General features: G+C 47.0%; 1 protein-coding gene across 1 annotated transcript; it reads left to right on the forward strand.

Moving 5' to 3' along the window:
• The first annotated feature begins 35867 nt into the window (after positions 1-35867).
• Positions 35868-40448, forward strand: MYOD1 (myogenic differentiation 1). Its single transcript, XM_030199509.1, is given in 11 exon segments — positions 35868-36141; positions 36143-36163; positions 36165-36262; positions 36264-36278; positions 36280-36328; positions 36330-36386; positions 36388-36529; positions 36532-36578; positions 36580-36648; positions 37591-37669; positions 40113-40448. Coding segments are annotated over 11 exon segments (888 nt in total). The 5' UTR covers positions 35868-36081; the 3' UTR covers positions 40364-40448.
• Positions 40449-72089: the final 31641 nt, after the last annotated feature.

Genomic DNA, 72089 nt, shown 5'->3' on the forward strand with positions numbered 1-72089 from the left:
TGTATGCCCTCCCTGAATAGCAGGCTGGAGTTAGACTTACAGAGGTAGCAATTGTGCCTTTTTTTCCTTTATATTGTATTTCTAAAGTCTTGGATCCAGACTTTCTTTAATTGTGGACGAAAGATCTATATTCTTTTTCTTTAACAATTTTCTTTTTTCCTGTAAATTTAATGTGGATTGCAATGTCTCATTATTTTGTGAGATTTTATAAAATTTGAATAAAGGATTAAAAAAAAAAAAAGCTAAAAACCTATGATTAGTGGAAATATCGTTTTCGTGCTGACAATACTTGTTTCTAAAGCAGAAGCTGAATAAAACATATATATTATAAATCTAAAACAACAAACCTACTTACTTTCAGAAGCCGTGAACCAACATATGCCACCATAAAAATGTAAATAAAAGAGAAACACCAAATAACTATGACGTTTTATAACCAATGAAAAAGGTCAAAGTGTGTGTTTAAACGAAATAAATTTTCTAACCCATTTAAAATGAAATTGATTATGGAAGTTAGATGGTACTCTCCTATCAATATAAATTTAATGTATATAAAGTTAAAATAAATGTATAAAAATAGTTTAAGTCGTTACCTGTCAATGACGTCAATCAATGACTTTACCACATGCTGTTACTGAAGCACATAGCATACATACACTTACTGCCAGTGCAGGGAAAAGAGGAGGTTTTTCACCCTAGGGCAATGGTTCTCAACCCAGTCCTCAGGGCACACCCATCCAGTCAGGTTTCCAGGATATCCACAATGATATGCATGAGAATATGCAAGTGAGGGTGCCATTATAGAGGGGGCAAAGCAAGTGAGGGTGCCTGGAGGAAGGGAGCAGAGCAAGGTGATAGTGAGCCATGGGGAGAATGGGGAGGCAGAACAAGGTGACAGTGAGCCATAGGGATAGTGGTAGGGGGCAATGCAAGGTGTCTGTGCCATGGGAAAGGTGGGAGAAGAGGGCAGATCAAGGTGTGCCATGGGGATGAGGAAACAGAGCAACAAAATAAAGTGAGAGTGTGCCCTGTGGTTTGAGAGAGGAGGGAGAAGTGGCCAGTGAAAGCTGAGAGTACCCCATGGGGTTGAGAGGGGGAAGAGATAGCTGAGTGTGCACCACGTGTGGGGAGAGATCAGGCTTGAGGGTGTGCCATGGTGAGGGTGGAGAGATAGAATGGTAGCTGGGGAGAAGAGGAGAAAACTGAGAGACTGAGGTATGTGCTAGGGGAAGGAAGAACAAGAGATAGGGGTTTCTGCCTGGGAGGAGGAAGGATGAGAGATGGGGGTATTGCAGTTGGGACAAGACTTTGGGGACAGAAATAGGGGTCTTGTTGAGAGTTAGAGGGAGGGAGATCTACAGTTGGAGTAAGAGATGGAGCAAGGTAGGCTGGAGCCTAAGGAGGGAAAAAGAGGAGGAAATTTCAGGGAAATCCTATGCAAAAACACTACAAATAACGCAGAATTTTCAAATATTGTGCACAGAATTGTAACAGAGGTGTAACATTGTTCAACAATGCCCATACTTGAAACTTGGAAATATGCATGTAGTTTTGGATGAGAAAATTGTAGGCAGTAAAAACAAGTGCTGCTTCCTGGGCCAGTAACCTGAGCTAAAGTCTATGTTGAGTTTCAGTTTTGATTATTGCTGTAAATCACCACGAGAGAAAGAGCCTGTTAAATTTGCACCAATATGCCCAGATTTCATTGATGCTTTCTTTGTCATTCACTCCCAGCTAACCCCAGGGACCATACTGGAGCAGTCTTCTAGAATGTTCAGGCCACCTTATGACAATCAGAAGAAATCATGTAAGCAGAAGCCACTGGTTTAAAAGGCTGTTCATTCCAGAGGTATGACACACCCCCAACTAGGTTAGATTTCATCTCTCAGAATACCTATTAATAACATATTTGTTTGGCATTAGAAAGTGCTTGGCTACTTACTCAAACAAGGGAACAACAACTGTGGAATGTGAACATGCAGTCCTTTCTAAGAGGAACAAATGTATTCAGGCTGAGGTAGCAAAAAGATGCACAGGGAATTCTGCAGGGAGAGGCATTTACCAGGGATTTCCATGGTGGTATAGTTGTGTGGAAAGATCAATAGAAATCATGCCCCATTGCTGTCCTGGGTCAGAGTCACTGTTTTAAACCAGAACAGCAAAGGGGAAGGAGCATGCAGGGCTCGTTCCTTTTCTGACATTATGAGGGAGGTGGGAGGTTATGGTTCATTGGAGGAAGCTTCATGCTGCTTGGAGGGAATCAGAAGTTATTGATCATCAGGGATTCAACACTACTTGAGTGGGGTTATGATCATCAGGAGCTTGATGATTTGGGGGGGTCATAGGTAGGACAGAAAGGGTCTGGAATGCTGCTTAGGGGGGGAATCAAAGATTTTTTTTAAAAAACAGCATCCACCAATGATGGCGCACTTAGCGCGTCCTCTTTAGGCGGCACTAACTCCATCCAGTTCCCACCCAACAACACAATAAGCAGTTAGCCTGAGGTTTTTACCAAGCTAACTGTTTTTACATAGTAAATGACGGCAGAAAAAGACCTGCATGGTCCATCCAGTCTGCCCTACAAGATATAGTAACATAGTAAATGACGGCAGAAAAAGACCTGCATGGTCCATCCAGTCTGCTTTTAGCACATGGTAATCATTTCCATGGGTCTGAGCTAACAGCACACACTAAATCGGACACTAACTTAATGCACAAACAGACGCATTAACAAAATAAACAAACACACCTAGTGTACATGCATATGTTCTGGGTAACTTTATAAAACTTTTTTCTGTTCATAAAGCTCCATTACCCACAGCAATAACTTTTTAATTTACCCCAAAATTTTCTTCCTATTGCTTCAAGAATTTTGTCCTACTCCCTCCCCTTTATTGTGGTCTAAGTAGAACATGATTGATATTTGTTACTTTAGTTTTCTTGATATTTCATTTTGTGATTTTCTTTTCAAATTGTTGCTTGTAAATTTAAATAAGTTTGCCCCAATCTAGGAGAAATTGCTTAGTACTTTCAGCTATTGGAGAAAAAAGTATTGCATCACATCAGCTGAATGGAATGACAACATAGCATTATAAACTGTATCCAATCAAAATATCAGGTGCTCAATTATTCAGGGCGATGAACTACTGGGAGCAGGTGAAAAGAAGAGGCAGAGAATGGATTGTCTTTTTTTAGAAATTCAACAAAATGGATTTATCAGAATTATATTGATCTTGAATTTCTTTTACAAGGCAGCAGCTGGAAACCTTTCCCAGTAAAACACGGTGACAATATTTAAACGCTATGATCAGCATTGATTTCAATGCTATGAAGTTACATAGCAATATCTTTAAAACAAATAAGAGGAAGTATTTTTTTCACTCAACACATAGGGGCCCTTTTACAAAGCTGGGTTAAGCGCACTAATGCATGTTTACTGCAGCAAAAAAAAAGGCTTACCGTGGGTAATTTTGAAATGTTGGGGGAGGATCTGGGGTGGAGAGTGTTAACATGCATGCACAGGTTTAGCACATGAGTCCCTACTGCCTACAAAAATAGGTGGCAGTAGGGGCTCACATGCTAACAGCCACGTGCTAATTTTTCCATTAATAAGTAAAATAGAAAAATCAACCAATTTACCCCAGCAGTAACAATGGCCTTAGCTAAGGCCATTTTATACCACTATTTGGTAAAAGGGCCCCATAGTTAAGCTCTAGAACTCATTGCTGGAGGATGTGGACAAAGCAATTAATGTAGATGGGTTTAAAAAGGTTTGAACAAATTCCTGGAGAAGAGGCCTATGGAAAACCACTGCTTATCTCTTGGGGTATCTGAGGAAAGGGGGAGTAGGAGGAGTAGGCTCTTGAACAACAGTAGTAGGCGACGTAGGTTAGGAACAATCTCTTTATTTAAATATACACTTGACTCAACACAGCCACGTTTCGGTGCTACAGACGCCTTCTTCAGGAATCTTGTGATATATAAATATACGAATATTAAGCTCAAAGAGAATGAAAGCAAGGCACTTCTGTGCAATTGAATACGCTGATCTGTTTTTCCTGCATCGGCAGTGGATTACAATTGTAGCAGAAGCCTTGCTTTCATTCTCTTTGAGCTTAATATTCATATATTTATATATCACAAGACTCCTGAAGAAGGCGTCTGTAGTGCCGAAACACGGCTGTGTTGAGTCAAGTATATATTTAAATAAAGAGATTGTTCCTAACCTACGTCGCCTACTACTGTTGTTCAAGAGCCTACTCCTCCTACTCCCCCTTATGGTGGTTTGGCTTGCCTATCTCTTGGGGTACACATCAATACAAAGCAAAAAAAAAAAAGGAGGTAAAAACCCTCACGAAACCGTGGGATATAAAACAAAGAGTGAGGAGAGTGGATGAGGATACCAACAATTATATATTTATTCACTTAAAAAATAAAAAGTTAAAAAATTACAATGTACATAAAAATGACCCGACACGGCCGTGTTTCGGCCCAATGGCCTGCCTCAGGGGTCTTTGTAACCTCTGAAGATGTAACATGGAATGTGTACTCCAAGGGAAATAACGAGACACAATCCTCTCAGGTCTCCTCTCTTCAAAAAGATATAAGTACATACATAAGTACATAAGTAGTGCCATACTGGGAAAGACCAAAGGTCCATCTAGCCCAGCATCCTGTCTCCGACAGTGGCCAATCCAGGTCAAGGGCACCTGGCACGCTCCCCAAACGTAAAAACATTCCAGACAAGTTATACCTAAAAATGCGGAATTTTTCCAAGTCCATTTAATAGCGGTCTATGGACTTGTCCTTTAGGAATCTATCTAACCCCTTTTTAAACTCCGTCAAGCTAACCGCCCGTACCACGTTCTCCGGCAACGAATTCCAGAGTCTAATTACACGTTGGGTGAAGAAAAATTTTCTCCGATTCGTTTTAAATTTACCACACTGTAGCTTCAACTCATGCCCTCTAGTCCTAGTATTTTTGGATAGCGTGAACAGTCGCTTCACATCCACCCGATCCATTCCACTCATTATTTTATACACTTCTATCATATCTCCCCTCAGCCGTCTCTTCTCCAAGCTGAAAAGCCCTAGCCTTCTCAGCCTCTCTTCATAGGAAAGTCGTCCCATCCCCACTATCATTTTCGTCGCCCTTCGCTGTACCTTTTCCAATTCTACTATATCTTTTTTGAGATACGGAGACCAGTACTGAACACAATACTCCAGGTGCGGTCGCACCATGGAGCGATACAACGGCATTATAACATCCGCACACCTGGACTCCATACCCTTCCTAATAACACCCAACATTCTATTCGCTTTCCTAGCCGCAGCAGCACACTGAGCAGAAGGTTTCAGCGTATCATCGACGACGACACCCAGATCCCTTTCTTGATCCGTAACTCCTAATGCGGAACCTTGCAAGACGTAGCTATAATTCGGGTTCCTCTTACCCACATGCATCACTTTGCACTTGTCAACATTGAACTTCATCTGCCACTTGCACGCCCATTCTCCCAGTCTCGCAAGGTCCTCCTGTAATCGTTCACATTCCTCCTGCGACTTGACGACCCTGAATAATTTTGTGTCATCGGCGAATTTAATTACCTCACTAGTTATTCCCATCTCTAGGTCATTTATAAATACATTAAAAAGCAACGGACCCAGCACAGACCCCTGCGGGACCCCACTAACTAACTACCCTCCTCCACTGAGAATACTGGCCACGCAATCCTACTCTCTGCTTCCTATCTTTCAACCATATATATGGAATATATATTAAAAAGCAGAACGGACTTGTAATACTCCTCTCCGAAGAGATGTCTACAATTGTGAAAATATTGGAAAAAAAATATATATATATATTCATTTCTGAAAAGGCATATATTTTAAAAATTCTTTATATTGTTTCAATTTGCACTTTCATTCTATAAGACAAAAATTTATAATATCAGAATTCTTTGACCTATCTGAAAGCATCATAGTCTGGTTCAGATAAATAGTTTTCAACACTGGCCCAACAGTGTTAATGATGTCTTTTAAACCAATGTATGCTTCTGTTGAAAAGCTTCCCTTACAGAATTCCAGACTGTCAGGGCCCTATTTACTAAGCCGCGTTATAGGCACGTTAACATTTGTAACGCACGTTAACCATGTACACGCATTAACTGTGTTTGCACCTACAATATCCCTATAGACACCTACACAGTTAGCGTACGCGCTAATTGTAGGCATGTTAAAAATGTTAATGTACCTTAGTAAACAGGGCCCTCAGTTTCAAACATAAAATAATTACATTTTCTTGAGTAGGAAAAGATCAAATTATCAATACTTCTTTGGCTGTTTCTGTTTCCAGTACTGCAATTGGCCAGCACACTGGTTCTCTAAAAAAGAGCAATAGATGACGCAAACCTGCCAAAAAGGGCTCACCCAGGTATTGACAGTTCAGTTGGTTATTTTGCAATTCTATTAGCTGGGAAAAAAAACTGGAATTGGTACTAATGTTGTGTTAGCTAACATGGAGGGGCATTTGTGCTATGACGTCTAAGTCCAAATTGGGACTTTTGCTGAAAATGTCTCAGAATCAAATCTAGCTTACAGCCATAATCAAACCAGAAAAATATTGAAATTTCTGGTTCAATTATGGCTTGGAGATAGGGTTTTCAGGCTGACTATGTCTATCTGTAAGTACAATAAAAAAAAAAAAAAACGCCCCAGGGAAAAACGTAGAAAAACAAGACATCCCTGCAGTGCAGAGGAGTAGCCTAGTGGTCAGTGAAGTGGAATTCACACAAAGGGACCCAAATACAAATCCCACCTAAACCCCTTCTTATTGTATGGTGAGCTCTCCAGGAACAGAAAAACACCTACCCTAAAGGTCCACCACTACAAAAGCCCTCAGTCTTGCAGGTCACTTATATATTTGGGTATCAGAAGTATTGTAACCACGGTTAAAAAAAACAAACCCTACCAGGTTTCTCTTCTTGCCCTTCTCCATGCAAACAGGCAGTGCTGGGGCTTTGGGAGAAACAGGGGTTAGTTTGGTATTTCTGCAGAGCTGTGCAGTAGGGAGAGTGCTGGTTTGGAAGGATCCAGGGGAACTCTGACAAGGTAGGGAGATTTATTTTTAAGGGATTTTTTATTTTTTTATTTTGCTGTAATGTGAAAGTAAATGTAGTACAGAAGCTGTGGAATATTGTGGATGTCAGTGAAGGAATGCACGTCTTTGCTGAGCCTGCTAGTTGCCCTGGTAACCAGGGTAAACATTCTTACTGCTGCTGTAACCTGTTGTCAGTTGTGAGGGAAACTTTGATGAAAGTGTTACACTGATCCCTGTTAAACCTTAAAAATTGTCAAAGAACTGACAGAGCTCTAATTTGTGGGTAACAGAGAGCACTTAAAGAATATTGGTGTGTGTGTGTGTGTGTGACTAGAGTTAGTTTTAAGTTCCAGTATGGTAAGTGACAGTGAAGAGCTAGTGCTGCGGATGAGTGAGGAGAGTTCCTTGGGGAATTAGTGGACTCTCAAGTGAATGAGAAGAAGAAATAATAAACTGAGACCTCTGGGAAAGTTCTAGAGTGTTTATACTGTGAAATTTCTTTGACCCAAGGCAGGGCTGTACAGAGACAGTTTTTGCCCTAATTATCAGTAGATCTGGCTTTAAGAATGAGGGTAATATAAGGATGAATGAATGGTATTCATGTCCTGACTGGAAATGTCAGCTGGGAGTGCTGACAAATGTTATGAAGTTGTGAGAGATGTGAATAATTAATTTCTGTTTAGAAAAGCTATAGGCTAGGAACTACTGAGTTCTGAGTAAAGGAGTTCATAGGTCTAAAGGGAAAGCTGTGTTTACAGATGTATTTAGGCCACTGCCTTTGGAACCAGTGGTCTAGAACTAAGTAAACTGGTGATGTTAAAAAATAAAGCTGACATCTGAAAGTAAAAGGTTTATTTAAAGTGAATCTAACTGTCCTTGGCAGACCAAGCAGCTAATGCTGTCACCAACAGTGTTAGAATTGTGAATAAGAAGTTCTGCCAGTATAAACTGGTGTATTTATGGAAAAGAGTGGTTCTTGGAAGGGGAATGTGAGCCCTGAACTAAATGAGTTAAAGGTCACATGTAAAAAAAAATTTATTTATTTGTTGCATTTGTATCCCACATTTTCCCACCTATTTGCAGGCTCAATGTGGCTTACATTATATAGCAATGGCATCGCCATTAACAGAGTAAGAGGTTCAGCATATTGTTACAATTAATGTACAAGAATAACAGATAGGTAGGGTAAATTAAATGATAATACATAACATACAAGTGAGAGTAGGAAAAAATGTAATGTACTTAATTCTTGGGTGGGTTTAGACAGGAGACACCTAATTATGTATTTTATTATCTGGGAAAGCTAAATAGGCAATGTAAACCCACATTCAAGAAGAGAGTGTCATTTGCTTATATCTAGCTAGAACCTATGATTTCTTCTTGAGTTTTAAAAGTCAGGGAGTAGGAATAAGAAAGAAGTTGTCCAAACTTACCTGAGTAGAGTCTTCACTGGAGAAATGTCATTGCAAGGTACCCACTGTTCAAGAGAGCCCTAGGAAGAGGAAACACAGCTAAGTGACAGATTTTTCCTGAAAGTGTGCACACAAAGGGAAAGAACATACAGAAAGAGAAAGAAAGATAGATGAGATTGAAATATACAGAGAAAGTGAGAGTAAGAGAAAACTTACCTGATGTGGAATCCTTGGGGAAGTCTGAAGTGTGAAACCTGAAAGACAAGAGTGAAAAACTTCAAAGAATCTAGTATTATTGAAGTGAATTCACTCAAATAGTTGCAAGTAAGTGATTTATGTGCTTAGTATTCATACTTATCTGAGAATGTTCTTGATGTTCTTGGAAAAAGAACTATTTGGTTGTGCAGTTCTGCAATTGAAACATGTGTTAATTTATTATCTGTCAGTTTTGAAATTAAATATTATTCTATTCTACTGGAGTCTTGTGTACCGCCTGTTTTCTAAAAACGATTCACAGCAGTTCACATATCAAGAGAGCTCTAAAATAGAAGTAACATTTCAAAAATCCATTTAACAATAAAAAGGAATCAATTCAAGAAAAACAGATGAGTCTTTAAGACTTTCCTAAAGGAAAAATAAGAAGTCATACATCTTAAATCTGATGGTAACATATTCCAAAGTCTCATCCCAGAAAAAAGAGTTTTCAATAATAGTTTTAAAATGACCATTCTTAAGAGAAGTAAACCCTAATTTCAAAGTTCTCACAAAACTCGAAGATGGTTTCAGCACTGCTTTGTTTCACTACAACAACAAGTTTTGTTATTGGTCACTGCACCGAGGGTAAAATGGTTCCCCAGAAATGAAGCATATTTCCACCCTTGACACCACTGCCACTAAAAATAATCAACCAGTGTTGATTTGTCAGATTGAGGGTAACATCAAACAATAAGCCACAACCTGTTAACAATATTTGGTTTTATTACACAATTATTTCTAAACAAATAATCTTAGAGCTTTTCCAAAACTGTTGCATGAGTAAAGTGCTTCTAAAATTAAAAACATATTTCTTAAATAGTTAAAAACATGTTTAAAACACAGCTTATAAACCTTAGCCAAGTTAACTACAATTAAAACTATTTCTTCCCTTTTACAGATAATGTCTCAAACAGGTAAGTTTTACTCTTGTGTCGCTAATTCAGTTTTCCTTCCTAAATTGTACTTGCTTCTGAACCTTGGATAAGTATTACAGTATTCCTTCCCATACTTTTTCAATGTTGCTACCTCTCCAGTATTTGTAACTTGAATTCTGAATTCTACCTCCCTTTTACAGGTGGTCTTCCCTTAATTACAGGTGAGTATCACTCCACCCCAGGTAAGTATTTCCCAGTGTCTGTGTTCACTTAAAAGAAATGCATCAAAATTAATAAAACTCAAAAATAAAACAGTGCACACACCCTAAAATGAAAATATAAACCTCTTTGCTGGCTCCACCACTTTTTTGCATTGGGTACCGTTCAACAGATGTTCTTCAGCCAGGAACCAGGTGACGTCTCTCTCCAGGCCAGGAACCAGAAGATAGGACAGGAACTCAGGAATACCTACTGTCCTCTCCTTAAGAAAATCAATAAAGCAAAACCTTATGCCTCCCTGATGTATGTTTTCTATAGTCAGTGTCTTCTTAGGCGGGGCGGGCCATGAATTCTAGCTACTTTTTGAAAAAAAAATAATTCAGGAAACTCTGTACTAAACCTCCCACAATTATATTGACTCACTCAATTTAATTGGCTCGGGCTCACTCTCTCTTTCAGTCCCACTCAAGCTCAAATGGCAGTATTCAGTTCCATCTCCAAGTCGCAGTACCTCACTGTACATAATTTGGCTTTGCACCATAACCTCCAGTGCAGCACCCCAGTTCAGTCTCTATAAACAGGCTGCACCACTCTGCTTCCAAAATATCTAGTTCTTCTTCAGTGTCTCTTTCAGGCAGCACTGATTAAATGGGACTATCTCTTTAATTGGAATCCTCTGCCCCCAGAGCACACTACAGCACTGCTCCCCAAAGTTCTGAAGCAGCTTCTCAAAGTTCTAAAGCAGCTCTACTTTTAAAACAGTAATCTCTTTACCAAAATTCCAATTTCTAAAACTCATCTAAAAGTTTCTCAAATCCTATATGTTTCATCACAAACCTTTCCCTTTTACACTTTTATTCAGAGCCTTGCCCCAAAACTCAACTTGAGAGAATTTATTCTTCCCTTGAAACCACTTTAGTCACTCAAGAATTAAATTCCACAGACTTCTTTTAAAAACCCTTATCAATCTGAGTTTCATGAGCCAACCAAACGTTTTTTATCAGAAAGAATTTAAAAGCTTTCTGCCTCTAAATAACCAGCTAGCTTATCCCAGCCTCTTAAACATTAAAACCAATTTTACATTAAATTATCTCAAAATTCACACACATCTTTCACACATCTAGCCATTACCTTAGCCTGTTTCCAATTGCCAAAACCTTTTTTTTACCAGCCAGTGACCTTACACCATTCCAGATCAAGGTTTCACCAGCAGCACAAGATTCCATTTCCATACACTTCTTCAGAATTCAAATAAAAACTCTCTCTGCACAGTCTTCATAATACACATACTCAAACACACACATGCAGAGCTCTGCCATTCATCCCAACATTCATAAATACACAGCACTCACCTCAAGCAACCTCCCCACAGCAGCCAGCCTAGCACATCCAGTCCAAGAAGCACACTTTGCAGCCAGCTAGCCAACAGCTTCCACAGCCAGCCTCACTTTAGATCCAGCCTGCACCTTCTAACATGCCCAGAACTAATATGCCCCAGAGCTATAGTAAAGCTCTGGGGACTTCTAAAAATTCAGCCTTGGGCAAACACGACTGCAAAGTAGCCTCCACTCTTTTCCCCTACTCTGTGCATTCTGTGCACACTCTCCAGCCCCCCCTTGCTGGGCGCCCCTGCACCAATCAGAGCCATTTCTTCGGGCGTTTTTCGCACCACTTGACATCTGGGCACTCTGTGGGCTTTCCCTTGCCCCCACCTTGTTACTGGGCATGTGTGGGCCAATCAGAGCTCTCTTTATCCTGGCGCTTTCGCGCCTTTTACATCCAGGCACTCAGTCCGGCTCCTCACTCCATCCCCTGGCGGGGACCTCTCTTCCACCTCCTTGCATGTACGCTGATCGCACATGCGTGGATGGCGCACCCAGCCAGCCTGCGGCATCTGGGATTGCTGCGGCACCATACTGGCAGTTTCCCTGGCTGCCCTGCCTCTAGACAGCCAGAATCCAGCCTTCAGTGATGGAGCCCGGGTCTCACAAACCTCCCTCGGCACGAGAGCATTTCTGGATTGCGGGTACCTACAACTCCACCCCCATGCTGGCTCCTGACAACCCAGAACCCTGCAAAAACCCCGGGTATGTGGCTGTTTTTTTTCTTTTTTTAATATTGGACCCCTTACAATAACAAGCAGTTCCCCTAGCCCTTCTGAATTTAATCTAACTGATTTATAAATAAAAAAAATAACTTTAAAATTTATACGCTGTTGTATTGGCAAACAATATAGGTCACGCATAGCAGATGACATGCTATCAAAGCGGCCCAATCCTCAAACTAATCTAACAGCAGTATTCTGCAGCAACTGTAAACGACTATGTAATATAATTGAAATCTGAAAATATAATGAGTTACAATATTCTAGTTGAGGCAATAGAATAACCTGGGCTACAAACATTCTATACATGTTATTCCTGGGATTTTGGATATTTCCAAGTCCGTTTAGTAGTGGTTTATGGACTTGTCCTTTAGGAAACCGGCCAACCCCTTTTTAAACTCTGCTAAGCTAACCGCCTTCACCACATTTTCCGGCAATGAATTCCAGAGTTTAATTACACGTTGGGTGAAGAAAAATTTTCTCCGATTTGTTTTAAATTTACTACACTGTAGTTTCATCGCATGCCCCCTAGTCCTAGTATTTTTGGAAAGCGTGAACAGACGCTTCACATCCACCTGTTCCACTCCACTCATTATTTTATATACCTCTATCATGTCTCCCCTCAGCCGTCTCTTCTCCAAGCTGAATAGCCCTAGCCTCCTTAGTCTTTCTTCATAGGGACGTCGTCCCATTCCCGCTATCATTTTAGTCGCCCTTCGCTGCACCTTTTCCAATTGTACTATATCTTTCTTGAGATGCGGCGACCAGAATTGAACACAATACTCAAGGTGCGGTCGCACCATGGAGCGATACAACGGCATTATAACATCCTCACACCTGTTTTCCATACCTTTCCTAATAATACCCAACATTCTATTCGCTTTCCTAGCCGCAGCAGCACACTGAACAGAAGGTTTCAGTGTGTTATCGACGACGACACCCAGATCCCTTTCTTGGTCCGTAACTCCTAACGTGGAACCTTGCATGACGTAGCTATAATTCGGGTTCTTTTTTCCCACATGCATCACCTTGCACTTGCTCACATTAAACGTCATCTGCCATTTAGCCGCCCAGTCTCCCAGTCTCGTAAGGTCCTCTTGTAATTTTTCACAATCCTGTCGCGAGTTAACGACTTTGAATAACTTTGTGTCATCAGCAAATTTAATTACCTCGCTAGTTACTCCCATCTCTAAATCATTTATAAATATATTAAAAAGCAGCGGTCCTAGCACAGACCCCTGAGGAACCCCACTAACTACCCTTCTCCATTGTGAATACTGCCCATTTAACCCCACTCTCTGTTTCCTATCCTTCAACCAGTTTTTAATCCACAATAGGACATTTCCTCCTATCCCATGACCCTCCAATTTCCTCTGTAGCCTTTCATGAGGTACCTTGTCAAACGCCTTTTGAAAATCCAGATACACAATATCAACCGGCTCCCCTTTGTCCACATGTTTGTTTACTCCTTCAAAGAATTGAATAAGTGGTTGTGCATTCCAGAACTGCGTGCTCATGTAGGAAAAGCTGGATGCATGTATTAGTTTGTATTTTAGTCCTTTGCAGTTGGGGAAGTGAAGATTAAGGAATGTGCGGGCTGATTTTTTAGCATTCCTGGGTGGCAAGTCGACAAGGTTTGACACGTAGGCCGGGGCGTCTCCGTGAATGATTTTATGAACTAGAGTGCAGACCTTGAACGTGATACGTTCTTTGAGGGGAAGCCAGTGTAGTTTTTCTCTTAGAAGTTTTGCACTTTCGTATTTTGTTTTTCCAAATATGAGTCTGGCAGAAGTTTCTTGATGATTTGCTGTTTACAGCCAGCATAGAGTGCATTGCAGTAATCTAGATGACTCAGCACCATTGACTGTATCAGGTTGCGAAAGATGCTCTTTTACTCTTTTGAGTTTCCACATTGAATGGAACATCTTCTTAGTTGTATTCTTCACGACTTTCAAGTGTAAGATTTCGATCGATGGTAACTCCAAGAATTTTCAGGGTGTCTGAGACGGGAAGGGAGAAATTTGTTGTGGTTATAGTAGTAAATTTACTTGTGTTATATTGTGAAGTGAGTATAAGACATTTTAATGTTAAATTCCCTGGCTTGGCATGGAAACAACTGTGACATATCTTTACATAACATTTCCACCACCAGGGGGTTTACACTATGTTCCAGGAGGGCCCACATATTTGTACTGAATTGAGGGGTCCTTTTACTAAGGTGCACTGAAAAATGGACAGCAGTAGTATAGACGTGTGTTTTGGGCATGCACAGAATTATTTTTAGTGCACATACAAAAAATGCCTTTTTAAATTTTTGCTGAAAATGAACATGTGGGAAAATGAAAATTGCTACGCATCCATTTGGGGTCTGAAACCTTACCACAAACCATTGACCTAGCGATAAGGTCTCAGGCAGCAACCGGGCGGTAATGGTCTACGCGCTTCAAATTCCACTTGATACACATAGCTGCTGTGCGTCATAAAATAAAAAATATTTTCAGACACGCGTAGCGGACGCTCACCAAAATTGAAATTACCGTAAGGCCACATGGTAACTGGGCAGTAACTACAATTTGGCGCATGTTGGGCACACATAGGTGCCTACATGGCTTAGTAAAAGGGCCCCTGAATCAGTTAAAGTGGGATTTGAACCTGGGTCCCATTGTTCACTGTCCACTGCACTGACCGCCAGCCTACCCCATCCACTGGCTCACTGCTTTCTTAGGAATGGCCTTAATATCTGGAGCTGTCATAGATCCTGGTAGCTACTATCACTGTCACATATTTCAGGGGCTGGAAAGGGGTCCTGCCTTCATCACTCCAGTGGTCAGCTGGTCAGTCAGGCCACCTTTGTCAAACTTAATCATGACTGAAGCAGGCCTAGAAAAAAAAACACACTTGTTTTCTGCCCTGGACCTTTTTTTCTGTTCCACTATCACAGAAAATGTCCAGATTGTAAGGCTGTCCAAGTACCACCCAAAACAAGCCTCTGCCTTTTTGAAAATCATGATTTAGACATTTTGGCAAGAAAAATGTCCATCTGCCACTTTATGCCACGTTTGAGACATTTTTCTCTTTTGAAAATAAGTGCCATACTAATTATCCAATTTGATAGTATGACGTTTCAAGATCGTATAAGTTACATCTGAAGATGGGATATATGTACATTCAAAAATGGCTGCCAATTAACATTCTGGATAATTCTTGTAGCAAGCCCCACAGTAAAGCAGTCCTTAAGTTCAGTTTATATTGCAATAGAGTACTTGCACGCTTTAAATGTTCAGAAATAGCTGCTTCTCAAACATTTTACATTTTTTTAAAATTGTTTTATTTATGCATTTTTCATTTTACATTCATGGTTAAACATAAACATATAGAAATTCTGAGGTATTATAATATTTTACAATATCACTAAAGAAAACTATTTCAGTATTAAGTCCACAAAGAGGGGCATAATCGAACGTCGCTGGCCAAATAGATCGCTGGCGATCTATGTTGGTGGCGGCGCTACAGCTGGCCGGAACCGTATTATCGAAAAAGATGGCCGGCCATTTTTTTTTTCGATAATACGGTTTAGACCGGCCAAATTCCTTGGAGTTCGCCGGCTTTGAGATGGCTGGGTTTGTTTTTCAGCGATAATGGAAAAAAATGCCGGCCATCTCCAACCCGGCGAAATCCAAGGCATTTGGTCGTGGGAGGAGCCAGCATTTGTAGCGCACTGGTCCCCCTGACTTGCCAGGACACCAGCTGGGCACCCTAGGGGTCAGTGCGGTGGACTTCAGAAAAACCTCCCACATGCATAACTCCCTTACTTTGGGTGCTGAGCCCCCCAACCCCCCCCCCAAAAAAACCCACTATCCACAAATGTACAACACTACCAAAGCTCTTAGGGGTGAAGGGGGCAACTACATGTAGGTACAGTGGGTTTTGGAGGGCTTCCATTACCAGCACAAGTGTTACAGGTAGGGGGGGATGGGGCTCGGTCCGCCTGCCTTAAGTGCACTGCGGTACCCACTAAAAGTGCTCCAGGGACCTGCATACACACAGGCCTCTAGGACTTTTTGCTGCTGTATAATCTTGGCACACCAGTTGACACCTGAAGACTAATCTCTTTGAAAAAGTCCTTTATTTGAATAAGCACGTTTACTCACAGTTAAATGCAGATCAGAGGTTGTGCCCCACTGGCAAAGAGTCTCCCTGGTACTGAGATTAGCAGTAGGTCAGAGCTGGCAGAATGGTGTACAATGCCCTCTTTCAGCCACATTCAAGGTAATAACATTCTCTAACGTGGGTGACACATGAAAGGGATCTAAAACTGGCTTACAAAAATGGCCACTACCTCATGGACTACCAGAAACAAAACAGGGCACACTCTGACCCAGTTAGCAGGGGGGAAAGCACCATGGGAGTAGAGCCCAGTACCCTACACCCACCACAATGCATTGCTAATGTGACTCTGCAGGGCACCTAACAGAAAAGGTGTCACACTCACCCGAGAGCCACATCGCAACCAGGGAAAGGCTGTCTGAGGATACAACACATTCTGTTGTCATGGGGGTGGGTACGGCATTTGAGGCTGGCAAAAAAGGTTTTTAGTTTTATATTTTTAGTATGGGAGGGGGTTGGTGACCACTGGGGGAGTATGGGGAGGTCATCCCCCATTCCCTCCAGTAGTCATCTGGTCATTTGGGGCACCTTTTTGAGGCTTGGTCGTGAACATAAAAGGACCAAGTAAACCCGGCGATATACTGCTTAGCGACGTTTTTTTTTCCATTATCGCCAAAAGCCGGCCATCTGGTAGCCACGCCCATGCCCGCCCATGTCCCGCCTTCGCTTCACCGCCGACATGCCCCTTTGAACTTTGGCCGGTGACGCGACGGGAAAGCGGCGATGTTTGCAAAAAAGCGGCTTTCGATTATACAATTTGGCCGCTTTTCCGAGATCGCCGGTCATCTCCCGATTTATGTCGGAAATTGGCCGACGATCACTTTCGAAAATGAGCTGGAAAATGATCCAAGAACAAAGAAAGTACTTATCCAAAAAGGAAGGAAAAAAGAAAAAAAAAGAAGCAGAAGGCTTCCACTATGAGTGCAGCCGATGCATAGTATTATACTCAGGGTTTTCAATTCTACTCTTTACTAGAAATAAATTCAAGTAGTTTCCCAGGATCGAAGAATATATAAATTTGAAGAATTAAATGATATCACACACCTACAGGGATACTTAAGCAAAAAAAGAACCATCTAATCTAAGCATTCTTGGTTTCAACTGCAGAAATTCCTTTCTTCTTTTCTGCATATCCTTGGCTAGGTCAGGAAACACTTGAATTTTTGATCCTAGGAAATTGTCATTTATATGGCGGACATACAATTTAAATATGTTATTACGGTCAAGCTCAAGAGCAAATGTTACCAGCATAGTGGTTCTTTCTGTTATTATTTCCACTGAATTCTCAAGGAATTCAGTTAGATTCAAGTCATGTTGCAAAGAAGTTCTCATATCTCTAATACCTGATATGTATTGTATCTTTGTTATAGGTGGAAAATTCTCAGAAGGAATAAGTAAAACATCCATTAGATACTTCTTAAACATTTCAATTGGAGGGATTAATGGTGACTTAGGAAAGTTTAGTATTCTTAAGTTACTTCTTCTAATTTGATTTTCTAAATACTCAATTTTCCTAGTCTGAAAAGTTTTGTCCTTTGAAACTATCAATTACTCACTAGTAACTGTTTAACATTTTAAAATATATTTCTTTATTAATAGAGCAATACAATTTTCCTAAAATAAAATCCATTCCCTTAACCCATAGTTATTAACCAATCCATACACCAATACATTTAAAACCAAACAATTCTCCACAATACTCTTTCAATACACATTCAAATAGCATATATCTGGCAATCTTTTACATCAATGTGTGATCATAGCTCTTTAGTCATGTGTTAATCCACTGCTCCAGAGTCTCCCACAAGATTCAGCCTTGCGTCAAATCAGACTCATTGAATCACCAACTTGTAAAATAGTTCTGTCCTTTTTTCCAACAAACCATTGTAACGTTAGTGATAAATCTTGAACAACCATTGATGATGTCAGTCAGCAACATCCAAAACTGTCCATTTTCACCATTAGCAGTATCATGTGTTCCAGATATATATATTTTTTGAAAATGTGGTTACATTTGTATTAGAGTTTCAATCTCTCCAATTCTTATAGTATTCCACCATACGACCGACTCATTGAAACTATCAATGAGAAGTTCTTAAAAGATTGTACTTCGTTTTCAAGTGCCTCTAATTTGGTATCATGAGTCCCGAGCCTACCGGCAAACTGTTCCTGGGATAGTTTAATCTCCACCATTTCTTCTCGGGTAGAGGTTGAAATCTGTTGCAGGGTAGAATTCAAGCCCTGAATCGCGTCCCACAAACTTTCTAGGGTAACTACAGCTGGTCTTAAGTGTCCATCGAAGGCTCCGGAGGGAAAATCCTGCTTTCACGATGGTGAGGGCAGGGAGCACAAACCCTGTCTTCCCATTTCAGATGTTCCGACAGGAGAGGAAGTGGCTACGGGGCCTCCTACTGCAGTTACCAGGGCTTGTCCACCTCCGGCTGCTCCTGGTTGCTGCTCGTCCGATGCTACTGTTTCACCTCCAGGTCTCGGGGGAGCTGCAATCGAGGGAGGACTCAGCGTTACTCCCTCTATACTATGTTCCAGGTGGTCAACAGGTTTCATCGAGGCACTCTCTAGGGGTCTCAGCGCTCGTATCACCATCACGTCCAAGGTAGCCTGCCGCATGGTGGAAGATTCTGTTTGGCTCGAGGAGGTGAGCATGATAGATTTTCCCTTCCTTTTCCCCATTACTGGATCAAAGGAAGCTCCAGGCTTTGGGATACCTATAGAGTTCAAGAGCTACTGCAGCACACATCTGCTTCAGAAGCCATCTTGGATCTCAACATTTTACAATTTTAACAAAAATCATTATTTTTGTTGTTTGTTAAAAATCTAGGCTGAGGTCTTTGATGTGACTTTGCCAAGTGGTTCAAGGTTTTTACTGGATCAAACCAAAGAAGAGCAAGAAACTGTGGAAGCCAAGCTGAAATACCAAAGACAGCGAGGAGGCAATTACTGCTTTATTAACAATGATGTCATTACGTACTCCATCTTCCATTTGAAATTCAAACATCTTCCAAGGAGCAGCTTGCTTCCCTGTACAATGCCACTAGATTCCTAGTTCACCTCTGAACTTCCCTTCACTTTTTTATGATTAACGGTGCTCTGTGCTTATTCCAGACCTTCTCAAGTTCTGCTATTTATTTATTAGGATTTATTTACCGCCTTTTTGAAGGAATTCACGCAAGGCGGTGTACAGTAAGAATAGATCAAACATGAGCAATAGGCAATTATAGCAGTAAAAATATTCAACTAAGTACAAAGTATGGCATGGTATACTACTTGCAATGACAACACAATATGTAATAGAACAGAAAATTGGTAGTGAAGAGTAAGGCAAAGTTGTAACATATAGATGAGTAAGAAAGTAGGAAGAATTTGAAAGTAAGGTGACTGATTTGAAGAAAGTTGCACATGAAGTCAGAGAGATGGTTAAATATTATCTCAGTTAGGCTAGGAGTGGATAAACGTGTCCCGCTGCAGTATGTGCAGCCTGAGTCAATCCTTGTGTGTGTGAGTGAGACTAACAAGTTAGTTACTTCTTCCATTAAAGGCTTGGTTGAAGAGCCAAGCTTTCACCTGCTTCCTGAAGTAGAGATTGTCTTGTATTAAGCAGAACCTTTCAGGCAATGCATTCCAGAGTGTGGGGGCTACTCCGGAGAAGGCTCGCTTGCGGGTATCACATTGTGTAATGTCTTTTGGAGAGGGTGTAGTTAGTGAAAGTCCTTGGGAGGACCTTTGTGTCCTTGGCGGTGTGTGAAGGATCATCCTATTCTTCAGATCAGTGGCGTAGCTAGGGGGGGTGCAGGGAGAGCAGTTGCTCCCCCAAACAGACTTTTAGAAAAAAAATGGCACCTATGTACCGCCGCCACATGCCAATATTGTCCTCTACCTCCATCCTCTCACCTCCCGTGCGAGCTTCTCCTGTCTCTTCTGCTTCTCCCATCCACGTGGCCATTTTTACAGCCCTGAACCATTCTCCATCTGGCACTGGCAATTCAGATAATCAGCCTTCTGCCAGTGTCGGGGCCTCTCCTCAGGCGCGTCCCACCTCTGCAGAAAACAGGACATTGCATTACAGTAGGCAGGACGCGCCTGAAGAGAGGCCCCGACGCTGGCAGAAGCAGGGCCGTGCCAACACGGTAAGCGAGGTAAGCATGGCAGGGGGGAGTGACCCTCTGGGGGGCGCCGCCGCACCATGCTCACCTCGCTCGCCCTCCCGCTCCCATTGTTCAACTACTGCCCGCCCTCTTCTCCTCCCCCTCCCAACATCCCTTTTCTTTTTTTTTCTTTTTAAATTTACCTCCGTGGCAGTCCAGCAGCGCAGCGTCACTGAAGGAGGCGGCGCTCCCGACGTCTTTAGCTTTCCCTTCGCTGTGTTCCGCCTTCTTCTGACATCAAGGAAATGACGTCAGAAGAAGGCGGAACACAGCGAAGGGAAGGCTAGAGACGTCGGGAGGTGAGCGCCGCCTCCTTCACTGACGCTGCGCTGCTGGACCGCCACGGAGGTAAATTTAAAAAGAAAAAACAAGAAAAGGGATGTTGGTGGGAGAGAAGAGGGCAGGCAGTAGTTGAACAATGGGAGCGGGAGGGCAGGGGAGAGACGAGCATGGATGCGAAGGGGGAGGGGAGAAGAGGGCGGGCCAGGCCAACTGGGACATGATGGGAGCGGGAGGACAGAGGAGGGAGGAGCATGGATGCGAGGTGGGGGGGGGTCATGGAAGGGAGAGAGGGGAATTGCTGGATAGGGATTAATGGAGGGTGACAGAGGAGCATGGATGGGAGGGGCAGGGCTCAGGGAGAGAGGGGAATTGCTGGATAGGGAATTAGGGATGAATGGAGGGCACAGAGGAGCATGGATGGGAGGGCAGGGCTCAGGGAGAGAGGGGAATTGCTGGAAAGAGATGAATGGAGGGGGCAGGGGACAGAGCATGGATGGGCATGGATTGGGAGGGCAGGGCTCAGGGCGAGAGGGGAATTGCTGGATAGGGTTGAATGGAGGGGACAGATGGGCATGGATGGGCATGGATTGGGAGGGCAGGGCTCAGGGAGAGAGGGGAATTGCTGGATAGGGATGAATGGAGGGGCAGGGGACAGAGGAGCATGGATGGGCATGGATTGGGAGGGGCAGGGCTCAGGGAGAGAGGGGAATTGCTGGATAGGGATGAATGGAGGGGACAGATGGGAATGGATGGATATGGATTGTAGGGCAGGGCTTAGGGAGAGAGGGGAATTGCTGGATAGGGATGAATGGAGGGAGCAGGGGACAGATGGGCATGGATAAATATGGATTGCAGGGCAGGGCTCAGGGAGAGAGGGGAATTGCTGGATAGGGATGAATGGAGGGGGCAGGGGACAGAGGAGCATGGATGGGCATGGATGAGCATTGATGGGAGGGCAGGGCTCAGGGAAAGAGGAGAAATTGCTGGACATAGAGGGGAGGGAAGAGAGATGAAGGAGATGAAATGAGGGAAAAGGAAGAGAGGAGAAAAACTGCACATGGATGAAGAAAATAGGCAGAAGCTGAGGACCAGAAATGAAGAAGAAAGGAGGAAAGGAAAGAAATAAATGGAAAGGAAGCCCTGGAAACGGAGTTAAGAGGACAGATAGCAGCAGAATCAGATACTGGGCCAGCATGATCAGAAAAAGAAAGTCACCAGACAACAAAGGTAGAAAAAATCATTTTATTTTCATTTTAGTGTTTGGAATATGTCCACTTTGAGAATTTACATCTGCTATCTTATTTTGCAATGTGTAGCAGTTTGTTTCTAAGAATATTGCTGACAATTCCTGTCAGTGTGGCAAGTGGTGAGCGATCATTTTCACGGGGGGGGGGGGGGGGCGCCGCCAACTGATAGTCTGCAGGGGGGGCGCCAGAGACCCTAGGCACGACCCTGGGCAGAAGGCTGACTATCTGAATCGCCGGTGCCAGAGAGAGAATGCTTCAGGGCACTGAAAATGACCACGTGGACTGTAGAGAGGCTGCGGGTGAAATGCGAAAGATGTAAGACGGGGGGGGGGGGGGGGGTGGAGAAGGGAGAAAGAGCTGCCCAAGAAGGCTTTAATAGACAGGAGTGGAAGTGAGCCTATCTAGTCCATTATACGCAAGGAAGCCGGTTTGGTTAATCTGTTTCCACTCCCCCGCGCACTCGAAATAAAGCAAGCAAGCTTATGAGCTGCTGCCTCCACCTTGTCATTTTTTATTGTTGGTCCATCTGTAGCAAGTCTAAAGCTGTTTCAGTTAGATAGGCAGTGCCTTTAAAGTGAGAGGAGAAAAGAAATAATTGAATATCACTAAAACAGCTTCAAAAAATATTGTAGCCGGTAGAAACCGCAATTATAAACTCTATAGGTTCAGTTGAGCTCATTTTTCTTCACTGTTCTTGTTCTATACAATACAGATGTCCAGATTTCAGTGAGGATATCCTGTTTCCTGATGGGTTCATCTTACCTGTTGTTGTAATCTGCCTTGGGAAGCCTGGTGTTTTAAAGGTGATAGAATATATTGAAATTAAATGGAAGTAGAATTAAACTCTCCTTTCATTTGGGGCACATGGAATCACATCATCCATTTGGTAGAACTTTCTTTTAGATACACAAATGGATTATTCTGTTTTGAAAGTGTTCAGGGGTAAGTGGTTTTATAAAGTCAAAATAAAAAGAAATATTTGTTTCATCAGATCTCTTTTGTTAAACATAAAGGGGCTATAAGCCCTATGCAGTCCATTGGTTTTCTTATATTTTTGCTTGTGATGAACTGTACCAAAACTGAAAACTCTTATCCCTATCTGGTCGATATAAAAGGAACACTATCCACCCTAAAAAGTTGTTTGTGGCTGTGCATGAGGAATTGTGATATTGAATAAATAAATACATATTTGTGGCCCTAGTCTTGCAGCCTACGTTTATATAATCTTTCAAGAAATCCAGTTAATCATTTAACATTAGTGGAACATAGCCATAGAGGCGCGTTTTTAATAATGGTAATACTAGCTCCCATCTAAAGAACAGGTTATTTTGAGTTAGTCTTCACTGGACCAAACTTGCTTTCCTTGTGCCATCACTATCCAATAGGATAGGTAGTGTCTTAAAAAGTGGAGGATAAAGAATATTTTTTACACATTTATATCACACATTATCCCAAGCAAAGTCGGAATAAATGTGGCTTACATTTGAAAATACAAATACCTGTTTTGTAAAAGGTACATTTTTTTCAATTTTTATTTTGCAAAGTACAGGAGAAAATGCATTTTTGTTTCTTTTTTTACCAGTATTGCACTGTTTATAGAGTCTTGCTTCCTTGGGCAGAGAGGAGGGGGTCTCTGTTTCAATTTTTGTTGTTTTTTTTTTTTCTTTGTGGCTCCCTATTCTGTATTAGATTGTTATCGTGGAATGTTGTCACAATTTGGATTTCTGCCAGGTGCTTGTGACCTGGTTGGCCACTGTTGGAAACCATTTGGTCTGACCCAGTATGGCTACTCTAATGTAATGAGGTGATCTAGCAGTGGAATAAATGTGTGTGCAAGGTAGTTAAAAGAACAGGTTGCTGCTCGGGACAGTCAAGGGACCTCTTCTGCATCTGCCTCCATGAATGTAACTTACTGTTTCCTTGTAGGCAGGACGCAACAGAGACAGCCGGTATTAATCAGTGCCCGCAACAGCCTTGAGCAACAACACAGACACTGCTGTCTAGCTGACCCCAACCGGTGCCTATTTTATAAAGTCTACTCACCCTGATCAAAACCTGGCTACGCTTCTGCTTCTTGGGGCCATTTCCTTTCAGGGCTTTGAAGATCAACATTAGAGTTTTAAATTTAGCCCTGTATTGTACGGTGGGTCCAGGTGGGACTGAAGCTGTCCCTGCTTAGCTTCCCCAACTCTTGCAGGCTGTGTCAATCAGTTCACCTCTCTGCCGAGACCTACTCCTTCCCACCGGGTCTCTCCCTCCGTTAGTCAGAGCCCATCCTGCTCTTTCCCACACGACTTCAAGGATTCCAGCCAACTCAAAGTTCTTAGAAAACCACAAGGCTTTACTGCTCAAGCACTTTTAACACAGGCATTAGTCTTCATTTGATCAACATGAAGGATCAATTTAGTATTAGCATTCACTGTTCCACCTAGTTCAGTCCTATTTCTATCAGCACTTGTAATCCTGCTTACAATATTATAATACTCACCTCAGCATTATCATCAATGAGCAATCAATTTCTGGTTAGTTGCTTCCACCCAGTTTCTTCCCCACTGGCTCACTTTTGCCTCACCCACCATCCACAGTTTAGGCAATACAGAGGCCACACAAGCTTTTACCCTTCTCCCCTCGTTTGAGCAAAAACCAGCCACCTCCATAAACTCCTCCTTCTCTCCTCCCTCCACTTCCTCTTTATTGTATTCCATGTCCTCCTCCTCCTCCCTGAGTTCTTCCAGCTGCTGCTCATCTCCTGGATCAGAACTCATCTCCCAATTATTCACCCCTCCCTCCCGTTCCTGAGAGTCCTGCTGAAACTGCAGTGGCTTCTGGGGAGAGTAGTTCTTTCCCTGAACTAGAGACTTCACCGGCACTCTGGCCACTAGAGGGCAAATTGCTTGCCTAGAAGGGATGAAGGAGACAGGACGCTGACATTTAAATGAACAGCTACCTCCCTGTTCTCACCCCAGCACTGCAGAGTGCTCACAACCGGTAGCCAATTAAGTTTTTGCAAAAATGGTGTGATGTGGTCATGTCACTTGCAACCTTCTATGAGTCTTGCTGCTGCATTCTGAATCAACTGGAGCTGGTGCAGGCCCTTTGTAGTCAGTATAGTGCATTGCAGTAATCCAGTCTTGATGTTACCATGGCATGCACAACTGGGATAAGATTTACCTTCTCGATATAAGGAGAGAGGCAGCATAGGTGTCGCAAATAGTAAAAGCAGCTCTTGAAGGTTGCTTGAATTTGAGGAATAGAGTAAGTGTTGAATCTAACTGTATTCCAAGGTTCCTGACTTGTGATTTGAGGGGGAGTTCATACTTCCCAAAAGGGAGTTTTGATGTCAGGTATGTATCCACTGAGTTAGGGACCCATAGAAGCTCGGTTTTACTTGGGTTCATGCAAAGTTTAACCCATTCTTGAATTGATGATTGTCCTTGCCTCCACCTTTTCACTGGTAGGCTGTTCACAAATTTACCATCTCTTCTGTGAAAAGAATGCACCTTATGAGAGTACTTTTTAAAAGGTTGTTTTAGATTAGAAGGGCAAGCAGGTGCCTGTTTTAAGCTTATTTTATACAGACATGAACTAGGTGCCTATGGTGGGTTGTATTAATTACTAGTGGAACCAAGCATGTTTCATCAAAAATGAACCGGCCCTAGGAAGGCTCTCGTCTAAGAGTTTTTTTCCTCCTTCTCTCCCCCTGCCCTCCCCACCATGTCCAGCGATTCTTCCCTTCCCTCCCATCCCCTCCGTGTCCCACGATTCTGACCTCTCCTCCATGAGCAGCGATTCTCCTCTGCCCTGCCGTCCCCTCCGTGTCCCGCGATTCTGGCCTCCTCTCCATGTCCAGCGATTCTCCTCTGCCCTGCCCTCCCCTCCATATCCTAGGATTCTGGCCTCCCCTCCATGTCCAGTGATTGTCCTCTACTACCCTGCCCTCCCATCCGTGTCCCGCAATTCTCTCCTCTCCTCCCATCCCATCCATGTCGATTCTCCTCTGCCCTGCCCTCTCCTCCCCTCAATGTATCTCATTTCTGTCCTCCCCTCCATGTCCAGCGTTCTGTTGCTGCCTTCAGTTGGGTTCGTCAACTCCTGACGTCAGCTCGCCTCCAGCGTTCCCTTCCCTTCCTGATGTTGGAGGCAGACTTAGACATTGTTGCAATCACAGAGACGTGGCTAAATGGTTCCCATGAATAGGATGCAAACATACCAGGCTATAATCTATTTAGGAAGGATAGAGAGGGTCGTAAAGGTGGAGGAGTAGCTCTATATGTGAGAAATGATATAAAGGACCAAATGACAGGGACCTGGGGAAAGGAAGAGCAATATGGATACACCTTAAAAGAGATGATGAGAACCTCTGTCCATTGGGTGTTGTCTACAGATCTCCGACACAATTGGAGGAATTAGATAAGACCTGATCGCAGATATTCAAAAGTTGGGAAACAAGAGAGAGGTGCTGTTGCTGGGAGATTTCAATCTGACCGGATGTAGATTGGAAGGTTTTGTCTGCGGAATCGTAAAGAAGTAGAGGGATTGGGATGCTTTCCAAGTGTTTTGCTCAGAACAAAATGGTGACGGAACCCACGAGGGAGGGAGCAACGCTGGATCTGATGCTCACAAATGGGGATAGTGTATCAAATATCTGAGTGGGTGCCCAACCTTGGCAGCAGTGACCATCAAACAGTTTGGTTTGATATAACAGCTAAAGTGGAGAGCAGCCACTCAAAACTCAAAGTCCTGGATTTCAAGTGTGCTGACTTTAGTAAAATGGGGGAATACCTGAGGAAGAGATGATGGGGGTCTGGGAGGAAGTATCAAGAAGTGGGAAGGACAGTGGTCCAGGCTGAAAGAAGCTATAAATAGGCCACAAACCTTTATGTAAGGAAGGTAAATAAAAGCAAGAGAAAAAGGAAACCGATATGGTTCTCCAAGGCAAGTGGTTGAGAAAATAAGGCTAAAAGAGTTGGCATTCCAGAAATACAGAAAAACTCAAGAAAAGGAACACGGGGAGGAATACGCAGATGAAACTGAAAGAAGCCAAGAGAGAGATACGTCTGGCGAAAGTCGCAAGCTGAAGAACAATGGCTAGAAATGTAAGGAAGGGTGACAAACTTTCTTCAGGTTATATTAGTGAAAGGAGAATGACTAAAAAGCGAATTGTGAGACTAAAGGATACTGCGAACTACTATGTGAAAATGATGAAGAAAAAGCAATTTGCTAAATAGATACTTTTGTTCTGTTTTCACAGAAGAAATCCTGGAGAAGGGACCAGCGATGGACTGCAAAAAGTACAAATGAGAATGAAGTGGATGAGGCACCGTTCACGGAAGAGAGTGTGTATCAACAACTTGAAAGCTTAAAGGTGGACAAAAGCCATGGGACCAGACGGGATCCCCCCCAGAATATTGAGGGAGTTCAGAGAGGTTTTGCGGGGTCCTCTTAAAGAGTTGTTTTAATAAATCCTTGCAGATGTGAGAGGTTTCTGAGAAATTGGAGAACGGCGGATGTGGTCCCTCTTCACAAAAGTGGTGATAGGGAAGAAGCTGGAAACTACAGGCCGGTTAAGCCTCACTTCGGTTATTGGAAAGTAATGGAAGCGATGCTGAAGGAAAGATAGTGAATTTCCTGGAATCCAATAAGTTGCAAGATCCGAGACAACATGGTTTTACCAAGGTAAATCATGCCAAATGAATCTCATTGAGTTCTTTGATTGGGTGACAGGGAGAATTGAATCAGGGACAAGCTATGGACGTAATCTACTTAGATTTCAGTAAAGCTTTTGACACGGATCCCCACAGAAGGCTCTTAAATAAACTGGATGGGCTAAAGATAGGACCCGAAGAGGTGAACTGGATTAGGAATTGGTTGATGGACAGACGCCAGAGGGTGGTGGTGAATGGAATTCGCTCGGAGGGAAAGGTGAGTAATGGAGTGCCTCAGGGATCGGTGTTGGGGCCGATTCTGTTCAATATATCTGTGAGTGACATTGCCGAAGAGTTAGAAGGTAAAGTTTGCCTATTTGCAGATGATACTAAGATCTGTAACAGAGTGGATACCCGGGAGGGAGTGGAAAACATGAAGAAGGATCTGAGGAAGCTAGAAGAATGGTCTAAGGTTTGGCAATTAAAATTCAATGCAAAGAAATGCAAAGTGATGCACTTAAGGAGTAGAAATCCACGGGAGACGTATGTGTTAGGCGGGGAGAGTCTGATAGGTACAGACGGAGAGAGGGATCTTGGGTGATAGTATCTGAGGATTTGAAGGCGATGAAACAGTGTGACAAGGCAGTGACCGTAGCTGAGAAGGTTGTTAGGCCTGTATAGAGAGAGGTGTGACCAGCAGAAGAAAGGGGTTGTTGATGCCTCTGTATAAGTCGTTGGTGAGGCCGTCACCTGGAGTATTATGTCAGTTTTTGGAGCCGTATCTTGCTACGGATGTAAAAAGAATTGAAGCGGTGCAAAAAAAAGCTATGAGAATGGTATGGGATTTTGCTTTACAAGAAGTATGAGGAGAGACTTGCTGAACTAAACATGTGATACTCTGAGGAAAGGAGAAGCAGGGGTGATATATACAGACGTTCAAATATTTGAAAGGTATTAATCCGCAAACGAACTTTTCCAGAGATGCAAAGGCGGTAGAAACGAGAGGACATGAAATGAGATTGAAGGGGGGGTAGACTCAAGGAAAAATGTCAGGAAGTATTTTTTCCAGCGGAGAGAGTAGTGGATGCTTGGAATGCCCTCCCGCGGGAGATGGTGGAAAGTGAAAACGGTAACAGAATTCAAACATGCATGGGATAAGCATAATGGAATCCTGTGCAGAAGGAATGGATCCTCAGGAGCTTAGTCGAGATCGGGTGGCAGAGCCAGTGGTGGGAGAAGGGACTGGTGGTTGGGAGGTGGGGATGTGCTAGGCAGACTTATACGGTCTGTGGCAAGCAGTGGTGGGAGGCAGGGATAGTGCTGGGCAAGACTTATACTGTCTGTGCCAAGACCGGTGGCGGAGGCGGGGCTGGTGGTTGGGAGGCAGGGATAGTGCTGGGGCAGACTTATACGGTCTGTGCCAGAGCCGGTGGTTGGGAGGCGGGGCTGGTGGTTGGGAGGCGGGGATAGTGCTGGAGACTTATACAGTCTGTGCCCTGAAGAGCACAGGTACAAATCAAGTAGGGTATACACAAAAAGTAGCACATATGATTTCTTGTTGGCAGACTGGATGGACCGGCAGGTCTTTTTCTGCCATCATCTACTATGTTAACTATGTTTCCCTCTCATTGTCCACCATCTGACATCATTTTGTCTTTATGTGAGGGCGGGACAGTGAGAGGGAAGGGAACGCTGGAGGCTTGCTGAAGTCAGGATGTTACATAAATACATAGTACATAAGTATTGCCGTACTGGGAAAGACCAAAGGTCCATCAAGCCCAGCATCCTGTTTTCCAACAGTGGCCAATCCAGGTCACAAATACCCGGCAAGATCCCACAAAATGTACAAAACATTTTATACTGCTTATCCCAGAAATAGTGGATTTTCTCCAAGTCCATTTAATACCACTCTAGGACTTTTGCCTTTAGGAACCGTTTCACAACCTTTTTAAACTCTGCTAAGCTAACCGCCTTTACCACATTCTCTGGCAACGATTCCAGAGTTTAATTACGGAACCCAGACAGACAGACAGCCAGAGAACGGTTGAGGTACAATCAAGTTATATTAAGAATAAATAGTATACTAGCAGGGCTTATTTCGAAAGAGAAGAGCACCCATCTTTCGACACAATTGAGAGATGGGCGTCCTTCTCTCAGGGTGCCCAAATCAGCATAATCAAAAGCCAATTTTGGGCGTCCCCAACTGCTTCCCGTCGCGGGGATGACCAAAGTTCCTTGGGGTGTGTCAGAGGTGTAGCGAAGGTGGGACTGGGGCGTGCCTAACAGATGAGTGTCCTCAAGTGATAATGGGAAAAAGAAGGGCGTCCCTGATGAACACTTGGCTGACTTTACGTGGTCCTTTTTTTTATGACCAAGTCACAAAAATATGCCCTAAATGACCAGATGACCACTGGAGGGAATCGGGGATGAGCTCCCCTGACTCCCCAGTTGTCACTAACCACCTCCCACCCTGAAAAAAACATCCTTCGCTATGCCTTTGGCAGTTGAGGATGTCCAAAATGTGGGTGTGTCTGTGAGAAGGATGTCCATGCCTTTGCTGTGCCTCTGACACCCTCTTTATTTATTTGGATTTTGGATCACAAATTGAAGCAGTAGGATTTGAACTGGCCACTGCTGGATGCAAGAACCAGTGCTCCTAGCCACTAGCCACTCCTCCTCCGTTTCACTTCACTCTCTTGAAATTGGCCATCCCCTGTGGGGGGGGGGGGCAGTATGCAGGTCCCTGGGGGGGAGGTATGTGTGTGTCAGCGGAGGCATAATGAAGGCGGTGGACGTCCTTCTTTCATACATTTTAGACATCCTCAACTGCCCCCCCCCCCCACAGGGGACAGCCAAATTTCAAAGGGAGAGGAGTGGCCTAGTGGTGTTAGAGCACTGGTCTTACAATCCAGAGGTGGCTGGGTCAAATTATCCACTGCTGGTACTTGTGATCCAAAATCCAAATAATAAGTAAAGGGGGTGCTGGACGCATAGCAAAAGCATGGGACATCCTCTTCACAGAAACATCCACACATGGATGTCCTTTTCACAGAAACAACCACATTTTGGACATCATCAACTGCCATCGCAGAGACGGAGGCATAGCGAAGGATGTCCTCAACTGCTGTCACAGGGATGGAGGCATAGCGAAGGACATCCTTCACCCATATTCTAAAAAAAAAAAAGACAAAAGTTTTTAAAGTTTTTTTCGGAGTAGGAGGTGGTTAGTGGCCACTGCATGCCTTTTTCCGTTCAGTTAGTGCATCAGTTAGTCCACTGCAGTGCCCCCTAGGGTGCCCGGTTGGTGTCTTGGCATGTGAGGGGGACCAGTGCACTACAAATGTTGGCTCCTCCCATGACCAAAGGGCTTGGATTTGGTCATTTCTGAGATGGACGTCCTCAGTTTCCATTATTGCTGAAAACAGGGGACGACCAACTCTAAGGATGAATTACAGCTATGTCATGCAAGGTTCCGCTTTAGGAGTTACGGACCAAGAAAGGGATCTGGGAGTCATCGTGGATAGAACATTGAAATCTTCAGCTCAATGTGCTGCGGCGGCTAAGAAGGCGAACAGAATGTTGAGTATTATTAGAAAAGGGATGGAAAACAAGCATGAGGATGTTATAATGCCGTTATATCGCTCCATGGTGCAACTGCACCTGGAGTATTGTGTTCAGTTCTGGTCGCCTCATCTCAAAAAAGATATAAAGGAATTGGAGAAGGTACAGAGAAGGGCGACAAAAATGATAAAAGGGATGGGACAACTACCCTATGAGGAGAGGTTAAGACGGCTAGGACTCTTTAGCCTGGAGAAAAGGCGGCTGAGGGGTGATATGATAGACGTCTACAAAATAATGAGTGGGGTAGAGCGGACAGATGTGAAGCATTTGTTTACACTTTCTAACAATAATAGAACTAGGGGACTCAAGATGAAATTAGAATGTGGTAGGTTTAAAACAAATTGGAGAAAGTGTTTCTTTACTCAGTGCGTAGTTAGACTCTGGAACTAATTGCCAGAGAAGGTAGTGATGGCAACTGGCCTTGCTGAGTTTAAACGGGGTCTGACAGATTCCTGAAGGAAAATTCTATTGATCATTATTAAATTTTGGGGTTTTGCCAGGTTCTTGGGGCCTGGATTGGCCGCTGTCAGAGACAGAGTGCTGGACTTGATGGACCTTTGGTCTTTTCGCAGGCGTGCAGTGCTTATGTACTTAATGTACTTATCTCTAAGGTCGACTAAATATTGAAATTTGGGTGTCCCCGACCGTATTATCTGAAACGAAAGATGATGTCCATCTTGTTCGATAATACGGTTTCCCCGCCCCTTCGCGGGATGTCCTGCGAGGACGCTCTCAGGAAAAACTTGGGCGCCCCCATTTGATTATGCCCCTCTATGCCCTACTTTGTATTGTTATTTGAATATTTTTACTGCTGTAATTGCCTCTTGCTCATGTTTGATCTATTCTTACTGTACACTGCCTTAAGTGAATTCCTTCAAAAAGGAGGTAAATAAATCCTAATAAATTAATAAATTTTAGAAGCATCTCCACATATAAATTGCAACATTTAGATGTGTATATTGCATATATATGTAAATGGAGATTTCAAAAAGCCGTAGACAAAAGGAAGTGAGGACAATCCAAGGAGGATACCAAAAAATTCTTTTAATAAAAACCGACCTGACACAGCCGTGTTTTGGCCCTAAGGGCCTTGATCAATCTGCATAAAAAGTAAACATGAATGTATTGTATATAGTTGAAAATAAATGAATAAAGAATCAAATTGTATATTGTTAATCAGATAACATGATATAGAACAAACCATTTAAATTATCAGTAAAAATAAAATAAAATAAATCATTTAAAATATGAACAAATCATTTAAAATGTGAACAAATATTAAAGAAATGAAACACATGGAGTAACATACATATAGATGTTGTTGAATATATAAAACAGATGTTATATCTAAACAGATAGACAATATAATTAAAAAAGAAATTTAAGACTAATAGTGATGTATAGATAATAGAAAAAATTACTATAATCAAGCAAAAAATTAACAGTTAATACAATATTTGCATAAATACATATAATTAACAAGTAATCAAAAATAACCAAAAGAAAGTTTTTCAAAATATGTATCTTAAAACATAATATTGAATTAGAATAATAAATGAATTGATAAATAAAATTAAAATTGAAAGTACCTCTGATGTTGCAGCATAATATTATACACCGAAGAGAATACGCTCAATTTCACTAAAAGGAGTGTGCAGGACGAGAGGGGAAGACAGAGCAGGGCAGGCAACGTGCCAGAGACTGGTGCTGGACGATGGACAATGCTTCATCTGGCGGGGGTTGGGGACCCCTTCCAGGCAGTGGGTGGGGAGCTGCAGGGCGGCTGGGGGGGGGGGGGGGGGGCGAGGCGACAAGGGATGGGGGCCAGACCAAAATGTGCCCCCCTCACCTCGTGCTCTGCCCCCCCCCCCCCCCACCACCACCACCACGAGGTCTGGCCCCTGATTAGTGCCACCAAGGATCTCCTACCCCTGCTCCCATCGCTTCTCCTCTCCCTAGGCCCTCTCCAGCCCTGTGACATCATCTTCAATGCCTTCATCATTTGGGACCTTTAGAAACTGTGACTGCCTTCTCGGAGCTTCCAGAAACAGAGCAGTGTGGTAGCCGTGTTAGTCCACTCTTAAGGTTATCAATAGAAATCAAACAAAATAAAACATGGAAAAGAAAATAAGATGATACCTTTTTTATTGGACATAACTTAATACATTTCTTGATTAGCTTTCGAAGGTTGCCCTTCTTCCTCAGATCGGAAATAAGCAAAATTTGCTTATTTCCGATCTGAGGAAGAAGGGCAACCTTCGAAAGCTAATCAAGAAATGTATTAAGTTATGTCCAATAAAAAGGTATCATCTTATTTTCTTTTCCATGTTTTATTTTGTTTGATTTCTATTGATAACAGAAACCGAGCAACATTCCTAAGGGGACTTCCTTTAATGCTTTGTAGCATAACTTCCTAAGCGATGTTGTGCCTATGGAAGTGTCACATCTAGCCGGCGACAAAGCCTAGCCTTCATCGCCATCTACTGGATTCTACCCGTCAGTTCAGCGGCGCCTTGCGTTATACTACCCACCCGCCTGCATTGCCGCTTCTTTCCCCCACTCGTAGCTACGGCAAACAGTTCTCACTCCGAAAGTGATAAGACTTACCTATGTCAAGAATCCAAGAGGCTTTGATGTGCCTCTAATGGGTTATTTTGCTGGAAGGTGACAGATCTTTAATAATGAGTTTTCAGGTAGTTTAAAGGGACCTGCTTCAGTTTATTAGACTCATTAATTGTATGCCAGAAGATTAGAGTATACTTCCCCTTCCCCTTCGCCTGCACCGTCTTTAGACACCTCTAGCCAGGAAGACTTGTAAGGATAATATGGGTCTTTCCTTTTACTACATTTCCATGTGATTTCTGAAGACAGACGAAGTAGAACTTCTGTTTTAGAATGGCAGGGGACTCTAAGCGACCCAGCCCCCTATTACTTGGTTTTTGAAGTCTTGGTTTATATCCTCCTAAAAAATCTTACGTCTAGTGTATCCTGAAAATGTATTTAGATAACTGCATTATTTTGACAGATTCCTGACCAACTAATGTTATTTTGGGATATCATAATTCTTAAGTATTTTTGATGAAATTCCACATAAACTTTAATACAATCACATCCTAATGTTAAGCTAATATTTTTATAACTATGGCCTTTCGTATTCGTCGTCGATATTCAAATATAATTTAAAGAAAATTATACAAGGCATACAATAATGCCAGATGATTTTTCTTATCGCTTTCCTGTTACAGTATGAATTGTTTTAAATCAGGAAAAGAAAACCCTGGAAACGAAATTAAAATTATTTGTTGATATCCATGCCAATACAAATGAAAATACAGCATAAAGTCAGAACCACAATCCAGTGATTCCTTGAGGTGATTTGAAAAACTCAGACAACAGATAATAATGCATGTTTTGACAGGTAGCTAACTACATCTTTAAAATATACGTTTGATAATACTTTATTTTATAAACTGATAGCTCTCGAGATAGCTATTCAGCGAGAAATATTGACGCATTAAAGAGAGAGGCGGTACAAAAGATGCTGTAATTACACATATAGAAACTGTAATTTTGAATTAAATAATTAATCAGGAAATATCTTTTCTGAGTTCAGAATACAATTTTCTAAATATTTAGTATTTTTCTTAAATTCTTAAGAATGCTGATTATTTTTTTTTGTATCTGAATAAATTACACACATCTATGCAGAAAATCAGGCAAACGAAATCAAATTACCTGTATGTTGCACCATGTTGATCGATATAGATATGAGTGCATAGGAAATTGCAGTCAACAGCATACTTAGGAAACTGGCACTCTTGTCTTATACGGTAAGGGTCAGTACAATTTGCAGAAACCAGGTTTCATTTTACATGACAAAAAAAAACAGTACAATATTATTGTTTCAACTTATCTATTGTGAATAAACGACACAACTCCACTTAATAATTTTCGCTTCGGTCTTTCCTAAATATTTTAATTATTTTCCAACATAGAACACGGCTGTTATAAAATTACTGAAACTACCATGTTGATAACAGGAGTCAATTATGCGGGCGATATTTTCATTAAAATAAATTAAAATTGTCATTAAAACTCCAATAAATCTAAGACAAAGTAACGAAAAAGCTATTTGGTAAAATTTCTATTCAGGAATAGACGAGCAACATTAAATACAGAAAACGGATAATTCAATTTGACTTGTGAAATTATGAATACTATTAATTAAGAAAGAACATAACAGAATGGAATAAATTCCCTGAGTAGTGCACAATTTGAATTTCCTGTAAACGAATCTGCTGGGATTGTGTTCTTACTGCACCTCCAGTCGCTTTATGATTTTTCCCCCTGCGGATTATTAAAAAAAAAAAAAGTCTGTGAGTGCCCTGTAGGAAAGTTTAAGACGTTAACCCATTTGGGGTAGCTCAAGAATCATTATTTTAAATTAAGAAGTCTTAGAATTTGCAATACAGAAACACAACATGCACTGAAACGCGTAAAACACGGAATGACCACATGCAAACCCAGAGAAACATACGTAAAAAAAAAAAAAAAACAAGATTCCGCTGGCAAACTTTCCCAGAACTTTTCCTGGAGGTTTAATTCCGTGTCCAATCAGAGGCGGATCCGTCCCGTCACTGCCTTCCTGTGGGGCAGTCTGATTGGCTGGCAGGAATAACGGGGTGTGAGACAGGAGCCCTTTGCCCCCACCACTTCCAATGAACGCCTGGATAAATAGGAGCAGTTTGTGGCAGAGAAGGTGGCAGATGATTAAAAGAAATGTCAGACTGGGGTGACTGGATGGAGATGTAAGGCAGCTAGCCCTGCAAATAAAACAGCTGCAAACTTTCCAAAACCCAGGCTCCTCTGTCTGCTGCAATCTTGAACAAGAGATACTTGTAAAATCCCTTGCAGCACTGGACACATTTTAATTTTCAGACTGACCAAGTCCTAGCAGCTTTCTATCTTTCTGTTTTTGCTTCGCCTGTGCTCATGGACTTGTTATCACACCCCTTGCGAGACATGGAGATAACGGATATCTCCCTCTGCTCTTTTCTCTGCCACCGACGATTTCTTACGATGACCCTTGCTTTAACACTTCGGACATGCACTTTTTCGAAGATCTGGATCCCAGGCTGGTGCATGTGGGCTTCCTAAAGTCCGAGGAGCATCACCCACCACCACCACCGACCATCACCATGAGGATGAGCACATCCGTTCCCCCAGCGGTCACCACCAGTGCCGGCCGCTGCTTGCTCTGGGCGTGCAAAGCCTGCAAAAGGAAGACCACCAACGCAAGACCGCAGGAAAGCCGCCACCATGCGAGAGAGGAGGCGACTTAGCAAGGTCAACGAGGCCTTCGATGCCCTCAAGAGATGCACGTCCACCAATCCCAACCAGAGGCTGCCCAAGGTGGAGATCTTGAGGAATGCCATCCGTTACTCGAAAGCCTCCAGTCCCTGCTGCGGAACCAAGATGACAATTATTACCCCCGTACTGGAGCATTACAGCGAGGAATCGGACGCCTCCAGCCCTCGGTCAAACTGCTCTGACGGCATGGTGAGTGGAGAAAGAGGACGGTCAGTGGTAATAGGATTAGAATAAAAAGAAAAACCCAACTTTCCCAACTTCATCCAGCTCTTCAAGAAAACGGTTCCCCTCAAACGATCCCCACTGAAAGTAAATTTGAACATTTGGGAATGACAAGTAACAGAGAGCAATAACTAGCTTTGATTTTATTGGAAAAAACAACCGAGATTGCCAAATTAAAAATTAGGCAAACAATTTTCCAGTTTTCATTTTTAAACAGGTATGGCTTGGAAGAATCCAAAGGAAGACAATACCCATCAATTTATTTTGGTATAAAAACCCAAACCTTAAAAATAAACTGAAATATGAACCTCTTGTCAACTTCACCAAAGATTGATTGATTGATCTTGATTTAACTGATAGCTCAAAGTAAGCTATATTCAGGTATTGTTTCCACAACTGAAGGCTAGACATGCTGCTAACATGTGCAAAGGTAATGTGTTTTTACAAGATTAACATAGTTACTACCATTTAATGCACCTTATTTAGATCAAAACCCCATTATTGTCTTTGGGGCCTATTTTCTATGTGCATAACTATCATTTAAGGCAGGGGTAGGCATATCATATCAGAAGTACCAAAACCATGTTACCTAACAAAATATATATATATTGTTAGGTACGTATGGTTTTGGTAAAGAGGAATCAGACAGACTGTGGTAGTACAGTGGAGCCAGTACATCTTGTAGTGTGTATGTATGACACACACACACACACACACTACAAAGATGTACTGGCTCCACTGTACTACCACAGTCTGTCTGATTCCTCTTTTCCAAGGTCGAAGAGCTGGTTGATCTTGACATCAGATTGGAATTCATTTCCATGTATATCATCATGTTTTAGAATACACTAACTGGAATGTCCTTGCAAAATCTGGGATTTCATGGTTTCTTTTTCTTTTAATCTCCAGTTGGATTATGGCAGACCTGCCTGCAGTTCGGGGAGAAGGAGCAGCTATGACAGCAGCTACTATGCAGAAACACCAAATGGTGAGTCTGAACTTACTTGCCAATATTTGTTGAGTAACCATGGTAGATTTTACTCCCTGAGATGGAAATACTGAACTGTGATATCTGGAGACTCAGATTCTATTTTCACCATATGTTTATGGTAGAAAAAAGTGGTGTTTGCTGAACCAACCCCACTGAGTGACCTTGAGCAAAAGTTTATGCTCAGACTTCTGTCGGATAAGATGGTAGGAACCTCATAGTCATGTGATTTTGCAAGCCTGTGGAACTATATAAACATTTATGTCGTAATGGAAGGCTGGATTAATGCAAATTCATTCTTTTACTGATTTCAAGTAGTTTCCTACCCTCAAACCTGAAGATATGATATGACTCATTTTGATGAATGGGGAGGTAGTGTATTAGATAAACCACAAGTGATAAAAATGGGGGACTACTGTAACATGAGCTGCCAATCTTGTTTTCCTTCCCTTTGGTCTAAGGGTAAGAAAAGACTAAAGAAATTTGAGAAGACCTTAGCATTTGAAGCTGCTAGATATTGGAAGGACCTTATCTATCATTTAGAAGAAAGGTCAAGACACTGTGTTCCAGAAATTTGTTTTAACAGAATGAGATGTAACTTTTTCTGTCTAGTCTTTGTCTTTTTCAGATTGTTCTGACTCTTTATTATACTGTAACCTGCTTAGAACTGAAAGGTATGAGCAGGATATAAAACTAAATTATTATTATTATTAATCCTGCTAAATTTCAGCCTCAGGTAGGGGCTAATTATCAGGCGTATTTTCGAAAGTGATACGCCAGCGATCTTCCGACATAAATCGGGAGATGGCCGGCGATCTCTCAAAGCAGCAAAATCAGTATAATCGAAAGCTGCTTTTTTGACACCATCGCCGCTTTCGTGTCGCCGAGCCGGTGAAAGTTCAAGGGGGTGTGTCGGAGGCATAGCGAAGGCGGGGCATGGGCGGGCATGGGCATGGCTACCAGATGGCTGGCTTTCATGGATAATGGGAAAAAAAAGCGGTGTTAATCATATTTCGCTGGGGTTTACTTGGTCCTTTTATTTTCACAACCAAGCCTCAAAAAGGTGCCCCAACTCACCAGATGACCACCGGAGGGAATGGGGGGTGACCTCCCTGTACTCCCCCAGTGGTCACCAACCCCCTCCCAGACTAAAAAAATAAAAACCTTTTATTGCCAGTCTGTAACCTGTTTCAAATGTCATACCCAGCTCCCTGAAAGCAGTATGCAAGTCCCTGGAACAGTTTTAATGGGTGCAGTGCACTTCAGGCAGGCAGACCCAGTCCACCCCTCCCCCCCACCACCTGTTAACACTTGTGGTGCTAAGTGTTGAGCCCTCCAAACCCCCCCCAAACCCACTGTAACCCACATGTAGGTGCCCCCTTCACCCATAAGGGCTATGGTAATGGTGTAGAGTTGTGGGGGTGGGTTTTGGAGGATTTGGGGGCTCAGCACCCAAGGTAAGAGAGCTATGCACCTGGGTCCTATTTGTGTATTGTTTTTTAATTTTAGAAGTGCCCCCTAGGTGCCCAGTTGGTGTCCTGGCATGTGAGGGGGACGAGTGCACTACAAATGCTGGCTCCTCCCATGGCCAAATGCCTTGGATTTCGCCGATTTGAGATGGCCGGCATTTTTTTCCATTATCGCTGAAAAACAAAACTGGCGATCTCAAACCTGGCGAACTCTGGCATTTGGCCGGGCCAAACCGTATTATTGAAAGGAAAGATGGCCGACCATCTTTTTCGATAATACGGTTTCCGGCCACCTGTTGCGTCACCGCCAAAATAATTGCCGCGATCTATTTCGCCTGCGCCGTTCGATTATTCCCCTCTATGTCTTTAAAAAATGAGAAACATGTAATTAACTCCAGAAATCACATACCCCACTTTAGATACCTGAAGTGAATAGGCTGTAGAACATGAAAAACATCAAAGCTGTGAAAAAAATTGCGTAGTCCCTTTCTACTGACCCTATAGTACACAAAACTTTCAAAGTTGTTCCCTCCCCACTAATCCCATCCTGCCCTTCCCACCATTCTGAAGCGAAATGTCCTTTGGCTCTGTCTAGTTAGTGTCCCCCCCATACACACCCACCTATACCTTCATGAGGGTGGGGTCTGACTTATGCATAACAAAATGGATAGCCTATTTAGGGCTCTATGCTAAGCATTTGGGCTACACATAGAATAATCTTTCTTAGTAAATTAGCCCCTTATTTGCAGGGAGGGCGTGTTATTTATCTACAGAGGTCATCTTTTGCTTTTACATTTTTAATATATCAGAACTGAGTCCTGTTTAAAGAAGATAGCAAAAACATGTACTCCTTACAAACAATGCCCCCTATCTGTTTTATCTTTGCACACTTCTCATGTACTGGAAAGAATGATAGTGCTCTTGTGATGGAAAACACTGACTGATGTTTCTTTTAATTCTGTTTTCTGTTCCAGATTCAAGGCACGGAAAGAGCACAGTGATCTCCAGCTTGGACTGCCTCTCCAGCAGTGTGGAGAGAATTTCTACAGATAACCCAAGCTATCCTATGCCACCTACAGGGAAAGTGGAACCGAGGGAAGGCCAATGCTCTCCTCAAGAGGGAAGGACACTGAGCGACAGCGGAACTGCACCCCCAGTCCCTTCCCTCACTACCTGCACTCAACATCTCCAGGACAGCAGTAATCCAATCTATCAAGTGTTATAAGCACACTCAGCAAGTGAAAATAAATATTTATACACCTACGAACTATTTCTTTACACAGAATAAAGAAAGACGGCTTGTTTTCCAATTCTAAAACACCTCTGACCTTTCTTTCAGAATACAATTTTTCGATTGTGTATCATGCTTCTAGCTACTCTCAATTCATTATTTATTGGTTTGTTTTTACACCAATGCTATTTAATATGACCCTCTAACTGTAATATTTGTGTACAAGCCAATATATTCATTCTTGCTAACTTCATGCTCTCTGAAGCAGGAGCTTATATTTCTGATTTAGTTATTGTTGCAAAATGAAATATTTGAATTTTGTTGAATTGTGAGTGAAGAATCTGAGTCAACATTCTTTCTGGTATCCTTTAAAAATGACAAAATAAGGTTGTGGACACACTTTTTGTAATACATTTGTATAACTGTAAAATAAGATTGCATTGCACATTTTTAAAATATTTATGTTGTGTGGTGTGTTATACAGACCTTAACTTTATATATTTATACAGTGTGATGGCAAGGATGTTTTTGACAGTATCTAAAATAATACCCTTATTAATACAAGTGTAGAGCTTACCTGGGCTGGAGATGATTTGAGAGACAGATGTAATATGGAAACAGTTGAAATAAGTTTTTCTGTGTAGAAGGAGGCCCTTTGCATGAAATGAGACTCAGGAGGAAGATGCACTAAAACAATCGTTAATGCCCTCCTCTTACCGATTCATTAGCGAATCGGTAAGCAAAGGGAATGCATCAAGGAAACGGAATGCAAATGAGCTGCTCGTTGTAGCATTCTCTATTCCCTCGAAGCCAGTCGGCCGGTCGAGCATAGCGCAGAGCAAGCCAGCGTTATGCCGGCTGCTCTGCGCATGCCAAGGACATCCTTTATGGACGTCCTTACACTCAAAAAAAAACAACAAAAATAAGGACGTCCCTGACCAGCAGGAAACTTGTCAGCAGCCTGAACCTCAGGAGAGAAAGAGTGCTGAAAAGAGCCCCAGTTAATTTCAGTGTTACTGCTCTTCGCTTGTGTAACATTTCCATTGTTTACTGCTTTGCATTTAAAGGCAGGCAATTAGGAAGGACTTCTGTAAAGAAAAAAAACATCCAAGTGCTCCTCAGAGATATCTAGAGCTGGACAGTGTTCCTGCAGCTTTTGTGATGGGCGTCCTTGGACGTGTTTTTCCTATCTGCAGTGTTTTCAGCTTGTGTCCCCCCCCCCCCCCCCCCCACCCACCACACACACACACACACACAGGATCGGAACATGCAAGGACGTCCAAATCAAAACTTTTTGGAGTCCCTCCCTCCAGGTCTCTCTCAGCCAATCCCAGCGCGTTTAGCTGATACTGGTAACATCTAAACGCGCTGTGATTGGCTGAGAGAGACCTGGAGGAGGGACATCTAAAAAGTATCAGGAGAAGGACTTCTCTGAAGAAAAAAAAGAGGATGTCCCTATTTTTCTTACCTGGCTGAACTGACCACAAGCACAGTTCTCTCAGTCCCCTCCAAGGTTGTTTTCAGCTTGCGCCCCCCCCCCCCCCCCCCACCACACACACAGTATCGGGACGTGCGAGGGACGTCCCAAATCTAAACTTTTGGATGTCCCTCCCTCCAGGTCTCTCTCAGCCAATCACAGCGTGTTTAGCTGTTACCAATATCAGCTAACACAGCTTGCAGAGAATGGGACACTCTTTTTGTTTATTGTCTATTTTCAACTTTATATCCCTCTTTCAGCACAAATACCAAAGCGGTTTACATTATTAGGAAAGACTACAACTTAGAGTCAGATGTTCCTCATTCAGTGACTAACTCAAACAAATACATAAAAGTAATAAAAAGCAGAAAATACCAAAGTACATCAAACAAATACATAAAATATAATAAAACAAGAACCCACCTCCTCACTCCCTGTAGGCCCTTGCCACAAGTCTACCTCTATAATCTCTGGTGGTCTAGGGTCCAAAGCCCAGGAGTGATGCCCACGTACTCCTGCCTATTGCAGCTCTGGCTCCACAATGACTGTCGTGATCTCTTGCAGCTCTCAAGTGCAACTAGAGATTGTGGCAACCATTTTGAATTTGGAGTTGTGATGGGCAGGAGTGAGTGGGGACCTACGGGGAGTGAGGAGGTAGGGATGAAGGTGGTCAAGGTAGAAGGGGAATTGGAATGAGTAGGTGGGTTTTCAGTGCTCATGAGGGGGGTGTCAGGAGGGAGGAGGGATTGGGGTGAGCATACTCTTATGTGGATCCCGGCTGATACTCAGCTGGGACCCCCATGTGTCTTATGTGGGTCCTAACTGAATATTGGCCAGGACTTGCATAAATCCCTATGGAAAGTTCTTGGCTGGTCAGACCCACATAGTCAATGCTGGATGCTGGACATAGCCTGGCATTGAATATCAAAGCTGAATTCATTTTTTAAAAATGCTGACTTCTGCCTGATGAATATTGACCATAATAATAATAATAATAATACTATACACAATATCACTGTGGTTGAAAAGGAGGAGGTGGTAATATTAGTAGACAGCCAAGTTGAAAACAAAATTTGGAGAAGATCACAAAACATCAAGACTTGAAAACTGAAGTTGAGTGACTCTGGTGAAAACCTGCAGTTGTGGTCCCTGTAGTAATTGGTGTCCTTGGAGCAATATCCAAAATACAGTGCACTCCGCTTAAGTGCAAGGGCCTGGGACCGAAGAAATACATGCAGTTAACAGGAGCGTGTGCTTAACCATTGTGAGCCAAAGAAGCTTGACATCTGATAAAACATATGAACAGTACTGTTTATTAAATGTACACACTATACAGTCTCTGTTGTGCTGACATTTCATTTGGCTTTCTTGAAATAATCAGTGATAGTCCTCTGCACACCTACGGTGTCTTTGAGTTTCATAGACATAAGTCTTCCAGACGGTAAAATCGGTCCATAGCTCTGGCATCCATTGTTCTCCAGATAGGCCCGAATGTTGCTGAGACTCTCCAGTGCTGTAGCAAAAGTGGCAGGAGGTTTGTTGAATTAGGGTCAGCTTGTGCATCACTGCTCATTTGATCATCTGCTTCATCGCAGACCGTTGCCTGCGTGTGGGCACATAGCTGTACATCCGTGCCTGGAGTCGCCGCTGTCTGTAGACTGTCAATCGACAGCTACGTATTGATGGACTGCTCTTTGGTCACACCCGGGTGGGATGTCATACCTGTTGATCTGCCTCGCTGGCAATGGCTGCATCCGTTGGGTCCCTCCCCACATCCTTGACAAAGTGTGCCCGCTTGTAGCATTTGACGATGGTTGCCTGTGTGACCCGATTCCAGGCTTCCTTCTGCAGGTGTAAGGAATCCAACAGGGACAGATTACGAGCCAGTTCAGTGGCACGTTTATTATCACCAGTCTGTCCGTCCATAAGGCCTATCAGATGACGTAGCAGAAGAGCACGATAATGTGTTTTAAAATTGGCTATTATGCCCTGATCCAATGGTTGGATGAGAGAGGTAGTATTTGACGGCAGGAAGACCAGCTTAACGTGAGACAGCCTGACATGAGCAGTGGAATGCAGCACAATTGTCGCAGAGCAGCAAAATTGGGGCGCTTCTGTGCCCGCATTCTGGTGTTTAATTCCTTTAGCCACTGCTTCCATAGGTCCCCAGTCATCCATGAATTGGTGATCGCCTGGTATGACACAGGGAGCCGCTTCACGTTCTTGAAGGCAATGGGCTGTTTGCTCCTTCCGATGACCAGGGGTTCCAACTTCTCGCCTCCATCCATATTGCAGCATAGGAGGATGGTCAGTCGTTCCTTCGATGCTTTACTTCCCATAGGTTTGGCCTGCTGAATGCCAGTATGCCATCAGGAATAGCTCGCCGTAGAGGCCGGTTTCGTCCGCCGTTGAAAATGTCACAAGGTGCATACTCGTTCAGGATGGAAGGAAGAACTGACGCTACCCAATTTTCAGCCCCCGAGTCATCAGCGTCTTGCCTCTCCCCGTGTTGCTTTTTAAATGTAATACATGTTCCTCTTTTTCATCTTTCCAACCACCCGACAGTGGACTTGAACTCAGTTAGCCCAAGGACAGCCAGCTAGCTGGCCAGCTTCTCCATAAGCAGGCGGACACTTACAGGAAACTGTCTGCGCCTGACTTGTGAAACCACCGAAGGAGATCCTCTTCAACCTCCTCAGCTTTCCCGCCCCGCTTACGTTTCCGTTGTGGGTTTCTATTGTTTCGCTCAGTCTCCCAGAAGCTGGTCTTTCTGCTTCGAGATACGCGAAATTTGACTGGGGTTCACGCCATATTCTCGTTTTTTAATTTCTTAAGCACTTCTATTCTTTCACACAATGTTAAAGTCTTACTTTTGCGTCGTCTCTCCATGGCACACTGTAACCGCCTTTCCTTCAGACCCCTTGGTCACGTGGCAACAGAGCGGGAAAGTGGGCAGGAGCATGCGCTGTTCTTGGTAAGGCTCTTTGCAAATTTTCAGCAGTTTGGCTCGGTGCAATACCGCCGCCGGCCACCAGAGGGAGCCCGCCATGGAAGTCGGAAAGGACTCAGATTTGATTCCTGCATTAGGAAGCAGTTCCACAGGGTGGGACAGAAAAGCCAAGTCTCTCCCCTCCATGGGGGGGGAGCTGACTTTTCCATTGAACAGGTTCGGAGAGGTTTCTCCGGATTACTATGTTGCTGGTTTTCACCACCAAATGGGGTGCCTCGACAGAGAAGCCTACCCGGGCTCAGAGGCACCTCCATGGGGCTAGTCCAGAAGGGCATCACCCACGCCGTTGGAAAAAGCTGCAGAGGGCGCTGTGGGGCCGCAGAAAGAATGGCCTGGCACGGAAGTCGCCGTGAAGGGGAGAGAAGGTCCCGAAAGCCAGCCTGCCCTCGGAGAGCTGTCCCCGGGGCTCCCAGAGAGGGACCTGGCCGCCCCAAGCCCGTGGCCACCGGGGGTGCTCCAGGGAAGCCTGAATGAGGGCTAGGCTCCGGGAAGGTCCCAAAAGCCAGCTTGCCTGCCCTCAGAGAGCTGTCCCCAGGCTCCCAGAGAGGGACCTGGCTGCCCCACACCCATGGCCACTGGGGGGCGCTCCACGGAAGCCTGAACGAGGGCTAGGCTCCGGGAAGGTCCCTAAAGCCAGCTTGCTGCCCTTGGGAGCCCTCCCCGAGAGGGACCTCACTGCCCCTTACCTGTGGCCACCAGGGGGGTGGTGCTCCCCGGAAGCCCGAATTGGGGGCAAGGCTCCAAGAAGGTGCCGTAAGCCCGAACGAGGGCAAGTACCTGTTCTGGGGGATGCCGGACTGAAAGCATGGGATGCCCTCTTCTCTGAGTGGGGAGCCCTGACTTCTTTTCGATGGGGTGGAGGTGCGTGCCTCTCGTGTGTGTGTCTCGTCTATGTGTCCTCTGTTCCAGGTGAGGGCAATGTTTTTTTCTTCTTGTCTCCTTTTCCTCTCTTCTGTCCACTGATCGATTTGGGAACTTCAGGCCTGAAGGAGAGTGCCCTTGTGGGCCGGTCAGTCCGGTGTTCAGGCAATGCGGTTTCTCCCTACCATCTTTGGTCCTTTTGGGGGCTCCCTCTGACGGGAGCCTGCGTCTGGCATCTCTGTGCAGGTGTCTGTGCTTGTGGGTGGGGGCCATGAGTGGTTCTGGCCTGAGGTTTTCTATCATCCCCCTCCTCTCATGTGTCCCGTCCTGGTTGAAATGCATTCCTCTGGTTCCAAATGGCGTGTCTCTGCGTGGGTGAAGGTTCTGTTGGTCGAACCTTGTGTGCTGCCTTCTCCTTCCTGCCAGCTGCACAGGAGGCCCTTAACTTCCGCTGGGGTATGGAGGCAGGGCCCTTCTGCCTCTCGTATGGCCGCCCCCTCTCCTGGGGGGGGGGGGTGTCTGGTCCCGTGATGCCACCGTGGCTATCTGGTTGATCCTGCCAGTAGCATATGCTTGTCTCAAAGATGAAGCAGAACCAAAGGAGGACTAGATGGCCCTTCCCGGGCCCAGGAGACCAGATGGCCAAAGTCCCCGCAGGGCTGAGCCGGATGGAGGGAGTCGTAGCGGGTGAGGGGGTGGGGAGCTTAATAGTTGGTGGTGGGTGCTTAATAGTCATAGCGATGCAGGACCGTGAACCGGAGCTTATTAGTGGTGTCTGCGGAGCTCACTCACTCAACCCTTATCCTGGAACAGTGAGCCGGGCAGGGGAGGACCAGATGGCCCTTCCATGCCGGGGGACCAGATGTCCGAGTCCCTGTTGGGCTGAGCTGGCTGAAGTCAGAGGGAGTCGTAGCAATGTGTGGGGTGCTTAATAGTCAGGCCGATGCGGGACCAGTGGCCCAGGAGCTTAATAGTGGGGGGGTGTTCTCAGGGCCGTGCCTAGGGTCTCTGGTGCCCCCCTGCAGACTATCAGTTGGCGCCACCCCCCCCCCCCCCCCCCCCGTGTTGGCACAAGATTCAAGGCTTACAAGCCTTTCTTGCGAAATACTTGATCACAAATAAATTATTATGATTTTAACTGTGAAAATGATCGTTTCACGTCACTTGCCACACTTGCAGGAATTTGTCAGCAATATTCTTACAAAACAAATTGCTATACATTGCAAAATAAGATAGCAGATGTAAATTCTCAAAGTGGACATATTCCCAACACTAAAATGAAAATAAAATGTTTTTTCTACCTTGTTGTCGGTGACATTGTTTTTCTATCCATATTGGTCCGAGTCTCTGATTCTGCTGCTCTCTATCTGTTCTCTTAACTCCGTTTCCAGGGCTTCCTTTCCATTTATTTCTTTACTTTTCTCCTTTCTTCTTCATTTCTTGCCCTACATCCATAAGTAAAAGCTGTGTCCTCCTCTGTGGAATTGACTGGAGGAGGTACAACGTGGATCCAGCTTTTGCCTATTTTCTCCATCCATGTGCAGTTTTTCTCCTCTCTTCCCTTTCCCTCATCTCCAGTCATGTGCATCTTCTTCTTTTTTCTTTCCTCACCTCCATCCATGTCCAGCACTTCTCCACTCTCATCCCCTCCATCCATGTTCAGCATTTCTCCTCTCTCGTCCCTCCCCTGTATCCATATAAAGCAATCATTCTCTCTGCCCTCTCCTCCATCCAAGACCAGCATTTCTCCTCTCTCCCCGCCAACTCCATCCATCCATTTCCAGAGAATCTCTCTTCCCTGCCCTCCCCTCTCATCCATGCCCAGCGATTCTCCTCTCTCCCCTGCCCTCCCCTCTCATCCATGTCCAGCGAGTCTCCTCTCTCCCCTGCCCTCACCTCCCATCCATGTCCAACGATTCTCCTCTCTCCCCTTCCCTTAATGTCCAGGCGAATCTCCCTTCACTGACCTCCCCTCCCCTCCATGTCCAGTATGTCTCCTCTGCCCATGCCCTCCCCTCTCATCATGTCCGCAATTCTCTCTTCCCTGCCCTCTTCTCCCCTCCCCTCCATGTCCCAGCATGGAGAGGAGAGGGGAGGGCAGGAGGGAGGCGACATGCTGGACAGGAGGGATGGCAGGGCAGGGGAGAAGAGAATTGCTGGACATGGAGGGGAGGGCAGGGGAGAGAGAAGATCACGACTTCGGGTAAAGATTTTGGAGCGCGAGAGCAGGAACAGAAGGAGCGGGCAAGTGAGCCAGACCTCAGGAAAAAGGTGCCGGTACGCTGTACTGGCGCGTACTGACACAAAAAAAAGCACTGTAGGTATCCCTCATTGATAAGTCTCTGACTCTAAAGTTTAGCAATTTCATTAAAGCAAAATGTATTTTCACATATCACAAACTCTTCCTATCCAGCAGAATGGTTTTATATTTATTATTGCTTTGTATCCCACATTTTCCCACCTCTTGGGCAGGCTCAATGTGGCTTACAATACATCATGAATGGTGGAGATATATAAGAAATAAACATTTAGTATTACACACAAACATTTAGTAATTACATACAAAAAAAAGCAACCAGATTTTCACTTACCAGCTCTTAAACACAGATAAACTTCCTCTTGAACCTACTGTTTGAACCATCAGCCAATGAAATGGCTTTTAGCTGTAGATATCTCAGGTTACCTGATAATTATGCACACATCATTGCAGTCATGCCCTCCTCTCAGTGTACAGGCTCAGAAAAAAAAAACTTTGAACCACTTACAGATTTTAACAAACAATTACACTATTTATTTTTTTATTTCTCCCCAGTTCTCACTTGCACACCGCCCTCCAAACCTGTTCTCTTAATTTGAATGTTGTTCAAGCTCACCCTGAATGAGGAGTTCTTCCCACACCAAAGACATATCATAGCACTGGTTGTACTCTTTGAAGCAACTTTAGCAGAGCGTGTCTGCCTCAGTTAGCACTGCTAGGCTGCCTTCACTTCCTGATGCGGAGAGGGAAGGGCAGGGAGAGAGGAGAATCACAACATCAGGTAAAAGATTTTGCAAGTGAGCGGACCTGGGCGGCGCCCTCAGAGGTCGGCGCCCCCTGCGGTGCTTACCCCGCTTACTGTGTTGGCACGGCCCGGTGTGTTCTGTCCCCTGACAGTCTGGCACTAGGTTGTAGTGTGACCCTAAAATGTGTTAATGCCCTCACTGCTATTCTTACTCCTAAGATCTTGACTGCTGCAGTCTTCACTGCTAAGATAGGTGTTGAGCAATGCATTGTGGTGTAATGTAGTTCACAGACAACGCAACCCACTTGCCTGTCTGTTATAGATCTGTTACTACTGGTTGTGATGCTGCTTAGATCACTCCTCTGTCTCAGCCAAGCTTGGCTTCTCTGTTTATGTGCCAGCACTTCCTGGCCATTCTTACTACCTCTGTCCTGAGAGGTCAGCCAGGTATGACCTTTTCCTCCAATCAGGGGCTGCCCCCTAGAGCCATCCTTGCCACTCGAGGACAGGCTTTGTCCCTATTGGCCTTTCTACTCCTTCTTCTCTGAGTCTATATGAGCTTCTGGCTCCGCCCCCCCCCCCCCCCCCCCCCCCTGTCCATGAGGACAGTATCCATTTTGCTCCAGGACAAAGCAATGATCCTGTTGTAGCTCTGGAAAAGCACTAGTCTTTTCACCCTGAAAATACTTTCCTAAAGGAGGGTACTGCACTCCCAAACACCTAACTCCGAGCTGCCTCTATCTGTGGAACTACCGTTCTTATCTCTGCAATGAGCTGGTCCACTTAACTTTCTACCTTCTCTCCACTGATACAGCTCACAAAACTACAGGGTTCCTTTGTGCTTATGAACCATCTAACTGTGAGTAATCATCTATGTATTCATAAAGGAACTTCAGAAAAGAACAAGAGATTTAGGTGTGTGATGTGCTAGGGGTTTATACTTCAAGATATTGAGACTTATAGCTAAATAACTCTTAAGAAACAGCAATACAAGTCTCGAGAGACTTGACAGTGAAAAGACTAATATAACAGCCAGAGTTCCCGCAGGATGAAAATGTGCAGCATCTAATTAAACAGGAAAGTTAAGCTTGTGGAGAGGCTAAATGTGTGAGCTAAGCTAGCCAGAAAAAGGAAACTGCCTGTAGTACTATGGGACACTATCTGGATGCAGAGGAAACTAGCTGAAAAAAGAAAAAAAAAGGCAACTTTGATCTGTTAAATGCATCTATTAGAAGCACTGATTCTGGGAAGGAAAGCATAGATAATAGAGGTTTAAACCAGTGACGTCTGCCTTCCCGTACAACCACATTTGCAAGGAGCAATTAAGGGCAGTATGCTAGCAACCAAACGTAAAAAATCTAAATCGTTAAAGTCCCTAACGATTTTAAAATACGAAAAATGCACCAAAAAAAAAAAGTCACACATGCTGGATCGGTATTGAAACGTACAATGTATCAAAGAATCACAATACACATTGTTAATCGGCCCCAAATCATGCGCAGAGCAGCCAAGCGTTATGTTAGCTGCTCTGCGCATGCCACAACATCAAATCACAAGCACATGGCAAATTTGAATTGACACATAAAAAAATAAAACTAAAAAAAGGATCGGAGGGGGCAAAGGGCGCTCATCAGGAGCGGCCTGTACGGACGGCCTTGCCCCCCCCCCCCCGCCGCTGCTCCCCACTTTCCGCCGCTCCCCCACCCCCGAAAAAGCAAAATTGTAGCAGCCCCTGCCCCCCTCCCTTCCTCACTACTCTCAGCTCCGCCTCCCGACATCCTCCGTCTGTGCCACCGCCCCCTTTGGGGGTCGTCGCCGCCATTTCCCCTTCTCCATCGGGCCCCCCTCCCTCTTACCGGGCCCGTGCAGCGCCTCTCTCCTCTGTCCGAAGGCGCTGCACGGGCAAGAAGAACGCTGAATCAGCTGATGCCTGCCTTCGATAGAGCGTCTTTCTCCTCCTGGGCCCGCCCCTGTCTGACGTCAGTAACCTACGTAGGTTACCGACGTCAGAAAGGGGCGGGCCCAGGAGGAGAAAGACGCTCTATCGAAGGCAGGCATCAGCTGATTCAGCGTTCTTCTTGCCCGTGCAGCGCCTTCGGACAGAGGAGAGAGGCGCTGCACGGGCCCGGTAAGAGGGAGGGGGGCCCGATGGAGAAGGGGAATGGCGGCGACGACCCCCAAAGGGGGCGGGGCACAGACGGAGGATGTCGGGAGGCGGAGCTGAGAGTAGTGAGGAAGGGAGGGGGGCAGGGGCTGCTACAATTTTGCTTTTTCGGGGTGGGGGGAGCGGCGGAAAGTGGGGAGCAGCGGCGGGGGGGGGGGGGGCAAGGCCGTCCGTACAGGACGCTCCTGATGATCGCCTTGCCCCCTCCCGATCCTTTTTTATTTTTATTTTTTTATGTGTTTTCTGAGGTCCTTTGGACCAATCACAGCGCTTTTAGCTCTGCTAATGCGCTGGGATTGGCTCAAAGTTTGTTTATTTTTTCACTTAAACACTTTTTCCTGCCACGGAGCGGTCCTAACGAGAGGTCTGGACCACTCGTTAGGTTTTCCTGCCTTTTTCCTGCGTAAAGGCAATCGGAAAAGGTTAGTGCATGTCGTTTCAATGGGGTTTTCACACTAATTGCTCATCTCCATTCCGTTTTCGTTAGCTGCTACTCTGTCGTCGGAAAAGAGGCTTAAGTGCATGGAAAGGATCGAATTCTTCGCCCTAGGGCTCAGTTTAACGATGAAAACGTTTAGTGCATCTGGCCTCTAAGTGAGAAGTACCCTCCTATGTTTGGTCAAGACACCTTTCCCCATCTCAAGAGCAAGCTCCCCTTCCCCTCTGCTTCTAGCCAGAGCCAGTAATTGGAGCCCTAAAGCTCTCAGGACAAGAAGGGTGGAAGCAATTCGTTGCTAAGAGACAGATCAAAGCAATACCCTGACTGGAGCCAACTCCTCTCCCCCCCCCCCCCCCACCCTCAGCAACTCTACTCATTAACTACAACTGAAATTGGATACAGTCCTGGTGTGAAGAGCTCAAGAAAAAGATCTCCCTCTTTTGATTCAGTGAACAGAGGGAGGCAAGGTTAAAGGAGCAAGCAGGCACAGCTTCAGTCAGAGTGAGCTCCCACACATCTAGCCCCCCCTCTCCTACACAAAGAAGATAATGGCAGACCTTAATGCTTCACAGACTACCCCAGAGGTGGCAGCCCTTGAGCCAGACACACAAGGGCAGTCAGAGAGACAAGCAGAATCAGCAGACCTCCTTCCTCCTCAGGCCCAACAGGAAGTAACAAGAGACATAGAGGAAACAGCGAATGCAAGCGTAGATATACGAGATAACGTCTCCCTGTGCTCCCACTCTTCAAAGCACACATCCAAGAGCTCAAGATCCTCCAGATCACGTGCATCAAACCGCACCAACCTGTCGGCAGCTAGTTCAGCGGCTCATCAGGCACGGGTTGCGGCGGCGATGGCCAAGTCTCGCCGTCACCACCTTGAACAAGAGATCGCCCTGAAGCTAGAACTGGTTGACCTAGAGGCGGAAGATACCCACAGGAGGGCTGAGGTCACAAGAAGAAGGGCCAAGCTGAACATTAGGCTGTAGGTGCTCCACAAAGACAGAGAAATCGTTAGGTGGAAGCGAAAGCCATGCCTTCGAAGAAGCGGTGGAATGTGAGTGACGCGGCGGAGCAACTCAGCCACCTTTCCGCTGAGACCCTGCTCAAAGAACTAAAGCTTATGTGATAGCCACACCCCAGCACCTACAGAGCAGCGATACGTCAGAGCCATAGGAACCCTCCGATCTTGAAGAACCAAAACTTACCCTCAGCACTGGGAATGTGAACCCAAGAAAGAAAAGCCCGAGGTGCGACACATCACGGAAGCTGACTCTCAGCGCACCGCGCGCAGGTATATATACGCTCTGATGCACCACCACTGCCTCCAAGGGCATCATTTCAACACTCCGGTAGGCAATCAAGAAACAGCAAAGCGGTCGCATCCACGTATATCCTACAGAGGGCCATACCAATCCACCAGCAGCGGCCACCACTGCTCAACCCGAAACCTCATAGTAGACGAGCTAGTGAGATATCTGGTGCGCAAGGATCTGGGAGGCTCGGGACTGACCCAGTTCGATGGCGCCCCCGAGCGTTACCGGGCATGGAAGTCAGACTTCAAGGACGCCATCGCGAACATGAGGCTCACTCCCAAGCAAGAGATGAACATGATGCTACACTGGAGGGGGAAGGAAACAGCTGTACGCATAGGGGAATTGAAGCACTCCTATCTGAGCGACCCATCTAAAGGGTTAGAAGAGATGTGGGAAAGACTTGAGGAGTACTATGGGAGCCCGGAAGCCATAGAGAATTCGTTTGTTCAACAAGTTGGATAGATTCCAACAATATCCGTTACAGACCACTACAAGTTGCAAGAACTGGGAAACCTCCTTCACGAGCTGGAAGCAGTCAAGGCCGAGGACGGATTTCCAAAACCTCAGCCAGCTAGACACACCCTCGGGGCACCAAGAGCATCTTAGGAAGTTACCATACGGACATAAGGGAGAAGTGGTCAGTAGTCGGCACACGATACAAGGCAGAGAACCAAGGGAAGTATCCTCCTTTCAGTATCTTCACAAGTTTCATAAGGGACATAGCCAAAAGGAGAAACAACCCCTGGTTCATGGTAGAACCATCTGAATCGGGACCGTCCTGGGAAGGGAATCCTTACAGGAAACCCATTTCTGTGCATAAGACGGAAGTATCATCCTCAACGCCTGACACTCTTCCCAACATGGAGAATGCAGAGGTCCCCCAACGAGCAGTGTCCGATACACAAGGCGCCCCATCTGCTCAGAGAGTGTCGGTGGTTCTTGAGGGTGCCTTTGAAAGAGCGCATGGAGCTGCTTACAAGGTACAGATTCTGCTACAGGTGCTGTTCTTCCTCAGACCATCTCGCCAGAGACTGCAGAGCCCCTGTCCGGTGCGCGGAGTGCGGCAGTAACCAACATATTTGTGCTCTACACCCCAGCGGAGCAAAACCGTGTATCAACCCCGAAACAGATCACGGCGGGGAGACGGAAGAAAGGGAGGCGACGACGCTCCAAGCCACACCAAAGTGGACGAGGGTGTATGGGAAGACTCGCGAAGGGAGGTCTTGCACCAAGATATGCCTAGCCAAGGTGTATCCGAAGGGCGACCCGAGGAAGCAGTAAAAATGTACGCTATCATAGACGAACAGAGCAACCGGTCTCTTGCAAGATCAGAGTTTTTCGACCTGTTCAAGCTCCATCAAGCCTGTTCCTCTTACAGCATTAGGACGTGTACAGGAATCATGCAAATGTCGGCAAGAGTGGCGAGCAGTTACGTGATAGAGGCAATAGATGGAAGCGCCAAGTCACGGTTGCCCACACTGATCGAATGTGACCAGATACCAGATGACAAGGATGAAATTCTAACACCAGAAGCGGCATGGAACCACCCCAATCTAAGACCCATAGCCAACCAGCTCAGGCCTGTGGATCCAGACGCTGAGATCTTACTCTTGCTGGGCCGGGATGCACCAGAACTCTTGTGCATCCATGAATCACGCAGGGGCCCGCATGATGCTCCTTATGCGCACCGTCTCGACTTGGGTTGGACAATAGTGGGCAACGTCTGTCTTGATCGAACAAAGCCAAACATCAAGGTGCTCGCCACCAACGGCCTGGAAGACGAGCACGCTTCCTTATTTGAACCATGCACCAAGCACCTGACCAAAGAGACCCCCGCTTACAAGCAATGGAACAGTGACTCAACACTCTACCGAACCACCTCCACAGCAGATTTGAGTGAACACTTGGGAAGCTCGGTGCTCCACACCACTGAAGATGATGACAAACCGGCCTTCTCTATAGAAGATAAAGAGTTCCTGAACGTCATGAAAAAAGAATTCAGGAAAGGCGAGGTGAACAGCTGGATGGCACCCCTCCCATTTCGTAAGCCTAGGTCTCGGCTCCCGAACAACAGAAGTTACGCCCTTTCTCAACTTGCTTCACTGCAGAAAACTTTGAGAAGGAAACCAGAGATGAGAAAGCATTTCGTAACCTTCATGCAAGAACATTCACCGCAAAGTCTGAGCCTTCACACAGGGTGTGGGCAAAAGATACCGGAGCGGTTGCTCTCAAGCAGGATATCGGTTGAACTCCCTTGGTTGAACTCCCTTGGTTGAACTCCCTTGGCCGGACAGCCACACTCCGCATCAGGTGTTGGAAAGGCGCAAGCCAACCAACCGGCAGCGATGTCAGCTGCTCGACTTGAAGCCACACCAAGAGATGAGCCAGTAGAGTATCTGACCAGCAAAGATCTGGGGAGCACGGAGCTTACCCAGTCCAGCGATTGCCATGAGCGCTACAGGACGGAGAAATCCAATTCCGAGAAGGCCATAGCAAGTATGAAGCTTACGCCGAAGCAAGAGAAGTACGCAATGCTGCACGGGCTGAGAAAGGAAACAGCCGCACGTGTAGAAGAACTGAATCCAGATCATCCCGCCAAAAACGGCGAAGTACCTATCAAGGATACAGAACATGGCAACGACCAGAGCGTCCATGCAGTACACCCAGATGATGCAGAACCGAACTCTAAACCCGATCGAATCATGGCGGGGAGACGGAGGAGAAAAGGCACCAACATTCCAGCCACTCCGAGATGCACGAAGGTGTGTGAAGGAAACCGCGAAGGGAGATGCCGCACCAAGACATGCTTGACCGAAGTGCACCTTGAAGGACGACGTGGCAAGCAGCCAAACGTATGTCGTCATAGATGAGCATGCAACAGGCGTCTCGCAGATCAGAGCGCCATGACCTGTTCGACATCCACCAAAACTACTCCCCAGACAGTATCAAAACTTATGCAAAGGCCGTACAGACGGCAAGCAGCAAGCGGTGACGCGATAGAGGATATGAATGGCGACACCATGCCACGGTCACCCACAAGGGCTGAAACGTGAACAGATACCAGGTGACAAGGTGAGATTCCCACGCTACGGCTGCCCGGAATCACCCTTACCTGAGGCCCACAACCGACCAGATTGCCTACTTGAATCCAGATGCTGAGATCTCGCTCTTGCCGGACAGAGATGTACCAGAATCCCTGGACATCCGTGAATCATGCAAGAGCCCACACAGTGCTCCCTATGCACACCCACCCACTTAGGTTGACAACAGTAGGCGATGCCTGCCTCAAGCGAACAAGAAAGTCAAATGTCAAGGTACTTCACACCAATGTCCTAGACAGCGGGCGCTCTTCCTTGTTCGAGCCATGTACCAACCATCTAACCACCAAAGAAGCTCCCGCCCAGAAGAAACAGAGCATTGTCCCAACGCTCTACAAAACAGTCTCTCAGCAGGCCTAGAGAACACCTGGGAAGCTCAGTGTTCCAGAACACCAAAGATGGAGATGAACCAGCCTTCTCCACAAAAGATAAAGAGTTCCTGAGCATGAGAACAGAGAGTTCAGTAAAGATGAGTCATTCCCTTCAGTAGACCATGCCAGAGACCTGAAAGATCTAGACTTGGGTGCAGACACACCCTTGTTTTCAACGCACGCCTTGGCCGAAGCTGGGAATTCACCCAGCTGCAACAGCGCACCCAACGAAGCATCCTGTCTACAATAAATGGCCCATATGATCCACCACCAAGATTCCGCTTCCTGGACCAACCGAAGAGGCACAAGCACGAGAGTCGCCATCCTCCATGAAGACCAAGACTCAAGACTCTCTCTCTCTCTCTTTTGTGTTGTCTAGAGTTGTTGTTGTCTGTCTCTCATTTCAGCTCCTGTGTGATAAAGAAGATGACCCTACAGTCAGTGTCGCAACTGTCGTCGTGATCCCTCTCTGACTCACCCTTTGTCCCGCGCCTCCAGTTCCCGTCCAGCTTGTTCGAGTATCCTGAACCTGGTCCCAGCATCCTGAATCCTGTTCCTGCTAAGCCAAGTACGTCCCAGCATCTGGTTCCAGCCAAGCCAAGCTTGTTAGTCCAGACCTGCTTGGGAGGCCTGCCTCCTGCTGCCGTTCGATGACGATAAGCCAAGGACTCACATTGTTCCAGAGTTCGCGACTGTTTGTTTAAAGCCTGGGGTCGTGACAGCTGACAGACAACCTGAATACAGACAATGGACTTTGCATGCTAGTAGTTGATAACATGCGATAATAATAATAGTGGTATCTCCGATACCAGACGGGGAGTGTTCTGTCCCCTGACAGCCTGGCACTAGTTGTAGTGTGACCCTAAAATGTGTTAATGCCCTCACTGCTATTCTTACTCCTAAAGATCTTGACTGCTGCAGTCTTCACTGCTAAGATATGTGTGTGAGCAATGCATTGTGCATAATGTAGTTCACAGACAACGCAACCCCACTTGCCTGTCTGTATAAGATCTGTTACTACTGGTTGTGATGCTGCTTAGATCGCTCCTCTGTCTCAGCCAAGCTTGGCTTCTCTGTTTATGTGCCAGCACTTCCTGGCCATTCTTACTACCTCTGTCCTGAGAGGTCAGCCAGGTATGACCTTTTCCTCCAATCAGGGGCTGCCCCCTAGAGCCACCCTTGCCACTCGAGGACAGGCTTTGTCCCTATTGGCCTTTCTACTCCTTCTTCTCTGAGTCTGTATGAGCTTCTGGCTCGGCCCCCCCCCCCCCTGACCATGAGGACAGTATCCATTTTGCTCCAGGACAAAGCAATGATCCTGTTGTAGCTCTGGAAAAGCACTAGTCTTTTCACCCCGAAAATACTTTCCTAGAAGGAGGGTACTGCACTCCCAAACACCTAACTCCGAGCTGCCTCTATCTGTGGAACTACCTTTCTTATCTCTGCAATGAGCTGGTCCCACTTAAACTTCTACCTTCTCTCCACTGATACAGCTCACAAAACTACAGGGTTCCTTTGTGCTTATGAACATCTAACTGTGAGTAATCATCTATGTTATTCAATAAAGGAACTTCAGAAAAGAACAAGAGATTTAGGTGTGTTGATGTGCTAGGGGTTTATACTTCAAGATATTGAGACTTATAGCTAAATAACTCTTAAGAAACAGCAATACAAGTCTCGAGAGACTTGACAGGGGGTGCCTAGCCCTCACTCGTCCCTTCCCCTGGAACCGTGAGCCGGGCAGGGGAGAATCAGATGGTCCTTTCAGGCCGGGGGACCAGATGGCCGGAGCCCCTGTTGGGCTGAGCTGGTTGACGTTAGAGGGAGTCGTTGCAATGTGTGTGTGGGTGGGTACTTAATAGTCGGATGCCTGGCACTAGTCCCTGTGTAGGTAGGCCCCTGTAACCAGCATGGCTCTTTCCCACTGACAGTGTGTGCTTCAAGTGAGTCTGGCAGACGGTAAAATCTGTGCAGGAGGGTTGGCGGGAGCATCCCCTGTGCTCTCCAAGAAGGCTCTTTGAAAAACTTGTGCAGCAAAGTGTTTGGCTCGGTGCAATACCGCCGGCGGCCACCAGAGGGAGCTCGCCATGGAAGTTGGAATGGAGTCAGATTTGATTCCTGTAGTCAGGAAGCAGTTCCACAGGGTGGGACAGAAATGCCGAGTCTCTCCCCTCCGTGGGGGGGGGGGGGGGGGGGGGGGGGGGGGGGGGGAGGGGGCTGACTTTTCCATTAAACAGGTCGGAGAGGTTTCTCTGGATTAAAGAGAGGCGCAGTGCCCCCTCGGGTGCACGGAGCCGAAGATAACATGGCGCCGTGCACTGAGGGAGGCATGCGCGTTCGGGCCAGCGGGGTGCCCAGGCAGGCACAAGGTGGTCGCGTGCCCGACGCGAAAGGGGCACCCCGCTAGGAGTAGGAGGAGAGAAAACGGGGTATAAAAGCCCCGGGGAGGAGCCCGGACGCCCTCTTTCGCGTCCGGGCTCCAGGTGCACCTCACCTCACCTTGCCTACATGCTGCGTGAGTCCAGGCGGTGTTCCAGGCCAGAGTGTCGGAGCAGCGAATTTGTAGAGCGACAGCAGAGAGGAGAATCACAGCTTCAAGAAAACATTCACGGCGATTCGCGATCCCTCGGCACGGGCACAGGCAGCGGCTCCTGGCGCGCCCGATCTGGGAGAGGAGCAGAGGATGAGCAGGAGCGGCAAATTTGGCAGCGATTCGTGCCGCACTGTGGATGGTCGCGAGGGATTAATCGGCGATCCCATTCGGAGCGGCGTTGCAGGACCCCTTCCTTCGAGGACAACCCTCAACCGGCTGGCGACCAGTAAGTAAAAAAATAAATAAATAAGAGGGGATAGGAGTTCAGGGAGGAACGTGGCCTCCGGGTAGTAGGCAGCCTCATGGGTAAAGCATGTTTGCCTGCAGGGGGTGGCCATATTGGTTAGAGCTATCCATGATATAGGGGGCGGCCATCTTGGGTATAGCTATCCTGATGCAGGGGGCGGCCATCTTGGATAGGACGATCCGGGAGTGGTATACTGCTCTATGTGGGCAGGGGGCGGCCATATTGGTTTTAGCTAGCTTGTATGCAGGGGCGCGGCCATCTTGGATAGGGCAATTCGGGGATTGTATACCGCTCTATGGAGGGCAGCCATAGAGTGGGCAGAGTCAACTGCGGAGCTCGAGCATCGTTTAAAGGAAGATGCGGCTGCATTGGTGGGTACAGGTATCAAACAATAGGCGGGCCATCCAAAAAAAAAAAAAAGGGGGATATTAGCAATTATGTACCTACTCCGAGAGGCAGATATTGACTTGTTATCTCTTAAGTCTATTTAGATCCTTGTCTACCTTGCATTACCCTCCCCCATCAGAATGGAAGCAGGTACAGATGCGATCGAAACTTGTCCACAGAGGAAATCAGAGCGGAGGACGGACGCGGCGCGACACCATGCATGCAGAAGAGGAAGACGCGTACGATGCAGAACCGACGACGCAACGGAGACCGCCCCCACTGAGCGCCGCAGACAAAAAGAAAGGACAAAGAAAGCAAGAAACAAGAAGACAGCCGTCACCACAGAAGCTATATCGGCCAAGAAAGACAAGAAAAGAAAGCCAAGGAAGGGCAATATGCAGCCACTACAGGAAGCTGGCCGTACCCACCGCATTCCCGGGATGGACGATGCCTCAGACCTTAGCTTGGGGCCTGTAGCAGGGCAAGGGCAGCACGTGATCGCGCCTCCATGGCAGTATGGGATGGGATGGGGCTCCCCCACAACCGCCATAGTACGGGGCTTGGCCAGGATTTGGCCCCTCCCCTTACAGCCGTGGCAAGCGACGGGGGCTCCCCAACACCCGGTACACACAGGGGCCTCGGCAAACCAGACCCTAGTTACGGGGGCACGAACCCAGTTAACCCGATATGGGACCCTACTAAGAGGGATAATATGCAGATGACAGACACCGCAGGTACGTCCAATGGCGCACATGAGAATGTAAATGTTGATGTGAAGGAGGGGGAGAGAGCGGCGTTTGTCAGAAGGGAGCAACTGCAGCCAAGGTAGGGGAGCAGGGCGCACACACTGAGAGAGAGGGCGAAAACACAGGTCAAGGTGCGCCTGCTAGTGAGGCAAGACTGCAAATGACAAAAAAGCTAAGAAGAAAAAGAAAGGGAAAGGAAAGAAAAAGAGTAGGAGAGGAGAATCCGACACAGAGAGCAGTTCGAGTTCGTCGTCCTCATCTTCCTCTCATCGGATGGGGACGACGAAGCACAGAGCACGGAATTAGCGACAGCGGGTACCAGGGACGAATGACCCCCCCCCCCCCCCCCCCTAGCAGCGTTACCGTACATATGCGGCTTGTGCCAAGTCCATACGTAAAAAGATAAAGAACAGAAAATACTTTGACATGTTTCAGGTGTTAGAAGGGAGGAAGAAAGTAAGATAAGGACCAAAGACTCAAAGAAAAGACAGTTACACGAGCCAGCAGTACACCAAGATCATTATTTAACTGGTTATTGGCATTCCTCAGGGTAATAGATGCAGCGGGACATGCCGACCCAATCCAATTCAGCCCGATGCTGGCATATGCCCATAACATACCGTTGGCCTATAGGGACTACGAGGGATACAGATGGTTAAAATATGATGAGGAATATAGGATGGAGGGTTCCACAGGGTGGGACAGAAAACCCATGTCTCTCCCCTCCGGGGGGGGGGGGGGGCTGACTTTTCCATTGAACAGGTCGGAGAGGTTCTCTGGATTACTATGTTGCTGGTTTTCACCACCAACTGGGTGCCTCGACCGAGAAGCCTACCCGGGCTCAGAGGCACCTCCACGGGGCTAGTCCAGAAGGGCATTGCCCATGCCCATGCCGTCGGAAAAAGTTGCTGTGGGGCCACAGAAGAATGGCCCCGCACGGAAGTCGCCGTGAAGGGGGAGAAGGTCCCGAAAGCCAGCCTGCCCCTTGGAAAACCATCCCCGCGCTCCCTGAGAAAGACCTCCGCTGCCCCCTCGCACCGCGGCCACCAGGGGGCGCTCCACGGAAGCGCTGAACGAGGGGCTAGCTCCGGGAAGGTCCCGAAAGCCAGCCCACCTGCCCTCGGAGAGCTGTCCCCGGGCTCCCAGAGAGGGACCTGGCCGCCCCACACCCCGCCGGCCCCCGGGTGGGGCGCTCTACGGAGCCTGAATGAGGGCTAGGCTCCAAGAAGGTCCCAAAGCCGAATGAGGGCTAGGACCCATTCCGGGAGGCGGACTGAAAGCCTGGGATGCCCCCCTTCTGAGCTGGGAGCCCCTGACTTTCTTTTTGATGGGGTGGAGAGGCGCGCGCCCCTCTCTCTGTCTGTCTCTCTTTTGGTCTCTCTTCCAGGTGAGGGCGATTTTTTTTTCTTCTTGTCTCCTTTTTCCTCTCTCTGCTCCACGATCGATTTGGCACTTCAGAACTGAAGGGGGAGCACCCTTGCGGGCCCGTCCGGTGTTCAGGCAATGTGGTTTCTCCTACCCTCTTTGGTTCCTCCAAGGAGGGCTCCCTCCCACGGGAGCCCGCCTTCTCAGGTGAGGCCGAGGCGTCTGGCAGCCTCTGTGCAGGTGTCTGTGCTTGTGGTGAGCGGGGTCTGGGCTGAGGTCTGTCCTTCAGGCCCCTCCTCTCGCGTGTCCTTCCCAACGAAATGCATTCCTCTGGCTCCTGGTGGCGTGTCCTCTCTGCGGGCGAAGGTTCCGTCCGGTGAACCTCGCACGCCGCCTTCTCCTTCCCGCCAGCTGCGCAGAGGCCCTCGCCTTCCGCCGGGGGAGCGGAGGCGCGGCCCCGCTGCCGTCGGTTCAGCGGCCCCCCTCTCTGCAGGGGGGAATGTCCTTTCCGCTGATGCCACTGCCGCGGCTACCTGGTTGATCCTGCCAGTAGCATATGCTTGTCTCAAAGATTAAGCCATGCACGTGTAAGTACGCACGCCGTACGTGAAAATGCGAATGGGCTCATTAAATCAGTTATGGTTCCTTTGATCGCTCACATCTGTTACTTGGATAACTGTGGTAATTCTAGAGCTAATACATGCCGACGAGCGCTGACCTCCCGCGATGCGTGCATTTATCAGACCAAAACCAATCCAGGGGCATGCCCCCCCCCCCGGCTGCTTGGTGCTCTAGATAACCTTGGGTCCCATTCGCATGTCCCCCGTGATGGCGACGATCCATTCGATGTCTGCCCTATCAACTTTCGATGGTACTTACTGCGCCTACCATGGTGAGCCATGGTAACGGGGAATCAGGGTTCGATTCCAGAGAGGGGAGCCTGAGAAAATGGCTACCACATCCAAGGAAGGCAGCAGGTGCGCAAATTACCCACTCCTGACTCGGGGAGGTAGTGACGAAAAATAACAATACAGTACTCTTACGAGGCCCTGTAATTGGAATGAGTACACTTTAAATCCTTTAACGAGGATCCATTGGAGGGCAAGTCTGGTGCCAGCAGCCGCGGTAATTCAGTTGCTGTCCAGACTGTGTGAGAGAAGGAGGTGGGAGCAGGAGCTCTGTGCTGGTGGAAGTGAAGGAGCTGGATTTGAGCTTATAGCCCAAGACTGTGTATTGAGAGGGGGCTTGGAGAAAGCTCAAGGCCGGGGCCTGGGGGCCAGCAGGCCATGGAGGCCTCAAGCCAGGAGAAGCCTGGGAGCTTCAGTTAGGAAAAAGCCCCAGCGTGGTGTTGGAGAGGCTTGGTCCTGGAAGAGGACTGCAGGCAGTCGTGGAGAAGGGGAGCCTGGAGGAAAGACAAGGTCAGCTGGAGAAAGGTAAGGGCCAGGAAGTGCCTAGACCCAGAAGCTCCATAAGTTTAAGCCCTGACCTGGTTACCCAAAGTGGTATCAGGGAGAGTAAAGGTGAAAAGCTTGAGAGCAGGGGGTCTGGAAAGGGTGAAGAGGCCCAGGGGGAGAAACCTGACCAGAGCCTTTCTAGTGGTGGTTCCAGAGAGCCTCAGAGGAGAAGCCCTGGGCAGCAATTACTTTCTGGGTTGCAGCCAGAAACAGGTGAAGATGCTGGGGTGAATGGAGAGCAGAGTAGAGTATCAGTTGGACCTGTACTGGAGGCTGTCTATGAGGATGAGAGTGGGGAGGAGGAGATGGAGTCGTGGGAAGCCTGGAGTCAGGAAAAAGAAATAACAGCAGAAGGGGTTTTGAAATGCTTACAAATGATTAAAAAACTTGAGCAAGAAGAGGAGATATTGAGAAGGAGAATTAAGATGGCTAATGTGATGGTTAAATTGTCCCATTGTGAAGGAAGAAGGAGAGACAGTTGAGAGAAATTGCACTGATGGAGAAGCAGTTGGTTTGGAGGAAAGAGCAGATTGTGGCTTTAAAAAAACGGGGGAATAATCCCTTAGCAGAACTGTTTGAAAATAAAGAGCGGTGGAGGAAAGAAAAAGAGAGGCATGGCTGCAGTTCCCACCAGCAGTAAGGCACAAGTGGAAGGGGACAAGTTTATACCAACAACAAATATTTGTAGAAGTCCTTTATTGTTTGAAGAGACAGACACAGTAACAGAACAGTGCTTGGTGTCAACGTGTACTTACCAGCTCAAAGCACAAAAGTGCCGTTTGAAATTTGGGAGACTGGAGAGAGGAGTGAGAAAATGGAGGAGGCAGAGTGTGTGAGCACAAACGTGGGAGCAACGTTGTCAAGTAGTGTGGAGCGGGCGAGGGACTCTGATGTCATGGGTGAGCGCCCAGCAGTGCAGAGCACGAAATGCGGGAGTAAAAAGAACAATTGTAGTGTGGAAGGTGAGAAATCCCTGCTGGAAGCAAGTAAAAAGAGCGTGGGGCTCAAGGTTGCCAGGTGGAAAATTTTTTTCCCACCCAAAACAGCCTAAATCCAGCCCAAAACCCGCCCAAACTCAAACCCCACCCCCGACACCCCCCACCCCCCGCGTCATCACCCCCGCCCCCGCCGTCATCAACCCCGCCCCCGTCGTCATCGGCCCCGCCTCCCCGTCATCGGCCCCGCCCAGAACATCATCGGCCCCGCCCAAAACGTCACCAACCCCGCCCCCCGTGGCCGAAAAAACCGCAAAAAAAACCACCCAAAAACCAAAAAAGAAGCCCAAAAAACCGCAACCCGCCGCGGGCAAAAATTTCCCGCGGCGGGTCGCGGAAAAAACCGCCCACCTGGCAACACTGGTGGGGCTGGCAGTGGAACTTAAACAAACAGCTGGTGAATGGAATCGGAGTGAGGGGGCGGAGCCAGTGACGCGAGGGATGGAGGAGGCGGATGACATCACGGAGGGGCGGTCCCAGCATTCGGCAAACCACCCGGAGCAGACTGAAGGAGTACAGAGAGAGGGGGCGGAGCCAGTGACGCGATGGATGGAGGAGGCGGATGACGTCACGGAGGGGCGGTCCCAGCGTTCGGCAAACCAGCCGGAGCAGACTGAAGGAGTACAGAGACGATGCAGAGGGGTGGGGCGCCGGGAGCAGCCAGTGGATGGAAGAACTGCCTGTGAAAGAAATGTCATGCTGCCAGTAAGCAGTAACGCTGGGAGTAACACAGTTGGAGCTGGAGGAGATGGCCAAGATGTAAGAGCCAGTGTGTGTGCACCAGAGGAAAGGACTGAGGGGGGTGGGCCATGGGTGGAAGGGGGCGGGGTGGGGAGGGATAAGGGAGATTTGCAGGAGGGAGGGAGGGTAGGATTGGGAAGAGGAGGGCAGCAAGGGGGGAAGTCGTTTGCACAAGTGGTGGGAGGGGGTGGGAGGAGGGAGGGGCAGTGGGAGGGGGCTGGTGGGGGACAGGGAGGGGGCAGGAGAGGAGGGGCAAAAGGAGTTAGAGAGTAGGGAAGGGGAGGAGGGGTGGGAGTTGGTGACAGGGCGGAGGAAGAAAGGGGGGAGTAGGAAGGAGAGATCAACAGGGAATGGAGGGAGGCAAGCAGCAGGTCAGGGTGCAGAGTGAAGGGGGTCCTAGGGGGGAGGAGGAGGGAAGGGTGGGGGAGGAGGGGGGAGGAAAGGGGAATGAGGTGAGTCGAGAGAGGGAGGTGAGGAGGACGGGGAGGAGAGGGGAAAGGAGGAAGAGATGGAGGTGAGTCGAGAGCGGGAGGTTGAGGAGGAGGGGAATGAGGAAGTGGGAAGGGTATGGGAGGGGTGAGGAGGGACGCGAAGGGGAGGAGTGGAGAGATGGATGGGTGGCAAAACGGGAAGGTCAAGGAAGAGAGAAGGAGGGACAGAAAACGGAAAACATGAAGATGGGGACTGTCCTTGGAAGGTAGCCACGTTGAATGTGGCAAGTATTGAATCAGAGAAGGCGCGAGTGCTGGCATACGATGGTTTGAGCAAGGAGCCGGTTGACTGTATATTTTTGCAGGAAACACGGGTGAAGACGGTGAGGGGGATGAACCGGGCGAAGAAAGAATGGAAGTGGGGCCATTCGATATGGGCTCTAGCAAGGGAGGAATATGGTGGGATGGCTATATTGTTTAAGTCGAGGGAGGTGGAGGTAGAGGGGGGTGGTGGAGTTAAGGGGAGGGAGAGGGTTAGTAGTGGATGGGAAGTTGAAGGGTCGGAGGGTGCGTTTGATAAATACTTATGGGCCACAAACCAAACGGGACAGAAGAGGTTGTTTCAGGAAATCAAATTGTATCTGTACACGGATCGTCAGGTAGTGTGGGTTGGGGGGGGGGGATTTTAACACAATAGGGCAGGTGGAGGATAGCGGGGCGAGAGCAAGACGGGTGGGGTATGATGGGGAGTTGCTGGAGAGGATTAGGAGGGAGGCGGGGGTTTTGGATTTGGGGGAGGGAGGTGAGGCAGTTTACGTTTCAGAGAGGGTCATGCAGGAGCCGCATTGATCGTATCATGGTACGAGAGAGGGAGGATGGGGGGAAGTTGAGACAACAAGCAAGTAGAGTTTTTCGGACCATTGGTTTCTCTGGGCGGAGGTGGGGACGGGGATAGGGGGGAGAAGGGGGGGGGGAGGTGGAGGATGATGGTTGGAGGAGGAGGAGGGGAGGGCAGAATTTAGGAGGTTTTGGGAGGATCAACTCTCAGTAAGGGAGGGGTTTGTGTTGTGGTGGTGGGAGGAAATAAAGAAAAGAATTCAAAGGTTCGCCAGACAGCGGGAGGGGTGGGATCGGAGGGAGAGGACAATATTAGAGGGGGAATTGAGGAGAAGACGAGATAGTTTTGTGGAGGGTGGGGGAGAGACGGGGGAGGTTGAGGAATTGGATTTACAGATTAGGAAAGTGAGAGGGGACAGATGGGCAGTATGAGCGGGAACGCGGGGCGTTGTTTTCACTCAACGTGTATGAGATTTTCAGTTAAAGAGGGAGGGTAGATGGATGGGGGCAGTGTGGAATGCGGCTGGCGGGAGGGAAGTAACGAGGGAAGGGATTTTGAGGACGGCAGAGGAATACTATGCGAGGTATTTTGATAGGAGGGGGGAGGAATGGAAGGGGAGATGGGGATTGTATGTAAGGGAATGCCAGAGGGTGGGGGAGGGGAGCAGGGAAGAAGGAGGAGGGGAGGGACAGAGGAGGAAGTGAGGTGCAGTGAAGGGGTTGAGGACATAAGAAAGCGCCGGGGCCGAGGGAATTCCGGCCGAATTCTATCAGACGTTTGCAAAAGAGGTGGTTCGGTCTTAAGAGAGGGTGGTAAGGGATGCAGAGGGAGGGGGGAGCGGCCTAGGTCAATGGGGGAAGCAGGGTTGGTGCTTCTGAGCAAGGGGAAGGACAGAGAAGATCTCAACAATTGGAGGCCCATTTCCCTGTTGAACATTGATCGCAAGATTTGTGGCCAGTATGCTGGTTTGCCTTTGACAAAGGTCATGGGGAAGGTGGGTTGAGTCCGGCACAGAAGGGGGGGGGGGGGGGGGGAGGGAGAGAGTAGTGGAGGGCAGCGTTGACGGTAAGGGAAGTGGTGAGGAAGAGAGATGGAGTAGTTAAGATTATCGCGCTGGATCAGGCAACGGTGTATGACCGGATCCAGCGGGATTATGTGTGGGAGGTGATGGAAAAGGTGGGGGTGCCAGGGAGATGGGTGGAGTGGGTTTAAGAGGTTATATGAAGGAGCGGTGTGCTTCCCGGTAATCAATGGTTGGAAGGAGGGAGAGTGAATGTCTTCACGGGGATCAGACAGGGGTGCCCCCTGAGGCCCGGCGGTGTATTGGTGGCAATCGACCCTTTGGTGAGATGGTTTGCAGGAGGGGGGTGCAAGTGGCAGGCAGTTGACAGGAGTGGATCTGGGGGGGGGGGGGGACAGCAAGGTATGGGTTCTTGCTTACATAGACGATCTGACGGTGATGGTGCAGGGGACAAGAAGAGGAGAAGTGGGTGGAAGGAGAAGTAGAGCAGTATGTGGCAGCCACAGGGGCAAAAGTAAACTGGGGGAAGTGCCACGCAGTACAGGTGGGAGAAGGGAGCGGGATGGGACAAGGGTGGGGAGGGGGGGAGGGGATGCCTCAGCCAGAAGGGGGAAGTGAAGATTTTGGGGGATTCGGTATGGGCAACAGGGGTATGCGGAACAGAATTGGGGAGAGGGTGGTTGCGAAAGTTGGGAAGTGGCGGAGCGTTGGAAGATCATTTATAGGGAAAGGGTTCGGTTAATTAAGACCTACATGGTGCCAGTGGTGTTGTGGGTGGCACAGGTGTGCTGGCTGCCCGACAGCATGATGGCGAAGTGGCAGGGTTTTTTCAGGGCCCTGTGGGGGAACTGGTTGAACCCAGTGAGGAGGGAAGTGGTATGTAGGGAGTGGAAGGAAGGAGGTTTGGGGATGGTTTAACCCGGTTCTGTTCTTTAGGGGCATTTTCTTGCAGACCAACATTGCAGGGTTGCTGGGGGGGGGGGGGGGGAGAAGCAGGGATTGGCGGAACGTTTGAGAGAAGGGGGGGGGTTCTGGGAGCAGTGGGTAGTTGGAGAACAAACAGGGAAGGGGGTGAAGAGGAAACGGACAGGGAGGGTGCAGCAGGCATATTAACATGGAGTGACACGGGTGGTTAAGAGGTGGGGGGTGAGTAGTCAGGAAATTGGGGAAGGAGACAGGCGAGTTTGGATGGAAAGGGTGAGGCGAGTTCAGTGGCCCGGGCAGTTGGTCCTGAAGGATTGTACAAGTCAGAGGGTGGCCCAGGGTTTGCGGTTCTGATGGCCGTGAGAGTGCCCGGAAGTGGAAGATTTGGCGTGGCTGGCATTTTACCAACGATTGTCTGTGGAAACATTAAGTGGTGCAGCCGGGATGATAGAGAGTGCCCCAGACCACAGTGTGCAGGTCAGGAGGAGACGGCAATGCACTTGTTGCAGGAATGGGGTTTGCTAAGAGGGTGGTTCAAACGAGGGGGGGGGGGGGTGTTGGGAGTGAAGGGGATGGACAAGTGGAAGTACGGGGATTGAGTTATGGGAGGACCAGGGTGGGGGACAGGGAAGGGTCATGACTTGGTACATCATTGGGCTCTTGGTATTGGGTGGCCTCTGGGGGGCCCGATGTATGTTTCAGTTGTGCCAGGTGGAACAGTCTGAGGAGCAAGTAGCCTGGCAGATGGTGAGGAGGGTATATAGTGTGGCAGGATGGGAGAGAATGAAGGTGGGTAGGGGAGTGTGGGATGTCCCGGTGGCAGGGGGTGAGGTTGCGGCCACCTTGAGGGAAGTGGGGGGCATGTCATTTGAAGTTGTATGACTTGGAAAAAGCTCATATGATGATGTAATATGAGTTAAAGAGTTGACTTGAAAAAAGCTCATATTGAGATTGTAATATGAGTTCTGGTGGCAGTGGGTATAGTTTGTATTGAAGGAGGAGGGGTGGAATAAAGTTTTGGAGGGGAGGGGGATGATGGGGAATTGGTACGGGGTCTCGTTTGTGTGTTGAGGGTGGATTAAAGATTTCAGGGTGGAATGGGGAAAATGTGTGGGGATAATTGTATGTGTTGCAAGTTTTCTAAATAAATTTTATCCAGCTCAGGTGGAAGCCAGACTTTGAGAGGAGAGGAGAGGTGGTGTGGAGGAGCGTGGGGGAGTAACAGAGGTGGAGTTTGCCTAACACCCCAAGAAGAGAGTTGCCTGGTGAGGTCTGCGAAAATTGAGGTCCAGGCCTCAGGCCTAGTAGGCCCAGGATGGAGGCCCAGGATTTGGAGAAAGCCAAGGGGCTCCAGTTGCGGAAGGAGCCAAGTGGTGGTGTTGGCCAGATGGGAGCCTGCAGGTGGAAAGCCGAAAGGCCTGGAGAAGGGGCACAGAAGGAAAGGTAAGGGCAGGAAAGTCCCTGGAGCAAGCACCCCTGTGGTGGAACCTGGGCCCCAGGACTGAGTTTGGGAGTGAGGGTACAGGTCGGGAGGAGGAAGCAGGGTGAAGAGGCCCAGAAGGCAGAGCCAGCAACTCGGTAACAGCAGTACAGGCAAGCAGCTCGAGAGTGGAGAAGGGACAGGAGGAGGAGGAAAGGAAAGAACCACAGAGTGGAGGGTTTTGGAAGCAATGTATTCTGACAGTAGCGAGGAGGAGGGGGAGGAAGAAGAAGAAGACTGGGCTACTTGGGTGGCTGACAGAGCAATTAATGGCTGAAGATTTAATAGCTGATTTAAAACTCATCAAGAAAGTAAAGAGGCGGAGGTCCTAAGGAAAGGATCAAACTAGCAAACGTGATGGTGAAACTTGCTGAAACAGAGGGACGGAAGAGAAAAGCAGCAGCGGGGAAATCGTGTTGCTTCAAACAAACACTTAATGTGGAGGAAAGAGAAGATTGAGGCGTTGAAAAAAACGCTGCAGGCACATCGGCAATAATCCTTTGAGTGAGATATTTGCTAACAGAGACAGATGGAGTAAGCACAAAAGAACTCCGTACCTGGTACTTGAGAAACAGAGAATCACACAAACAGCACTGGGTGTGGCCAAGTCCTTTAATGTTTGAGGAGACATACCTGAGAACGGTCAGCAAATTGGTCCTGTTGAGCCTGTGGAGGCGGTGCAGATGGTGGAGATTTTGGAAGTGGAGAGGAGTTCCAAACGAGTGAAGATGGCAGCTGCAGTGCAGAAAGACGGAAACAGACGCTGGAGGTGATATCGGGCAGTGCAGTGATGTCACGAGCAGAGCCGGAACTTCTGCCCGATGAGATGGATTCCGGAGAGGGAGCTGGTGGACCTGTGGCGGTGTGTCAGCAGCGAGGAACGGACGTCCTGGATGTACACAACTGGTGGAGGGACCAGAGGAAACGAGAAGTTGCACAGAGGAACGGGGGGAGTGCAATCGGCGCCATGAGTGAGGAAGTGCAGGCAGAGACAGCCAATCCAGTGCCGGCGGGAGGGAAAGCGCAAGGACTGCTGGGAGATGGAGTCCAGAAGGATTGCGGATCGAGTGACTGCAAGTGTGGCCAGGAAGCGGAGGAGGAGGTGCCTGGGGAAGATCGAGTAGTGCAGTCAGAGTGTGGACCAAGGAAGAGAAAGCAGGACAGAGACAGAGTGTTCCAATCGGAGTGCTGAGGACTGGTAGTTCGGGAGAGAGTGATGACATCGCGAGGAGAGATGTGCCGGAAGGAGATGGAATCCAGAGACGCACTGGCACTCGTGGAAGCCAGCAGGATACCAGTTTTCAGCAGCCTCAAGGGCAGCATAACGGGATCTGAACAGGGGAAGGGAGAGGGGGGAGGGGGGACACAGGGAGGCTGCGGGGGTGGAGGGAGGTCTTTTGCGCAAGTGGTGGGGGGGGGAAGAAGGGGGAGAGAGTGGGGGGCGGGGTATGGGAGAAGGAGAAATGTAGTACAGTTGAGGTGGGTGGGGAAGGGAAGTGTGCCCACCAGGGGGGAGGTGTTGGCAAGGGTTTTCAGCCTTGGTTTCATCACCGAGGACCTTTTTGCGTGTATCCACTCCATTAATGGGGTGGATTTTGACGTCAGTTTCCCGACCAGTAGGGGATTGGAGGAATTTTGGCAGAGGGTGGAGCCGCGAAGAGGACATAAGGAGTGGGAGGGGTTTAAACTCATCCCGATTAGCAGGCAGGAAGAGGTGAAGGTGACTATCCTGTCCGGATAATGAGTCATTGGAGGAGGCAGATTTAGCTTATTGGCTTAATCGAACTGCTGAAGTTCTGACCCCTTTGAGGAAAATTCCGGACTGAGAGTAGAGTGTGGGCAGGAGCATGGGGGACAAAGGTTCCGATTAAGAAGGGAGGGGGAAATCCCGGTGCATATCCCGGCTGCGGCTTTCATTGGCAGATAGGTTCCAGTGCTTTTATAAGGGTCAGCCACACCAGTGTTACAGATGTGGGTTGTTTCGACATTTTGCAATGAATGTACAGTAGGAAATGTGGTGAAGTGTGGGAATTTTGGACCATGAGACGGGACAGTGCACAGATATAAGGTGTAATTTGTGCGGGGAACTAGGTCATCCATATAGCAGATGTCCGAGGGCAGCACATCAGAGAACAGAGGGTCAGGGTGGGGATAATGAAGAGGGTAGGGGGAGGGAGGACGAGGACATGGGGCAAGAAGGGCAGGAAGGGGAGGAGGAGGTGGGAGGGGGAGGGGAGAGGACAGAGGGGACAGAGTGCAAGAAGAGGGGAAGGAAGATGAGAGGGCCGAGGTGGGGATGGGGGTGGAGGAGGATGGGTGGGTAGTTGTACAAGGTAAGAGGGGGAAGGGACGGAAGGGTTTGAAGAGTGGGGGTATGGAGCTGCGAGGAAAGGGAACAGGGAGGTGGGAAGGCGCAGAGGGATGAGAGGGGAAAAAGGAGAGGGGGGTGAGTGAGGGGAAGGATGGGCAGGGAAGAGAGAGAGGGGAGATGGGAGAAGTGGAGGATGAGATGGAAGTAGAAGGGGAGGGGGGAAGATCTGGGAGGTGGAGAGGAGGTGGACTTGGAACGGGGAGAAGATGGGGAGTGGGAGCCGGGGGGGAAGGGAGGGAGGGTGTTGGACTGAGGGATGGGTGGCGAAAAGAAAAGGTCAAGAAAGGGTGAAGGAGGGGAAGAAGAAAAGACAGACATGATCATTGCAGATCTACTGTGGACAGTAGCCACGATAAATGTGGCTAGTATATGGACAGGGAAGGCAAGGG

Source organism: Microcaecilia unicolor, chromosome 4 (assembly GCF_901765095.1).
Source record: "Microcaecilia unicolor chromosome 4, aMicUni1.1, whole genome shotgun sequence".
In the NCBI taxonomy this organism is placed as follows: Eukaryota; Metazoa; Chordata; class Amphibia; order Gymnophiona; family Siphonopidae; genus Microcaecilia; species Microcaecilia unicolor.